The 72,089-nt window shown below is 36.2% G+C and overlaps 1 long non-coding RNA gene across 2 annotated transcripts; it reads right to left on the bottom strand.

Moving 5' to 3' along the window:
- Positions 1 to 33,387: 33,387 nt before the first annotated feature.
- LOC106987290 (uncharacterized) lies at positions 33,388 to 66,281 on the bottom strand. Of its 2 annotated transcripts, XR_001432184.3 has the most exons (4): positions 54,709 to 66,281; positions 49,444 to 49,602; positions 38,273 to 38,485; positions 33,388 to 36,836 (listed from the first exon to the last, which is right to left on the bottom strand). It is a non-coding gene; the product is annotated as an uncharacterized LOC106987290 (long non-coding RNA). The 2 variants fall into 2 exon arrangements; XR_008295756.1 differs by lacking the exon at positions 54,709 to 66,281 and having other exon boundaries at positions 49,444 to 52,905.
- Positions 66,282 to 72,089: the final 5,808 nt, after the last annotated feature.

Raw genomic sequence — 72,089 nt, 5'->3', positions numbered from 1 at the left:
AATTTCTTTTTACTGTTATTTTGTATTTTGAGCTTCTGGTGTTTGGTTGGTACACATTTAGCATTGTGCATCATTATGCAAGGATTTTATCTTTTTATCAGTATACAATGCCCATTATTGTGTTTAGTAATTTGCTTTGTAGTCTTCATTTAATATAGCCATTCACTCCTGCTTGTTTGCTTAATGTTTTCATGGTATAGCTTTTTCCATCCTTTTACTTAAATCTACTTTTGTCCTCTAATTTGGAGCAGGTTTCTTGTATGACATACAGTCAAATCATGTTTTTTTTTTTTTTTTTGTCCACTCTGCTGATGCTTGTCTTTTGATTGATATATTTAGACCACTTATACTTAAGATAATTATTGTTATGCTAGGACTTAAGTCTGACATTTTATTATTTGTTTGCTGTTTGTTCTATTCTTGTACCTAAATTTATTTTATATTGTCTTCCTATGGGTTACTAGAACATACTTTAGGATTCCATTATGACTTATTCGTGTTTTTTTAGTATATCTCTTTTTGAAGTCATTTATAGTGGTCGTTCTTGGTATTATACTAAACAAAAAGGCACAAATTTGGGGTACAGTTTAAATAATATGTGTTAATATCAATAGTAAAACAAAAATATTAGGTAGATGCTAGTGATTATTATAGTTCTTGATTTTTCATCGAGAAATCATTGTAGTTTGACTTAAACCAATTTGCACACTCCTCTGTTCTTATAAAAATAAAACAAAAGAGAGTTTAGTTGCAATTACAAAGCTTCTATTCTACATTAACTTTGGGATAGAGAGGGATTCCTAGTCAAAAATGTGTATTCCACTTTTCTTTTTTAAGCCAAAGAGCTAATGGATCACCAGGGATTCTGCTGCCCTCAGAGTAATGATGTAGTTGACTATTCAGTGTTCAGCCAGGGATTGCATTTCCCAGCTCCCACCTTTGTATATAGGTGAAGTCGCGTGACTTATTCTCGTTGATAAAATGTGAGCTGAAGTTGTATGTTACTGCCAGGGCAAGATGGTTAAATAACTTGAATGCTTTTGGCAAACATTTTTCTTCTTATCCTCTCCTCTTCCTGGCTGCAAGACAGATAACAGAAGGATAAACTTGAAAATGGGAACAGCCTGAATATCTAAGTCACTGCTTGGATGACAGCCACCCAAAAAGCCAGCAGACCAGGAACATTCACACTTGATTCTGAGTGAGTGAGAAATAAGCTTTTTTTTTTTTTTAAGCCCCTGAGATTTTCAGATCATGTGTTGCAGAAATTAGCCTATTTTTCATATAAATATTTCTTTACAGAGCATCCCTCATTCCTGGTATTTGTCCCTCTCTCCCTTCTTATGCTGTTTATTTATTCCATATTACATTATTACTATGACAGGCTTTTAGTGAATTGGATTATTCTCAACTCTCCATTCATTGCTGCCATGTGATACTGCAGTTTAACAAGGTTTATATTTACTTCCTCCATTGATATTGGGCTTGTAATATACTTTTTTCCCTTTGATTAATTATATTTGAGCAAAAGTGAAGATGTGCTAGTCTGGAGCCAACGCCTTAAGAAACAACATGTATTTCTATTTATAATCTTGAATCCCTATGATCTCTTATCAAGGAGAACTGGCCCTGGATGCATAGACTGGTCTATGTTAGTTATTCACTAGTCTAAGATAAATGAAAGAGACATGTAAGGTCAAACAGAACCCAGTTTAAAGCTTTGAGCCAAGCCCAGGTCATCCTCCTCTGAGAAAGAAATACTAATTATTTTGGGGAGTTACAGATTTTAGAATTTGGAAATTTTATTTAAAGCATCATTGCTTTGTCAATGCCTGATGAATACAGTGTATACTTAAATTGAAGGGAATTGCCTTTACACTTGCCAATAATTGAGAAAAGGAAAGAAAACAACAACAAAACTAATTTGCTAAGAAGGAAATTAAGAAAGTCTTCTATTCCTGATTTGCTTAGAGTTTTTTTTATCATGAAAGGGTGTTTGATTTGTTTAAATGCTTTTCTGTAGTTATTGAGATCATCATGTAATTTTTTCTCTCTTCATGTTCTAAATGTGATGTGTGACAGTAACTAATTTTCTTATGTTGGACACTCCTAGCATTCCTGGGATAAATCCCGTTGGTCATAGAGTCTAATCTTTTTAATATGCTATTGAATTTGGTTTGCCAGTATTTTATTGAGAAGTTGTTTGTCCCTATACATAAGGGATATTGGTCTAAGTTTTCTTGTGGTATCTTTGTCTGGCTTTAGTTCAGGGTAATGCTGGCATCCTAGAATGTGTTAGGAAATATATCTCCTCTTCTATTTTTTTGGAAGAGTTTAAGTAGGATTGGTGTTAATTTTTTAAATGTTTGGTAGAACTCAGCAGTGAAGCCATCTGGTCGTGAACTATTCTTTATTGGGAGGATTTTGATTACTGATCTGATTTTGTTACTTGGTATAGGTCTCTTGAGATTTTCTATTTCTTCTTGAGCCAGTTTTGAAGATTTGTGCATTTCTAGGAGTTTTTCCATTTCATCTAGATTATCTCATTTGGTGAACACTTGTTCATATTATCATATAATCCATTTTATTTCTCCAAATTCAGTAGTAATTTTATTGCTGATTTTAGTTACTTGTGTCTTCTCTCCTTTTTTCCTACTCTGACTCAAGCCTTGTTAATTTTGTTGTTCTTTACAAAGAAACAAGTTTGTTTTTTGCTGCTTCTATTGTTATTTCCATTCTCCATTTTGTTTATATTCACCCAAATCTTTATTATTTTCATACTTCTGCCTTTGGGTTTAGTTTGCTCTACTTTTTCTAATTTCTTAAGGTACAAAGTTAGGTTTTTGATTTGAGATTTCTTCTTCTTTTGATTTATAGCTATAAAGTTTTAAAATGATAAGAATTATATCAATATTTTATGTGTATCATCTGTTAGGTTGTGGAGAAATATGAACCTTCATACACTGTTGGTGAGAATGTGAAATAGTGAAGCATGGCGGAAAATTGTTTTGTGGTTCTTCGAGAGGTTAAATACAGCATTACCATATGACCCAGCAATCCATGCTCAACTATATACCAATGAAAAATGAAAATACATGTCCACAAGGAAACTTACACACAAATACTTATAGTAGCATTATGCATCATATCCAAAAGATAGGAACAATACAAATGTCCATCAGTGGATGAATGGATAAAGAAATTGTGGTGTACGTACATACAGTGGAATGCAGCTATAAAAAGGAACAAAGCATGGATACATACTATAACTTGAATGAGCCTCGAAAGCATTATGGTTAAGTGTAAGAAGCAAAAAACAAAAGATACATTGCATGATTTCTGTAAATACAAATATAATATATTCAGTACAGGCAAATCTATGGATATAGAAAGTAGATTTGGGGTTACCACAGAATTGGGGGATTGGGGAGTGATTACTTAATGTGGTACTGGGTATTTTAATGAGGAGGTAAAAAGTTTTGAAGCTAGAGAGAGCTGGTTGCTGTACAACATGATGAGTATTACTGAAATGTGTACTTTAAAATGGCTAATTGTATTTCAGGTGAATTTTACCTTAAAAAAATATTTTTAAGGCAATTAAGAAACAATGACTTCATTTACAGCTCCTTGAGGGAAGGACTTTCATATCTTCTGCCAAATGATCTCAGCAAAGTGCTAGAAACAGCAGCTGAACGTTAAGTCCTTATTGACTAAAAGGCCATAGTAAGCAACGTCATTGGGACAAGGGCAACTTAAAATTACAACTTGGTAAAGCAATAGCAAATTCATGATCGCCATTCTTTTAAGTTGCTTACTTCTGTGAACCACAATTGAATATTCAAATGTCAGTAGGGATTCTCTAAAGAATGCAGGCAACTTCTACTACCTGCACCACAGCTGCCCTCCAGATCCCTGTCAGTGGCTGTGGCTGTTCACCTGCAGTGACAGGCATTTGAGAGGAGAGCTAACTAGAAATACTTGCTGCCACCTGGCACTGAATTCCCCCTAGGCTTTTCATGTTTTAGAAGTTTTCTGTAGGTCAGCAGATGTATCTGTGCTCCTATTCCCAAGAAAGCAGTACCCCATTTTCACAATGTCATTACCATGGCAGAAAAATCATAAAATTAGGATACACAAGTATTTATCCTGCTACCTAACGCAAAGCAAAATTATTCCCTACAGCATATTCTCAAATGCTTTGGTGCTGTCTAATTTTAAACGATTCAGCTTCTATATACATTTTTTTTCTTTTTTTAGTTCCTGGTATGGCACCCAGTGATTTAGAGTCTACAGCTCTGCTGTTGCAAGAATGTTTACTGGAGGGCATTATCGGAATCTGAATAAAACAAATGCTATAATTTCCATAGGAATAGGCTTCCAAAGAGGTGTGGGCACTCCAACTTTGGCAACCCTCTTTAAAAAGAGGAACTATGTATTACAGTAGGGGGGGAAAAGGAGAAAATAAATATTGTAAAGTGACTCTAATTGGGACTAGGTTTCTGTCCCCATGACAGTAAAATGTTTCAAACTGTCTGGAAATCATGTGCACATTGAGGCATTGTCTATTCCTTCCTGCTGCTATTTAAGAGGCTATCATAGGACTCAACTATGTCATTCTCTTAGGATGATACTCGGTGTCTTTGCACACAGCTTAATTTCCCAAGGCCATTTTAGTTATCAAAATATTTCTCACATGTTTAGGGAAGTGTTGGGAAAACACCAGTCAATGTTTATTTGTGGCTATTTGATATAAATAAGAATCAGGGAGATTATATAAATGAAAGTCTGTTCAAAATCATTCCAGTGGTATAAAGGCTTTCTACTTATAGCACAAGGTTCTAGGGATACAAAATGTATAGCACAGGGTCTTTATCCTTATACTGCTCCTGGGGCACTCACCAAGAAAATGAAAAGTGCCATCTCTAATACAAGGGGATTCTCAACAATTGAATAAAAGCCACTTGTGAGAAGAAATTTAACTCTACTCCTGTGATGAGCTAAGATCAGGGGGTTCCAAACCAAAGGAGAACTGAGAGACTAACTGTGCTAATGCCAGGGGAAGGCACTGCTGCTGTGGCTATTCCCCAGAAAGGGTGACAATTGGTCGATACGCAAATTAGCATTTACACTGATATGCTTCCCTGGGCCATATTCTTGAAGAGATGTTGATTTTTTTTTTTTTTCCTACTGGCGTTCTATATTTTTCCTATGTGTGGTACATAGAAATTCGAGGTCCACATATCATCAAGATCCTGGATGATTTTGTTTTATTTGTTAATTAAGAATATTTTTAGAGGGAAGAATCACAGATGTTTAGAAAGAACTCTTATCACAAAATTACAGCATAATCTATTTTTATTTAAAAAGAGGCTTACTAAGTTTAAGCATATTTTGTGTGGATGATGATGATCCAGTAAAGACACAGGACACCAGAGTCTGGTGGGGGTGCAATGCCTGTCCCCAGGGTCCTTGATCAATCTTCTCTGCCAATAGCTTGGCTTCTGCCTTAGGGCACAGTTGATTGCTTTTGCCCAGCATACTTCTTCAATGTCTTCGGTAGCACCGTCTCTTTAGTATGACAATACTAAATGACCTTTGATTAATCTTTGCTTATAGACCATGTCAGTTTCTCATGAAATATTTGCTAAAATCCAAGTTGATGATTTCCAAATTCTGGTTGCTATTGAATTCTAAGTACATGTAAACTTATCACAGAGTTTTATACAACGTTTAGAGTAGTTACCATCATCTCGTTAGTGTTAAGATTTTTAATTTTGCTGGCAATCTCTAACAGTGAAGATTGCAGAACAAGTATGTCTAATCTGTTATATATACCTGAAGATCCTAGAAATGTACCTTGTGTTATTTAATTAAAATCTTGAGTTAAAATAACTAGCAGTCATAATAGTGTAATGAACCACCCAAACTGAAAATAAGTTGATCAGACACATAGTACATTTAGAGATGCACATGCGACTACACTGATGAAGGTGAGGGAAAATCGAGAAAACAAAAGTACAGCAGAGTCAGAGAGCAGCATGCTGACTGACTTGGACTTTCACCAAAAATGCCAATAGAATGTAGGAAACTTGAAACGCAGGGGTCAGGGTTAATTATTTCATTTGCAATGAATTATTTATTTTGCAATGGTCACAGATATTATTCAGTTTGGATTTATACACTGGAAGAGTTGAAAGCTGAGGAGCGCTCAGATAGGAGACACAAGTAAGATAGAAATGATGGGCATGTCGAAAGAATCCTGGAAACTGTAGGAGCAAATCAGTTTGTCAATCAACAAATCAACTAAAATCATAATGCAATAAAGAGTTAGTTGCTCTAAGCATAATGGGCAATTTCATGTGTGAAAGAGAGGACCAAATGATTATTTACTAGCTATTTGCAAATAGATGATTATGGATGTGAGGACACTGCAAAGGAAAAGCAGAATAAGAAGGAACATATGAGAAATGGTTGTTGGTCACATCCTCCAGGGAAAATAAGCAAAGTTAAATTACGGAGTAAGGGATTGTGGAGGAATAAGATCATTACAGCCTAAATCCAAGAAGCAATTTCCATTTTCAGCTCTTAAGATGTTACTCCCTATTCTTCTGATATTTCCATGTGGATCTATGGGAGATGGTGCTTGAGCAGATAATTGCTTGAGGTGGATTCCAGCTCTGTTTCCTTTTGTAGCCCTTCAGTGAGTTTATAGAGATTTAAATTGTAGAGTCGCTAGGTCATCAGAAAACCAGGTTTGTGAGTGACTAAGACAAACAGATGCACACCCAGATGCAATTATGAGAATGGTGCACAAATGTGCCACTTCTCACAAGATAATTTCATCCTGGATAGAAGATTTACAATACCATTAGGTTCCCTTTCAACTGCAGACTTGCCACAAATATTTTGCATTTGCTGGTTCCGAAGGTACCCAGAGACAGTAGCAAATAGTAACTTTGACGTAGCTACTTCAGTAAGGGCCTGAAACACAGAAGATAGGATCGTTAGTAGTTTTGCCTTTTACCTCTGAGCCTTATTTATTTGTGCTCTTGATCTCATCAATATTTTTGAATCTACCAAACCAAGTGAAAATAAGGTACAAAGATTCCAAAGAGCTAGAATGAAGAGAAAGGGAGATAAGTCAAACTTGCCCCACATAGTGGGTATGGAAACAGAGGCGTGTCCAGTGGGGCCAAAGTAATGGCAGAGGTGTTAACACCACACTTCATGGCTAACTGCCAAGGAAAAGAGAAGAAAGGGGGAATAAATAGTGGAGTGGTGGAAAGGAAGAGTCCAGAAATGGCCAGAAGTATATGTTCAGTATGGTGTGAGGTGAGCACTCTAAACACTAACCATGTGCTGTGGTGTTGGACACTGAAACTTCTGTTCACATGGTGTTAATATACATTTTAAGGTTCCATGTGGCAACTAACTCTAACTGGATCCTTTCTGGTAGTGGGTTTAATAATGACTTTATTATTATGGTTGTTGTTGTTTCTGTCAAATTAAAGACTGTGTAGAATTACCAATATGAAAGTAAATAAATTGGGCTGTTTGGGTTGAAAAAGAATAGTTTATTTACTTTCATACCCAGTTTATCCTCCTCTGCTTAGACCTTTATTTTATTCTATTACCTGTAGAGGTATTTTACTCTATTACCTCTATAGAGGTAATAGGACCTCTATTACCTCTAGAATACTACCATTTTACATTTTGAGAGGTGAATTCATTGATTCCGTTCAGGGAAAAAATTAATCACATCCTTCACAAACACTGTATTCTTGGCAAATCTCTCTTTGATGGGGAATACCGCTAATTCTTGATATGGACTTGTTTCCAAGACCGTTTCCATTCTTCCCTTCCCTCCCATCCCCAATATACACTGTTTCATAATATCCCCCAAATTCCTGTGGTCACAATCAACAAACTTAGGTATATTTTGAATAGGAAGCATCTTCCCAAGACTATTAGTTCTGGCTGAAGAAGCTGCTTCGTTTGAAGTTGCCTGCCTCCTGCCACTTCAAATAATAATCAACTATCAAAAGACGCCCTCCAGGAATGTCACAGAGATGAACAGCTAGATGTAAAGAAAGCTTTCAGTACCCTTGGAACAACTGATAGGCTCGAATTTTCCTCATAGACTGACGACTCATTAGCATTACAGATGTGAATAAATCATGAATTCGACTTCTCCAGATGAAGGCTCTTCCTACGCCTGCAGAGTCCATAATCAAGGTAGTTTTCCAGATAATATAGGAAAGAGAAAAAAATATACTACTTTTGCTTCAATTAGCAAGATATTTAAAGTGTATGGTTGGAAGATTTTTTTCCCTTAAAATATCAACTTAATAGCTTCCATCTTCCTTTCTGCTTAGTGTATAGAAAGAAGAACAATTTGCAAAAAAGGTATTGTTTTTCCTCAGTGGACTTGCAAAAGAGACATCAGACTAGCTTCTGGGTATGTTATAGAAATGCATAGGAACTATAAAAAATAATTGAAACTTGCAGAGTGAGTTTCAGAGTTTTATTCACTGCTGAATTTTGCAAACTTGGTCTTTGCTCTGTTTGAACTTACACAACTAAACAATTTCCCCAGAATTTCTCAAGGTCACCTTTGTTTCCAAAAAGCATTTGAATCACAATCTAAGGGAAAATAATGACCTCTTAATAGTTTGTTTAGTCCAGTAGTTCTCAGCCTAGATGCACATTAGAATCACCGGGGGAGTCTTTACAAATAGTGCTGCCGAAGCCCTACCTGCAGAGAATCTGATTTAAGGAGGTCCAGGCTTCAGTTTATTTTTTTGTTTTTTGTTTTGTTTTTTTTAAGACCCTGGTGATTCTAACACACAGCTAGGATTAAGAACCATTGAGCTTGTCAATATCTGGAGTCAAATATTCAGTTTCTGATCATAAAATTCGACCTCGTGTACTTGTTTTCATAGTGGGACTAAACTCCTATCCAAATACACCTTCATTTAAAGCCTCAGAAAATCAACTTTGTGACGATTAATGGATTTTTCATTTTGCCTGTCCCTACCACCCCAGCCCTTCTCTCTGAAGTCTACTTGTGGATTTATTACAAAAAATGCTGATCTTGGTAGGAAATGTACTAGCCATCAACTCTCACTATATGGGGAGGCATGGAATTAGTGTCACTGACATAGACCTAATAATTTGTCTCTTAAAACTTAATACTCCCTTACCTGTAATGTAAGCTTACCTGTATGATAGCTCCCCTACTTAAGGCTCTAATGCTCTTCCCTGCATCCAAGTATAATTGCTGAGTTTTGATGAGCCCAAGTATCTCCTCCTCCTTTTCACCAAGGTTTCTTGGTAGTGCCTTGTTAATGAACAGATCACCTAAAACTGATTTCACAGATTCCCATGTCTCTTGGTGTTGCCTGGGCACCAGTTCCTGCTATCATGGTTTCTACCTGGTCTCCACCTGCTTGAAGGACACCTGAGCTAACCACCATGCCTTAGGGTCATTTAACTTGAATTTCTCAGATGTCCCTTAGCAAAGTAACGTTTTCCTCCCAGCCTATCACTTACTTTCCTGGTTTTCTTACTTCCTACACTGCTTTGTTTTTGCAGAGATTCCATCTTACCTTATACTTTCCTTTATCATGAAGCTAAAGTTCTATAATGTTAATTTTCAAGAATAGTAGTTATCCTTTCTTTCACCATATCTTATTTTCACTATTTACAAATCCATGTATTTATTTGCCTACTATTTACATGCTGTAGATTACAAGATGTACCATATGTGTTGACAACCTGTAATTTTAGAATCTTAAGAAAAATGAAAGTTTCCAAACAAAAGAAAAAGCTTACCAAAGGTAATACCCTGGAGATCAGACAGGGTTTATTCATTATGTCTGAGCCTGGGGCATTCCAAATGCCTTCTAGCAATTTGTTTTTGCAAGTTCAATTAATTTTAAACATGAAAAAAGTTTTGCTTCCAAATTATACACTGGATCCAATTATTTAATATTTATATCATTGAGCTCTAAAAGAAAATTCAAGGAAGCAAAGAAAACACATGAATTTTAGCATTTGGCCCTACTTTTATTTTGAGAAATACATTGTTTTGATACATTATAAAAATGAATTGAATTTCACTTATTCTTACAACAACATTAAAAAAGGAAGTTAAAGATTTTCTATGGATTATTATAATTATTTTCTCTTCTTTTTCTGATAACACACAACAGCATTTCTTCTGCTGTAAAGCATGTATAAAATTAGAAAAAAAACAAAATTACCAAGATCAGTGAATAGATTTCAGTAAGGATGATGCAGATACTTAGATTGTAATGATGGCCCACCATAATCTTTGCACATTTAATATGGTAGCAATAGTTCTATCTTATGATCATTCCCCTTTTCCCCCTAGAGTTTAATATTCTCTTCTTTCAAAATAAATACCTTATACATATGCATTCAAATGACAGATTGTTGTTGCATAAGATTATTTTAACTATATCTAAACTGTAAATCCTTCATACCATGCCTAATACTATAGAATACTACAGTGTGAGAATGACTCAGCATAAGGCAAACAAAATTGCAAAAACTAACTTTGAATAGGGAGACATAAGAAGGTGTATGTTTTCATTAATTCCTATGCATAGGGAAATCTAGTTGATGCAAATCTAGGTGATGTATTGAACATACATGCAGGCATTCACTGTCTCCTGAAACTCACTGAAATGATAATGAAGTGTTCAGAAATGGATAAGGCCAGAGAATAGCAGAGGAAATGACAACAGATGAGAAATGCCAACCAAAGTTTGGAAGATGGAAAGCAGATATACAGTGTAACTCAGCAGCCGTGGGAAAGCTGAAAAGTTGACTGCAGACTGGTGGGCATCAAGAAGCTAGCCTATAAGACTTGAGAATGCAGACTTGAAGAATAACACAATGGGTTTACAGTTCACATTCACTTTGTGTGGAGAGCTGATGGCCTGCCCCTAACTCTAAGCACACTTGGAGGTTTACTCTCTGCAGAGGTTGCATGAGAAAGTCCCTAAACTCAAGTGTACCAGGGACAGACAAAGGAACCTTGCATCCTAATCACTTTGACCCCCATCGTTTCCAGCATTTGACTCATAGAAAGCTGGCACCCAGGCTTATACACAAAGCTTAGGGCACTCAGATAGCAAAGAACTGAAACTGGTGAAAACTGTTTACCAACAAAACAATTGGGTCTCTGCTTGATCCTCTTCTGGTAGGTGGAATATTGGACTTTAAAGATATCTAGATCCTAATACCTGGATGATGTCAGTATGTTACCTTGCATGACAAGGGAGTTTGCAGATGTGATTAAGGATCATAAGTTACGGATAAGGAAGTTATCCTGTATTATCCAGATGGCCCCAATTTGATCACATGGGTTCTTAAAAGCAGATAACCTCTCCTGGCAGTAGTCAGTAGGAGGAGTGAGTATGGAAGAAGGGTTCAAATGATGTGAAAAGAAGTGGACCCACCCACCATTGCTAGATTTGAAGATGGAGAAGGAGGTCTAGGAAGCAGGGAATGTGAGTGGCTTCTGTCTAGAAGGTAGAAAAAGGAAGTAAATGGATTTTTCTTTAGAGCTTCCACAAGGCAACATGGCCCTGTGAACACCTTGATTTTAGCCCAGTGGGATTTGTGTTGGATTTCCAACCTATAGAACTGTAGAATAATCAATTTGTATTGTTTAAGCCACCAAGTTTGAGGTAATTTATTAAAGATAGCAATTGGAAATGAGTACGTCCAGCTTCACAACCCGTCACTCAACAAGCCCTACACATGCCCAGGGCTTTCAGTCTGTATTTAGATCTTCTCTTGGAAATATGAATGGAAGTCCTGCAATGCCAGCCATTTTAGAAAAGCCTCTAATAAGACAGGCAGAACAAAGTGAGCAAACCACTGAGGTAACAGAAATAAAACGGTAAGTAGAGCAAAACAAAGCGAACGCACTGCGATTATGTTACTGAGGTAGGAGAAAATTTTGCCTCCATGCATCCAAGTTACAAAAACCAAATGCTTAGATGAAATTCAAAGTTACCTTCAGAAAGTAACAAAGTTTTAAAGGTTCCTTGTATATGTCTATGTTTTTTGAGGAAATCTTTCAGAGGGCAGAAGAAAAAGATCAAGAAATGGAAGATAGGAAAGAAAATTTGAAGCTAAACCAGGAGCTCCATTTTTCTCCTCACTATTATCTTACTCTGTGAGGGAAGCTCCAGAAATAGGATCAGAGAAAACAAGAGGAAGAAATTACCAAGAAATATTAGAGGAAAAAAGAACATGATTTTCTAGACTGAAAAGGCTTATCAGGGGCCCAGCAAAATGAATGAGAAATGACCCACACCAAACATCATCAGGAAATTTCTAAATAATTGAGAATTAAAAGAGATTTTGAAGACATCCATGGGAAAGAAAAAAACAAACATTGCACACTTTAACTCAAACATAGGGAATTAGGCTTCTCAACAGTTAAAAGCTGGATGATAAATGCTATCTTCAGAATATGGAGGTCAGAGGATTGTCAAATAAGCAGTCAGTATCACATAAAACTTTCAGTCCTGAGTGAGGCTAAAATTAAAAGAAACCTTAGGTATACACATGTTCAAGAATTTTTCCATTCACACCAAGTTTCTAATTTCTCTAAAATAATTAGAATAATATATTAATATAGCATAGCATAATAACATAGAATAGGACAAATGTCCCCCCTCCCCCAGGGTGACATCCATGCAGCAGACCTAGAAAGCAGCTGGTCCAGACATGAGAAGGACCTAAAAGTCTCCAGAGAAGATATAGCCAAGAAAATAATATATCTCTCTGATAGATTATGTGATTTTTTTTTAAATATTGAACGGATATTTATACTTCCCTTGTAGGGTTTTCGGCTGAATCCTGATAGTGACAAAGAAAATGAAACAAGTGATAAGTAAGGCAATTTTCCCTCCAGAGTCAACAGAAATGTGCTTAAAAAAGAGAATATAATCATAGTGAACCTCATGACTTAGCACTGAATAATATTTACATTGTGTTAACAACGCAAACAAAATTTTCTTTAAAAATTAATAAAATTACATAAAAAGGATAGGAAGTGGAATGTGTGTAGATGTTTACATATGTATAGGTGTACACATGCTCAGTGAGTGATAGAAGGTAGGTTCTAGAACAAAACCCCGAACTTTCATAGAAAGAAATCATAGGTAATATATTTTTAAAAAATTAAAACACATCAGAAGAATACCAACTTTAGAAATGAAAATAACCAAAAAATTTTAGTTATTCATTTTTCAGAAGGGTGTGGGAAACAGGGATAAGGAAGGGTAATCTGGAGACTGATTCCTTCCCCCCAACTCTGTTAAAATATTTGAATCTTATTATGCCATAAAACAAATTTTAAATGTAAGAAGTGTTCTCCATGAAAAGATGTGGTAAGGAGAATCATGGATCATTATGCTATGATTTTCCATTGAAAAGTGTACTTCAATAGCAGGTAATTACAACTGAAATAAGAATTTAGCAACCAGAAACTGCTTTACAATCTGTACATAGGTTATGAAATAATCAAATAGACAATATTAAACCATTTTTTCTCACCTGCCAATGTAATTTACTAAAAGTCTTCTGATAATAAATTAACATTGACTTTCAGATTTAATGAGTTCATTACAATAGTCATTAATGTAATACTGAAATTCAGAGTGAAATACAAACTCAATTTAAGTAAGAGATCTAAATTGTACTATTAACCAATTATTGCTTCAGAAAGTCCAGTCATACAGACGGTGACTGTTGTCAGTCCCTCTGTTAAGTAGTTCACATCTCTAGTTTAATGTATTTCTCCATGTTTATTGATGTGACAGATATGGGGGCTTAATTGGGCTTTTTCTTATTTTAAAACCTTTATAGGTGGCATTATGGGGATTTTATTCACATATTAAGGTATCCCACTTCTGTATCCCACAACTTTTCTGTATACATAACTTCCTAATTTTGCATAAGTCTGTATCTCAGCTTTGCTGTATTCAGGCCTTGCTTCAAGCCTGTGTTTCACCGGAAACAACATCCACAGGTACTTTTCTAAATAAGAACTTGCTGACTGCAAGTTGTTTGTCAACATAAACTGTGAGAAATCCCGGTGAGGACTCCCAGTGAGGAGGCCTGGACATTTTGCATTCTGTCAATGGATTGCTGTGTATGCGTTTGGGGCATCTTGCGACTCAAGTTTCAGCTTCTTTAGAGAAGTCTATGAGCCACTACTTCTGAGGGAGTCTAAAGATAATTATTTATTTCTTGATCAAGCCAGTAATAGCACTTATACATTATACAAGTACTGCCCCTGAACATTGATACATGATCTAAATCTACCTTCCTGGTTCACAGATTGCTTGGTTTATTTCCATTTGTGGATATCTAACTATATCTAGAAGGATTTGAGTAAAATGAGACTTAAGTAAATTATTCCTATTTTTTACAGTGAGTTTCACTTCAGGAAGTCCAGCTTACCCTTGCCCAGGGACCACAAAGAGCTCCTTGGTGTTTTCTAATTCTGGTATAGATACTGCCAAAGTTGGCAGATATTTCACTTGTTTAAAATAAAAACAGTCACTCAGAAGCCTCCCCTTTCATAGCTGTATTTTATATTTCGAACATGTAGATATTCTCAGACAGTGGGAAAACCATTTGATTCCCTAGAGGATGTTGTGGTCAATGAAATTATGGATTACATTATATTCAGAAACAACATGATTTAATAACTTGATTTGCGTATTCCAGAAACCTTAACTCTTTCCTTAGAGGTGTCAGAGGCAGAATTTGAATCCAAGTCAACATAATACCGAAACCTTCAAAGTAATTTATACCTTGAATACAGTTGGGGATGCTACTGGCTTCAGCGAGGGAGCTTTCTACACTTGAACCAGACCACAATTCTTCTTTTGTTTTCTTGGGGGGGAAATAGGAAAAATGAGCTGTCTCCACCATGAATGTTCTAGCCCAAGAGATATTTTACCCATGCTGTTTAAGGGGGAAAAACGTAGTGGAAGTCTTTTCATCTACCTATCTTTCATCTACTGGAAGTTTTGTTTGCCTGCTACTTTTAAATGTTTATTTTGGAGGTGCATCTGGTGTCCAGGTTAAGCACCTGGCTCTTGATCTCTGCTTGAGTCATGATCTCACAGTTGATGAGACTGATCTCCGAGTAGGGGTCTGCACTGAGAGTGTGGGGACTGCTTGGGATTCTATCTCTCCCTCTCTTTCTCTGCCCTTCCCCTGCTCACATGCTCACTCGCTCTCAAAAAAAAAAAAAAATTAAAAAATGTTTATTTTAGAAGCCATAGAAATCCTTGCTTTGAGTGTTTCAAAAAAGGGGGAAAATTAGTAATTGGATGTCCTCCTTATCGAAGCTCTCCGTCTCTGAGAAGATTACAGAGGAGGATAGGAAGTATCCTCTTTTGAAGCAGTTGCCTCATAGTGGCTATTAAACTTGATTTTGGCAAACCTCTTTGTCAACCCCATTTGTTTTGGAAAGATTCCAAAACGGGCATTTGAAAAAAAAAAAAAAAAGAAAGAAAAAAAAACTTTGACATTATTTCTACTTCATAATGTCCTGAAATTTCATCTCAGAGCTTTGAAAAAAACTAAGCAATTAATTAACAGGGAGATTTGTAAAAAGGAAAGAGCTCTCCCTGATTTTGGCAAGATCCCAAAACAACATAGACTAGTTGTGTTAAGAATTACAGCAGGGGTCTAGAAAAATTAACTTAGGTTAAGCCATTACAAGTTATTATAGCGTAAGTTATGTGGCCCAGTGCGGGCTTCTCGTTAAGGGTGACACATAGGCCTATGTCAATTGTGCCCTGCACAGAGACGGTTGGCTGAGAGCCTGCAGGTGGGGGCAGAAATCCTTCCCTCACTAGGCTCACTCAGCTTTGCACTCTGAAATAGTCTGCATCCTCTGTGGGGCGTCGGGGTGGGGGGATTCGTGCCTTCTGTTTGGTCTGCCCAGATGTGATGCCTTTTGGCAAGGCACATAAAGATTCTGTATGTGCTATTGGTGGGTTCCACTTCATATTCAGAGGACCATGACAATAGAAAAGAATCGGAAGCAGAGGAATAATAGCCAATCAGACTACAAATCTATCTGTGGAACTTGACTCCAACTTACTTTGTGAGGATGCAGCACCCATAAAAATTAGTGGTAATGGCTGGGTAAGAGAAAGACTCTTGACAAAGTGGCTAGGGTGGCAGTGTCTATACAGTGATGCTATGCAAAAAGGGCTCATGACAGAGCTAGGCAACCTGTGGGAGTGGACACATTGCCCCCTGCCCTCTGGACTGGTTGCCCTTCATGCCTGAGTACCTGATCATTTCTCCTTCCTCGACTGCTATATCTGCTTTAAACTAGATAATTCCATGAGTTATGATTACTAAGCTATTTGATATCTAAAATAAAATTTGTAATTTAATCAAGTATGCATTATGCAGATATATTTGTGCATGTATATGTATACTCCTCAGTGTACATCATATAAACACGTCCATATGTGTACACATGGATGTGCATGCATGTGTGTGTGTGAGTGTGTATGCGTGTGTACACTTGGACTTTCTTTGGCCTAAGCAGTAAGACTGACTTCTGAGGAAACCATGCTGTAGTAATGTCTTCTGGGTATGTGAGTAAAAGTTGTCCCTGCATCTTAATTAACCAAATGGTGGTTTATGATTTAAAAAACAAAACAAAACAAAACACTATAGAGCAAGACCCCCAAGATGTGGATGTATGTGTGCCCAAAATGTTTGAATTAAAAGCTATTTCTAGACTGGTAGATAATTCCCTCAATCATACAGAAGAAATTTAGTGTCTAAAATAAAATACAGTGTTTCCTAATAAGATTCTTTAATTCTCTGTGGGAATTAACCACAGGTAATTTGAATCACACTAGACAAAAACAAAACAAAAAAACCCAAAACAAAACAAAAAACCCAGCTAACTCTTGAAGCAACCCTACATTGGTGGCCACATGTGTGCAAAGCTGTAATGTGGCATCTCAACTGATCCTTTAAGGCTCATTCTGCAGCAGGTGAAATATTACAAGAACAAGGAGTCCAACATCTATAAGATGTCAGGCTGTAGTATAGCACAGTTTTATCAAAAGACATTGCTCAGGTCTTCTAATTTGAATTCTCTGAATGTGTTTCATATAAGATTTTGTGAAATGTCTATTCTAATGATTTACTAGTTTGTTTTAATTGGCAGGAAAGTATATACTTATATTTATAAGCTGAAAAAATATTTTAAATATCTTGGTCAAATTTATTCTATAAAAATAAATGTGATTGCTTTAACAACCTTTGAGAAATTTTATGGATAAACCAAACACATGTCTAAATATAGAAAATCATACCCAATCATGCATAAGTGAAATCTGCTACAATCATTCATGAACGTTAAATGTCAGCAGTGATGGATATTTATACAGAAAAGGAAGAAAAGGTGGAACAGTGGCATTATGGATCAAAGTTTTTCAAAATAACATTGATATGTTTTGACAGAAGGGAGAAATAGTAAAATACTTTAAGAAAGATTAAAAAGTAAAAAATAGAAGGAATTTGTACCATGTTCTATAGGCAACAGCCTGGAGGTCAGCACAGTTATTTATTCATGAGTGAGAATTATTTGTCAATTATGTAGAGCATTGCCTTCCAACCAGGGTGCCAAGGGACCCATGGGTGGCCCTGGAGGGACCACTGTTTCTAGGAAGTCACCAGTCAGTTGTTTTAGTTAATCAAGTAAAACAGAAATGACTAATATTTGACAATCCAGTGGACACAGTTTCTATTCACAGTTATCCCTTGGGTTGAATTTTATCAGAAGGTGGATGTAATTTTACCCCTCTTAATGAATCAAAAATATTAATAAATAATAAATTGTGAATCATAAGTCAATACTATAGTTGGAGATTGTTTAAAGTTTTAGGAGTGAAGTGCAATTATGAAACTCATGATCTCAGAGTTCTAGGCATGGGTCTTTGATGACAAAGATAATATTATTCTGAACAATACTTAACTGAGCCCAGGTCACCAAAAATAAATATCAAGAAGTAAAGTTAAATATATAAAATACACTTTTTGTCTCTAGTTCTGGATAGAATTCTGACAGGGAAGAATATTTCATCTATGTAGTTACCCTTACTTAGCAAATGTAGTTTAGGTACCTATGAATAATATTTTTTACCCATAGTTCATAAAAATATTGTTTACTTTAAGCTAGATACTTTCAAAGAACTGTTCTAAAATAAAATCTACCCTCACAAATGCCCTATTGGTTTTGTATATAGCATAATATAATACTATATTTATACATCTGGTAAATAAAGAAATTCATATTTAACAAGTTTGAATTGTCCAAAATTTGTCAGCAAGCAAGTAGCAGATGTGGTATTGAAACTTTAATTTAACTTAAATCCCAATCCATGATCTACTAAAGAAATAGTGCCTGTACCATGACTTTATTTATTTATTTATTTATTTTTAGACAACTTTTTCAGTACATACCATTCTTTTGTTTTTAAGTATAATTAACATACAGTCTTATATTAGTTTCAAATGATTCAACAGTTCTATGCATTACTGATTGCTCATCATGACTAGTGTACTGTTAATCTCTCTTATGTATTTCACCCATCACCCCAGCAACTTCCCCTGTGGCAACCACCATGATTTAAAACAAACAAACAAACAAACAAATAAAAAACTGAAGAGAAGGGAAGCAGGTATGTATTAGAAACTTGTCTATATCTACTCAAAAAGGGAACATATACACTATAGGACATCAGAACTAAACTAGATTAACCAATTGAAAAGAACTAGAAAGGTATGATGCCTACCAAATAAAGATCATTAGGATATATCTTGGTATTACAAGGAGCTACAAATAATTTGGGAAAATTTTACATCAATAAATGCAACAGTAGAAAATCTCCTTTTAACCATACAAAATATGGATGGACAATTTGGTTCATTGTCATTCAACTTATTCGGGTTAGGGGACTTTGCTTCAATGTTGCCTTCTATGTGTCATTAATGTCCTATCTGAATAACTTGAGATCTTTTGATGAACAGTGCAGCTCAAGTGTCCTGTAAGATTCAATAATAAAGTCATCTCATGAGGCAAAATTCCCATATAGATGCCTGTGCATATGTTCACTTGCCATCACATAAGGTGGCCCTTCTGATTTTAAAAGTTGTTATTATTACTCTGCAGCTCACAGCTCTACGTATCTCTCACGTTAAGATAACACCAAAGACTTACAATTAATTTCTAAATGACTCAGATAAGTCTATCAACTTACACCTATTTCCGTTTTTGCTCTGTGAATAACCCCTTTGAGTCACATTTCCAGAGCTATCAAGGAAAATACAAACTCGTTTTCTGTGGTTATACAAGCCACTGAGAATATGTTGGTGTGGGAGGCAGACAGGCTGAGAACATGAATTGCTTAAAATCATTTCCACCAAGGTGGTCTCAGAAGTAAGGCAGCGTCTTGTTACTAAGATAACAATGATAGAATCTCTGATCCGATTATGAGAATGTCACAGTCACCTCCTGAAACAAGTCAGTTTTCCAGTGTTTTTCTTTTTTGTTATACATTATGACAGAGGTAGATACTGATGAGATCTCTAAGCTATAAGCCCACCAAGGATGCTATCAGTTTTCATGGATCTCCTAGAAGCTTTATAGTCTTTTATTACCCTGGCAAAAGAAAGTGTTTCATTACATACATTCTTTGGACCTGTCAGGGTAACTGACTACAGCTGTGACCAGGAACCCAGAAAATGTAGATGCTTAAAACTCACAGAGATTGCTAGGTGATCCATCAAAATCAAAGCAAAGATCATCCGAGTACAATTTAAGGCAAGTACTATTTCTCTGTTTGCCTAACATGCTCTAGTTCCTGAGACATGCCAGGGGGTTTCACCTCATTGGAATCTAGGAATTAAAGCAGAACTCCATATTCCCGACAATAAAATCCCACAGGAAACAAATCAATGAGAAAAGAGCATCAGTTTGTGAATAGAATGCTGCTTATTTGCACCTGTGACATGGAAAAGAAATTTTAGCATGGAGATACTGCCCTTAAAATGTTTAAGTAATTTCTCTCACAGCATATACTCACTCTTAAGACAACTTTAGAACCAGCACCTTAGCTACCACTAAGTGATATACATGTCATTCCCTGAAGATGTAGTCTAGATTCTCTTGTGAAAAATTAATTCCCATGTTTACAATATCCAAAAACATGCAGATATCTAGAAGAGAATGGACTCATTATATGATGCTAACCCTTACACTTACACAGATTCTGAAAGAGATGCATGGCAGAGGAACCTCATATTGATTTACTAGTAATAAATTCTGGCTGTTATGGTTCTAGCTGAGTTGCTGGATCAAAGAGATATAACATTATTGATCATAAATAGTAAGCTTCTTATCTGTAAATAAGTTATGCCGTTCCTGTTTGCCTGTATTTATCAATGAGGGGGAAGCAATAAAACAGGAGCAAGGAAGCAGTCATTGTGGCAGTCTGTGACTAGGAACAAATAAGGAAGTGTGAACAGGAAAGTTGAGATTTTGGATGCCAAAGAAAGTCTGATGTATAAATCACATGGATAAACTCTTAAAATTGATGTGACATTTTGAGTACGCTAACACAAATTATAGTGATAAAATGAGTACTTTCAGGCAATGAGATAGTTCTTTGTGAGGGGGGATGAATTTTCTCAGTTCACTTGGACTTGGAATAAGCTTAGCTTATTTCCAAGAAAAGGATCCTATGCAGCGCCTGGAGTTCTGAATATAATCATCCATAACTGGATCTTTTGTGTCTTCCATAATATGTGCGTATTCACATATTACTTGTCATTTATGGCTAACTTTGCTTCATCTTCTGGAAGAATTCTCTTCTCCCTTATCTCTCGACACTGATACCCTTTCCCTCATTTTCTGACTCCTAACGTCTGCATCACAGAATTTAGCATCTCATTATATAACACAATGTATAATACCTTGTATTTGTCATTTATGTCTCTCCAGATTATCTAGCATCTCAGTGGCAGTGATTAATACAGTACTATGAACATAGACGTTCAGTAAATACTTGCTCATGGAATTAATTGATATTACTATATTCTTCTAGGATTCTGATGTCTTTATGTTCTTCATTTTACACAAGAATAGTTTTTCTAATAAAACTCTTGTGACCTAGCCTCTTTTTAAATTCTGGACAGGTACTTATTAGCCTCAGGGAACAAGTCAATTTAGTCTCTTAAGTTTGAAGAGAGTTTACTGCCTATTCTGTCTGTGCCAGACCACAAGAATATGTGCTATCCTTCTCCTCTGCGTCCCCTCCTGTCCCTAACCCTTGCTTGACAATGTTTCTGGATTATCACAGAGTGACCCCTGATGGACATGCTTATTTTTCTAACTATTTGAGGCTGTAGGACAATAGCAGTGTAGGAGTTTGAAACTGAGCTAATTCGCCACATGTAATCCACAAAACCGGGGACAAAGTTTGGAGGGTTGGGGGGAAAAGGATAGGGAAGGCGGGGCTTTACTCTTTTGGATTTTAGAGGTTGTTTTTGCATAGATCTCCCCTGTAGCCCCAAAGCCATTTTCCTTTTTTTATTTTCAAAATCTTTTTATCTTTTTAATTTTTTAAATTTTCATTTTGGAGAGAGAGACCACATGAGGGAGAGGAACAGAGGGAAAGAGAGAATTTTAAGTTTATTTGAAAGAGAGAGAGAGCAAGCAGGAGCAGGGGAGGAGCAGAGAGAGAGGGAGAGAGAATCCCAAGCAGGCTCTGCACTGTCAGCAAAGAGCCCAAGGTGGGGCTCGAACCAACCAACTGTGAGATCATGACCTGAGCAGAATTTGGAGGCTTAACCAACTAAGCCACCTATATGCCCCCAACTCCATTTTCCTAATTCTTACATTAGATCTCCTATAGTTTCCCCTCTCTCTCTCTCTAGTTTTTGTTTTAGAATTCATGCAGGGTCAGCTTTCACCCTTCCCATTGTAGCTTCTCCATTGCTGTTCACATGATAATAAAGACCCAGTCCTATCTCTGTGTTTTGTAAAAACACATCAGGTTTCAGCCAGATGTCAAAGGTATTTACCTCTTTCTCGCTGTCCTTCTGAAAGCTCCAAAAGAGGAGGTGTGAGTTCTAGTGTCACGGTACATGGAAAGCACTGGGAAGTTTGGCTCAAGTTTACTTTTCACTGGACATGGCTATGGCTAGGTTTCTTCTAAATTTCATGAGAAAGAATACCCATCACCACCATGAGTATTAACTCTCAAAGACCTCAAAGTCTACTTCATGTGAAGCATTTATCTTCCTTTGATGTCAAATACCTTTGTTCTTGAGAAGTGAAAAAGACATGTTCACTGAGTCTCAAGCCTATTTTGATGACAAAAACAAAACAAAACAAAACAAAACAATATTGGTTGAAAATGTCATCAACTGTGTCTGAATTGTCTAAGCTAACTGTCGACACCATCATATTGATTTTTTCTTGACTCCCAATTTTTTTTTTCCTGATAGCAGTGGCATGTTGCCTTCAGTACTAATACACAGCATTTGTTATGCCACTGTCCTGTTCACAACCTCTGGAACTTACTATTTCTACCAGTAGATAAATCTTCTCATCTTGCTTTTCCACAATTGTCCATTACCTGGCCTCAATGGTATTTCTCAGAATACTTCTTTCTAACATTTTGGCCATGCATCTCCTTACTCTTCCATTGACACATCACGCTCATGCCTATCGGTGTGTTATTAATCATCTCTTACTTCTTCGTGGAATATTATTTTTTGTCTCCACTTGTCTGGCTTGCCCATTCTACAAGGTCCATTTTACCCCACATCTTCCATAATGATTGCAGAGTTTAAGGAAAGAAAGCCAATTTTGCAAACAATACCGATTTCTATCTTTACGAAATAAAATATCACACATCTTGGCAATTTAATATGTGCTACATTTTTGCTTAAATGAATTTTTGCTTACATGTTCCCTATCATCCCTTTCTCCTTGAAAGCAGGATTACTTCTTTGCACTAAGGAAATGTTTTTGTCTTACTGATTTTGTATTACTCATGTGTTTAGTGTAACAAATACTGAAAGTTCAATACTGGGTGTGTTCAGAATATTTTTAATACTGTAAAGGATCTATGCCAATTTAACTACTTTTCTACAACCTTTCCTTACTTCAAAAGAAAGGTTTATATACATATTCACTAGTGATATATTAAAATATATTAGAATAGTGCTGCTCAAAGTTTAGACTGTAGACATGTGTGCATCCATGAGCTTAATGGTTCCTTAATGGTTCCCAATAAAGTATGAACAGAAATGGAGAGAAAGCACTTACAAACTTATATAGCAATTTTACAGAATAATTTCACATCTGTTTAAATGAGTAATACTAAAAATAAAATTTGGACCTTGTGTTCTGCATGTCGCTTTAATTGTTTAATTTTTGTAAGAAATAATTTTATTATATGTATGGTCAGAATTCTCCAGAGAAATAGAACCTATAGGATATATGTCTATGTATCTCTACATACCTCTATCTCCAATATATACATTATATATATATAATATATACATACATATAAACATAATACATATACACATATATAATATATACATGCATATATAAAATATACATACATATAACATATACATATAACATATACATTATATATTATAATACTATGCTCATTATACAGAATTAGCTCATGAGATTATGAAGGTATACAAGTCTCACTATCAGGATGAGTCAGTATGTTGGGGACGCAGAAGAGCTGATGGCTTAGTTCTGGTTTGAAGGCCAGTAGGCTTGACTCAGGAAAAGCTGACATTCCAGTTTAAATCTGGAGGCAGGAAAAGCCAATGTCCCACCTCAAAATCAGTCAAGCAGGAGGAATTCTTTCTTACTGGAAAGAGGGTCCAGCTTTTTTGTTGTACTTAGGCCTTCGGGGGGTTGGATGAGACCCACCCAAATAAAGTGGGGGACAATCTGCTTTACTCAGTGTACCAATTTAAGTGTTAATTTCATTAAGAGACCCTGTCATATAAGTACCCAGCATAATGTTTGACTGAGTATCTGGGTATTCCATGACCCAGTCAAATAAGGTGAAATTAACACAGCATTTTAAAAAAATATCTATCTGTGATAAATCAGAAATTTTAAAAAGTCAATCAGACAGATAAACTGGACCTTTAGCACACATACTTTGAACAGTACCCAAGTACTTATTTCCTCAGTCAGGCCTGATTTGCATAGAGTCCAAAGGTTTGCAACTGAAAAGCTTTCCGTGAAAAAAGATCTAAAGCACACCCAAGTCAGGTGACCTATTTCCGGGAAGGTTATGAACATTACTAGAAACAGCGCTTTGGTAAGTCAGTACTAAAAACAAGAGATAGAAAAACATGGCCTTACTCTTAAGGGACTGGGAAAGTTATTTCAAGCCAAAGCTACAAGTATCAAAATCCAAAAGGAAGTCAGAATCCTGAGATATTGGCTCGTACATATGCAGTCAAGGATTTGGCATAAATTCAGAAGACAAATGTTGCAGCCCGTATATCCCAGCATCCTCAGACTTCATTATTCTACCATTTGAAAGGAGAAATTGTTAGAGCAGTTTTTGCAATGGAACATGGCACAATTCAATATTGTAAAATTTAAAACTATATTAACTCAGGCAATTTTAAAGAGTTAATAAGAAAAATATAGAATGAGGCTTTCTATAATAAGACAATAGGAAACATATCTTTCATTATGGCATTAGATGCACATACTAAGTTGCATGTTAGATGAAGTGTCTACTCTTGCTTATATCTTGAGTTCTAAAACATTGGATTCTCCCTGTCTTTTGAATCAAAACAAATTCGTCTCCCTTTTAAAAATACTTGAAATTAAGTGTTAATAATCTTTGATATCTATAAAATGTCTTTCCTACATATAGACAGAGTTTGAACATATTAACATTTATTAAGAGGCACACATTTTCCAGGCACTATGCTAAGTATCTGAAGTATCAATTCATAATTTTAATTCATTCTTACAAGAACACTATGAGGTAAATGTTCTTAACTTCATTTATGGATATAGATATTAAAGTTCAGAAAGTTAAATATCTCCCCAAAAGTGGCTCAGATATTAAGTGCCAAAGTCAGGATTTGAATCCAGATCAAGACAACACCAGTGCTATGCTCATTGTACTGTGAGATAACAGGAGTGAGGGCTAGAATGGAATGGGGACACACAAGAGCTGGGAACAACAGAGCAACAATGAGAAAGACAGACTACCTTCATATGCCCTTTCATAATATGTTCCTCCCAGTTGTTGACCCTATTCTGTGAAAATAAAGATAAGGTAATAAGATTCTGAAAGCCATATCATCTCAAGACATTTCAAATTGGTTTATAGTGCACATATTCTGATAGGCCCAAGTAAAATGGTTGTCACCTGATGAGAATCAACTTGGCATGATTAGTCCCAGGGAGCTGGGAAATGTTTTTCCTCAGTGTATGTGAGAGAACAAAGAGGCATTTCGTATTTTGAATTAGACATGCTGTTGTCCCAGTGATATATAATCTTATCAACAAGAATGAGGATGAGAGAAGGTGGCTGTCCTCTATGCCTGGCTGGTTTAACGTTGGACAGAGTTGGTGTTTTATCACCACTTTAAGAAGGGTGTCATCATCTAGGTATATAAGAATTACTCAGGTAAACTTCAGTCCAGTTAAGGCCAGGAGGCTTGTGCATTACATAAATCAATGAGTGAGTCCTTACCATTTCTTTAGCTTCTGCAATATGCTCCTTGGTAAGTTAAAAAAAAAAAATTAAAAGCCATATTCCTAGGCGAAATGAAAGGAGACAGTTGAGTGATGATAGTGGCTCCAGTTCTCACCAATAAATTTTATCTTGAGTTATTTCATAATGCTTTTGCTCACCATGTGTATTTATTGACAGTTGCATACAGCCCTGGCGCTGGTTATCATCAAAGCATTGAATATATTAAGAAACCTATCTCAGACCAACAGAGTTTCTAAAGGTTGAAAGAGGTCTATTTAAGAAAAAAAAAACAACATTATTTTGAACTTAAGCTTCTGCTGTCAGAGCATTGATAACAAGTGGAAATATGCTTCACTTTTATTTGCATAAGGATAGTAGTCACTGTTATCCCAATAAAGAACTATTTATTAAATGGGAACTAGAGAGCCAAAGAGAACCAAAGGAACTAAGAAATAGAAGTTACTCTTCAACTTATGTTTGGTTAAAGAATAAATGATTTATTTGAGTAGAGCGGATCAGTGCTTTCTTAAAACTGTTATTTAAGGGGAATTAAGCTAACAGCTACTTTTGTTTATGTACAGCTACGTTGTTATTCTCCAGTATATTCACCATTCACATTTCTTCTTAGAACAGCATAACTAAGTAAACAATGAACAATAGTTAATAGAACATGGAAGTTAGTGCTACAAATGAGCTAACAATCCACGGCCCCATCTGTTAAACACCACTTGAAGCACAAGATATTTAGCATTTATCACTTAGTAGCTGTAAATATTTTCAAGGGAGGCTATTTCCATCATTTAGTTGGAGTAATTGTCTTATAATTCCAATAGCATTTAGTAGCAGGAATGTTTTCTGGAAATTCCATCTGAAGTTTCACTTTCATGTTAAGCCACTTGTATTAGTTTGGTAGATCCATGTTAAATGAACTGTCTACTCTTGCTTATAACAAAGTATCACTGGCTGGGTGGCTTCCACAACAGAAGTTTATTTACTAAACTCTGAAGCCTGGAGTTCTGAGATCAAGGTGTCAGCAGTTTCTCCTGAAGCCTAGCTCTCCCAGGCTTGTAGATGCCCCCTTCTCAGTGTATCATCAGATGGTTTCCTCTCTCTGCAGGGGCATCTGTGGTTCTTTCTGTACATCCTAATCTCCACTTCTGAAGAGGACACTAGTCAGATTGACTTAAGGTCACCCTAATAGCCTCATTTTAACTCAGTTGCTTTTTTAAAGGCCCTATCTTCAAATATAGTCACGTTAGAGTTTCAATATATGAATGGGGTTGGTAAGGCCTCGTTCAGTCCATACCACCACTATTTAACAACTTTTATGTGATTTGATCCTTTGAATATACCCTTCCCTGTATTCTTTTCTATCGAGGAACTATGTATTGTTATTTTTTTTAAGATGAATTTTTATCCTTTCTTTTTCCTATCTTCACTTTTCCCTGTTTTAAAGGACATGTAAAATGATAACTTCCATAAGATTGCATGGGTACAGGTGCTTCAAAGTAAAACTTAGAAATGATAAAAATGTGAGTGGTAAAATTTTTAATTAATTTGAGATAAGGTAGTGACTTTTGTTACCTTAGAGTGAGGAAGAATTCTGTGCCCCCCCTAAAAAAAAAACTCAAAGCAAAAATAGAAAAGATTAACATTTTGAGAGTTTCATTAAAACAAAATTAAGCATTTGTTCTCAGTGAAAAATTATTAAGGCCAAGATAACAGATTACAGTTATTCAAAAGATTGAAAAGTTGTTTTTGGGAGGCCTGAAAATGTTGAGGAGACATATATGTAGAATAAATAATGAATTTCTGTATATAAATTTTTTGGCACCAGTTTATTAGAAAAATAGAATATGCAGTTCCCCGGAGAGAAAACACAAAAGGCTAACAAGCATATCGCAGACATGCTCAAATTCATTTATTAATTTAATAAACAAAGAATTGAAAATGAAAACATGATATGATATCACTTTACATTCATTAGAAAGCTGGGTTATTGCAAGTGTTGGTGAGGATGTAGAAATACAGGAATGTCCATGCACTTCTGGTGAGACAGAGGCTGGCATATCTATTCTGGAGATCACATTGTTTATAATTCATATGAGTAAGTACAGCCTATAACCCACAAATGCCACTCCTAGGAGATTATCATAGAGATTTCTAATGGAAACATGCAAGAGTATTCATGACAGCATTCTTGTGAGTGTAGGGAATTAGAGTTAATCATGGTGTCCATCACTGTCGGAATTGATAAATAAAGTGTAATTAATACACTCCACAGAACTCAAGTAGAAGTCAAAGGCAATGCAATATATCTACATATAAAAACAAGGAGAGAATTTAAAAGTTTAATCTTTATGGCAGGTGCCATTTTCCCTCACCCTCAGAATAAACATGGGGCCATGTGTAGGAGGTGGGGCTGCACAGACACTTGCTACCTAGTCTGCTAGCAGTGTGCCATGCCAGTGAGTTCTCCTAAGGATTCACCCACTCCATGCCTGCTAGCCTCAGCCCTGGGCTCAGAGCAAATTTTGTTAAAGCCATGCACACTGTGTCCAGCTGCTGAGTGCACAGCCATCACCAGGCAGTGCACTTAGCCTTGTGTCCGTCCCCAGCCACCCCTGTGTGGTTGCCAGCTACCATAGTACTTTCGGGGATCTGGCATAGAATTAGTGACTCAGTGCAAATTTTGCTAACACCACCACCCTGCTTACAAGTTACCTAGTGGGCATGACCCCTCAGAGCTGGCCTGCCTGGGTCCCACTGACACCACAGAGAGCAAACACAGTCTACAACAGACAGAGAGTCCATATAGTCATCTGAAGGAAAAGTGACTGAGACACAAAACACATTGGATACTCTCCTGAAGCACTAGGTTCTGTTGCAGGGGACATGGCACTGCAGGACATTCTAGGACCTTCTCTTCATAAACTCACCACTTTCAAGACCAGAAAACATAGCTGACATCCTTAAAGCAATGCAGACAGGCAGACAAAATGAAGAGACAGAGAAATTTACTCTAAATGAAAGAATAGGACAAGGAATGTCCAGAGAGCTAAGCAAAACAGATATAAGTAACTTGCCTGGTAAAGAATTTAAAGCAATTATCATAATGATACTCATTGGACTTGAGAAAAGAGTGGAAGACATGAGTGAGACCCTTAACCCAGAGATAAGGAATAACACAGCAGAGGTAAAGGGCTCAATAAATGAAATGAGAAACATGCTTGATGGAATGAACAGCAAGATGGAAGAAGCAGAGGAAAGAATTAGTGACCTAGAAGACAAAGTAATGGAAAGTAACCAAGTTGAACAAAAGAGAGAAAAAATAATTACGTAAAACAAGAATAGACTTATGGAACACAGTGACTCTGTCAATTGCAACAACATTTGCATTGTAGGAGTCCCAGAAGAAGAAAAAAGAGAAAAGAGGGAAGAAAATTTATTTGAAGTAATAATAGCTGAAAACTTCCCTAATCTTGGGAAGGAAAAAGACATCTAGATCCTGGAGGCACTGTGAACTCCCATCAAAATCAACAAAATCAGACCCACACCAAGACATACTATAATTACAGTTGCAAAATACAGTGATAAAGAAATTTAAGAGCAGCAAGACAAAAGAAAGTAATTTAGAAGAGAAAACCCAGAAGGCTAACAAGAGACTTTACAAAAGAAATGTGCAAGCCAGAAGGGAGTGGCATGATATATTTAAATTCCTGAATGGGGAAAATCTGCAGCCAATAATCCTCTATTCAGCAAGATTATTATTCAGAAAAGGAGACATAAAAACTTTCCCAGAAAAACAAAAAGTAAAGGATTTTATGTCCACTAAACCAGCCCTCCAAGAATTATTAAAGGGGGCTCTTTGGGAAGGAGAGACTAAAAGTGATGGTATAAAAGTAAGAAATACAAAATTATTAAAAATGAATATTTCTGAAAGGAACAAGTCAAAGTTTTTGAGAATAACTTTTTTTTTTACTCAAAAAGTTACTCAGCACTACTGGGTATTTGCCCAAAGCATATAAGAACACTAATTCAAAGGGATACATGCACTCCTATGTTTATCACAGCATTTACAATAGCCAAGATATGAAAGCCTCCCAGTGTCCATAGATGGATGAATAGGTAAAGAACAGGTAGTACATATATATATCTACAATGGAATATTACTCAGCCATAGTAAAGAATGAAATATTGCCATTTGTAACAACATGGATGAAGCTAGAGTGTGTAATGCTAGTGAAGTCAGAGAATACAAATATCATATGATTTCACTCATGTAGAATTAAGGAACAGAACAAATGAGGAAAAGGGAAAAAAGAGAAATAGAGAAAAATCAAGAAATAGACGCCTAATTGAGAACAAACTGATGGTTACCAGAGAAGAAGGAGATGGGAGTATGGGTTAAATAGGTGGTGGGGATTGAAGAGTGTACTTGTCGTGACAAGCCTGGGGTGATGTATGGAAGTGTTGAATCACTATATTGTATGCCTGAAACTAATATAACACTGTATGTTAACTACTTGGAGTTAAAATAAAAATTTAAAAAAAAGTGTAATGCTTAATGGGAAAAAAATGTCTGGTGAGATCTATGGCACAATCAACTTATGTATATTAAAATATATGCACACAAAATAACAATACACATTTTATGAAAACAAGGAACACTTGCCAGTGGATATGGGAATGGAAAGGCAATCATTATTAAAGGGAAAAGACAAATACAATGACAATTCAAAACTGAGGATTATAATATAACCGACTCCATTATCTACACTATAATGTTAAAAAAAAAAAGGAAAACAATTTCCAAGAAATATTTCTGGAGAGTTGAATTTATACTTGGAGGAAACTCCTATAAAATAATATATAAACATTTTCTGGAATGAACACATTATCCCTAATGGAACTTTATATAAAATGGTGACCACCATAACCTTTTGGCAAAGAGATACTTTTGACAGATTAGTCTTTAGCTTCTAAATCACATTATTGAAGTTCTGTCCAGTTGTACACGCTAACCTAGTGCTTTTTATCAACACTCATATTTCGCTTCTTTTGTGACACTAGGTTCAGAGTTTTATCTTTTCTTCTATTTCCTTATTTAACAATAGAGATATTTTTCCATTTCCTTTAGTCTTCATTTTACCTTTAAGTTTTGAGTTTAAGTCACTCAAAATCAATTCAGAATTATTGTGATATCTATCTATCTATCTATCTATCTATCTATCTATCTATCTATCTATCTCATATATATATGCACGTTGGAGATGTAAAACAACCCAGCAAAGAGAACTTGTTACTTAAGCAACCGGGTTAGTTCCTCATACACCGTTTTCTTCCAACAACTAAAATCAACATAAATACATAGATTTCAAATGCACCCAACTTCTCAAAATAAATAAATAAATAAATAAATAAATAAATAAATAAATTCCCATTAGGGACATTAGGGAAAATTTTGCAAGTGAAACTATTTAGTCCACATGTTTCTAACTTTTCTTCTTTCAGTTCTATGTTACATTTATCAGTGGAGTATTTATCCTTAAACACAAATGTGAGTCTTCACACATTCGTGCACCTTTGAAGCCTCTTCATTGCTCAGGGAGTAAAGCCCAGAGTATATCCTTTGTTACTCCCTCGTGTAATTTATCCAATCTTTGTCTCTAGTCCCAACCCCAAAACAGGTCTCAAATTAAGAATTAATAAAAAAGAAAAACTAATCACATCTTCCCTAATGATATTTACCCTATTATAATTGCGTTTCTTCTCTGATAATTGAATCCCTACAGATGTTTTAAACTATATGTGCTACCTCTTCTTAGAGGCATTTTTCTCAGTGGAAATGCCTTATTCTTATTCTGTGTGGGTATTAGTATTTACGTAAAATGCTTTTCTGAACTAAGGTACATTTGCCTTATTTCTGGTGTTATGCATATGAATATAATTGTCTCTACTTCTTCATGACAGTCAACTCTAAAGAAGTAGAAATTATGCTTTTATAATTTGAGTAAGCCCTCTTCCCATACCTAGCTCTTAACCTGCTTTCTTGCAGATCATAAATGTTCAGTAAGTACTATTTGAATGGAAATGACAAAAGTTTAAATAATTTTATAATATTTTCATAGTAAATAGATTCTAAATTCCTACTGGTCATAATCACTAATTGAGTCATGTATCATAATTGAATTAACCAAACCTACCAATGTCTTTCGTGGTGAAGATAGCAAAGAACTTCTGGGACAATTATGAAGATATTGACCATAATAGCCATGGTTTGGGGCAAGGAAGGGGCCATGTATGTATGTGTATCATCTTCACCAGAAGCAATAGCAACAACCATAGAGATGTCAGTACATCACCACCAACCACTCCTCAGCTGGCAGCAGTCATAGAATGTAGTATAGATAATATTTAGCGAGAACTTGCCATAGATCAGGCACTCATATGAAATAATTGGATCATATTAAATAATTGAATCCTCTTAAACCTCCATGAGTAAGTACTATTTTTATCTCCCTGTTGTACAGGACAAAATTAAGATGCAGAAAGTTTAATTACCCAGTGTCATATAGCTAATAAGTGGCAAAGCTGAGCTGTGAACCTAGGCAATATTATCCTACTTTCTGTGCTCTTAAACTCTACACATACCGGTCTTTGTGATGTAATACTTCTTATAAGTTTGATGCCCAAGATAAAGAACCAGGACAATCACATTCTAGTGCACACTGGTGAGACTCTTTCTTTCACTAAGAATATGTGTTTTCCTGCAACCAGGCGCCACTTGAAAAAAGGAAAAAAGGGAGAAGAAATGGTGACCTTTTTGAAGTAAGAGAGACAGCCCTGACTTGAAGATTTAACTTTAAAATTCTGACTCTGGGATTCAAAAGAGACTGAAAAGGCAAAGAAGAAAGTCTGAAAAATGGAAAGACTGGTTTGGCAAATTTGAAGTCCTTCAGCTCCTATGCTGTACCCTATAGATGGGAATGGGGATTAACCAAGAGAGTGACATCAGTTATAGAAAAAAAGTAACATTAATATTTTTGTTAGAATGGTAGAATATGAATCATATCCCTCTCTCCTTAATGAACATACCTATTATATGAAGTAACCTATGAGAACAGTAAAATCACACATGCATTTTATCTGGGTATGATTCTTACTCCACAAATTTCACTCAACAGAAAATACCAGATTTCTTTTTTAATTTGAATCAAATCTACTTGACTCCAAGCCTTAAGCTTCCTATGATTCCAGTGGAAGGGAAGCTTGGAGTCAAGTTGATTTCATGATCCATTACCCATGCAGACAGTCCTTAATCCTCCCTTTAAACTGTCTTTTCACTTTTTCACTCCTTTTATCCCCAAGCCCTGAATAAAAAGGGCAGTTTCCCCTCTTTCTTCTCTTCTTAGGATGCTTTTACACACACACACACACACACACACACACTTTTTTTTTTTTTTTTTTTTTTTGGCCAGAGATGATAGCTTGGTCACTTACTGGCCAGGTTAGTCTATTGCTAGTATTTCAAAGTGATGAAAAACTTTAAATTAATTGCCTAGATAAAAATATGGATACTCCTGAAAAATTAACACATCTGGCAAAACTAGGTCTGCAGTTCCTCCTGAGAACACTAGCTGGGGCAGTGTACTACTGCTCCCTTTAGATGAGGCTTGCAGGCTTCAGGTTTCCTCATCAGGACAACTAACATCTCCCAGGACATTAACCTGCTGGTCCTTGCCAGTTATCACATTTACACTGTTGTCTTCCTAGTATAAGAGAAATATCTCCCTACAGCTATGTCACTGTTGACCATGAAGGCCTTAAGTTTCCCCCTGGTTTAACTAAATTTCATATAGGCTTCTTCCTGGTAATAGGTCTCTGACCTCCTTTTTTTTGAGCTTACTTATTTAGAAAACTTGGTCCTCTGAATTTTTTCTCTGCCCCTCTGAGATGTAAGTCTTCTCCCAAGTTCTTGCCCATTTTTGTAACCTTGGAAGGTCTTTCTCAAAGACCTGGGGGCTATTCCTTTCAAATGTAATAATCAAAAGAATTAGTACCCCTGTATCCCAATCTCTCTGGGATGGTAGGAACCCAACACAGATGGCCTAACCACATAGACCAGCCTTCCCCAATGTTCCCCTATATTTTTCATTAGCTTGCTCCAGCATTTAAGAATCCTCCTACTTTCTGTTTCAGCAAAGTTGACTTCGGTGTCTTTTTCCTGTGGCAACAGTCTTCACCTCTATTGTTATAATCTTGAATAAAGTTTTCCTTTCCTGTTTAATTCCGGTGCAATTTTTCATTGACACTATCAAAAGAGAAGAAAAGTGGACCAAAATTCTAAATATTTTTTTTTTAGAAAATGGAAAAATGTATTCCTTAGTGTAAAAACATTCCTTCATAGATAAATATGCAATTAAATTGAGCCTACGTGGGAAAAATTAAACCCAGTCCAACTTTGTTCACTTAGGTGCCAGCCTGGCTCTGTTGGTATTTGAGAGTGTGACCCCTGGTTTGGACTTTTAAAAAAGCCAGGAAGAGAGGTTATTTTCAAGCATCTTCTGCTTTAGGCCCTGAGAAGCCCCTGAGGCAAAGAAATACAAGGACCTAGTCAGAACGGATGGAAAAATGTAGAGCACAAAACACTGTGAACTCATTCTTTCTGATTTTTCCTTAGCAGAGAAACCAAAACACAAATGAATTTTCCAATAAATTATCCTACCCCACAGTGTTAGTGAAGCACAGTGTTTTCTGCTCATCTTCCCTGTGTTTGTGTCTGTTTGTGAATAATTTACCAAGAGGGATTCATTAGTAGTTTTCTTTCTGTTTTGTAGTTTTTAATAAACACAGGGCACTGTGATTTTTATTTTGATCTGTTGGATTTAAATTACAATATGAATGCTTTAGAACGTGAAAATCAATTTGAAATACATTTAAATGTAGTGAGATTCTTGGATGAAAGGGACTAGACAAACACTGACTCTTTCCAAGACCAGTAGGTGCTTGAATATCTTCTGTGATTTTTAAAATGCCTCCTGTCCTCATTGTTAATCTCGCTGGAATTCTGCATGCTATTCTCCCCTAATCTGTTTTGTAGTGTCATCTTAATTTACATTTGCTATTGCTAAAGGTGTTCTCTAGGAAGGGATGATAAATCACACGTATATTCTTTAATTTATCATTCTCATTATTCAACACGAGTTTACTCACTCAATTTCCGACATATGGAATTTGTTCTAAGGCTTCTAATTCAAAACTGGCCAAATAGGCCACCGCATAATAACTTTATCATTTCTATGAAACACATATGAGTTATCACAGGCACATGTGTGGTCCTTGTTTCTCCAAAAGGAAAAGTCTTATTTGGTCTGTGTTAACCTTATTTATAGAAGAGCTTCTTGGGAGGTGATGACACAACAGATAATTTCTTCTTCATCATTGAGGGATTTTTTTGAAACCTAAGCATCCTTGCACACACTGCGATTCTTAAAGATGCATGCTTAAATGGCAGTGCACCTTGGTTCTGGGAGACTTGCAAAGATCAGGCAAGCCGCATCTTATCTAACTTCATCTTCTCATTATTAATAGGTGCTTGAGCATTGTAACTCATTCATTAGGCACATAAACTTGAATTCAGGTAGATATAAAATGTGCTGCATAGAAGAATTCAGCTTTAAATTGAGATCCCTTTACTTTTTATTGTACAGAATTTAAAACCAAGAAGTAAATTCACCTCACTAGAGCCACGTTGTCTGAAAAGACCATATTTGCTCTAATCAACTGAAGATAAATGCATTTGCCAATGTAAATGTTGATATCTGCTGCTTTTTCTTTAATGCTTAATCTTGAGTAGCATACTAGACATAATTCTGTATTGTTGCATAGGGTGTATTATGGGGAGTTTAGTATATCTAAGTTTCCTTTATTGTTTACCTTAAACTCTAATTAAAGACAACTAATAAAATTGTTTTCAGCACTTTTCAGCTTTAAGTACAGTGGATAATAAATAATCTTTTCTAAATTCCTTTAATTTAGTCATTCAACATTTCTACCTATTGTATGACTATTTAAATATATAAAGCATTAATTAATTTTATATTATTTAAAGTATAAAACCATTCCAAGAAGGACTATTCATAGATAGTCCATCTATAAATACTACAAAATATTACATAAAACATTATTTTAATAAGGCATGAATATTAATATCTGCTAAACTATTTTTTTTAAAGTTTATTTACTTTTGAGAGGCAGAGAGACAGGAGGAGAGGGGGCAGACAGAGAGGGACACACAGACTCTGAAGCAAGTTCCAGGCTCTGATTTGTCAGCACAGAGCCCAACATGGGACTTGAACTCATCAACCATGAGATCATGACCTGAGCTGAAGTTGGACGCTTAACTGACTAAGCCATCCAGGCACCCCTGGTAAGCTATCTATTTTGATGTTCTTTGGAACAAAGTTATTTGTATCAAAATTCAAATGAAAACAAGGAAGACTTCTTAGTCCTCAAGAATTCAAGGCTTCTCAAATAAGAAATATAAGAAAGAGATATAAAGATTGAGAAGGTATAGGAGAAGAGGATTTTTTTCTGATAACTTTTAATTCAGTGGTCTCCAACTATGAGAAGGGCATGTTACCAAATCCCATGTTCGGCTGCCCATTGGTCAAAAGGCCAATACTCAAGAGATGGCTGTTGGTTGGCAAGGCATATGAGCTTTATTCAGGAGGCCAGCCAGCTGGGGAGAAGGCAGACTCTTGTCCAAAAGCCAACTCTGTGTTTCTGCCTAGCCAAGAGGGTTTTAAAGGGACAGAGTGTCATTGATCAGTGAGGGGGTGCAGTAGCCTGAAACGTTTCCTGATTCCATGTAGATTTAGTGGTGCTTATTTTCAGAGGTGCTTGATGTTTGTACAAGAGGTCTGATTCCTGTTCAGTGATGTATGAGGGCTTTCTGTTCTCCTCCTAGAAAGGAATGTAAGATTTATAGATACACGATGAGGGTCAGGAAGTCAATCACATGAACTTAAGAACACATATGAAAGATCACCATGTTAGTTACAAAGGTCAAGGTGGCCTTAATTCCCCACTGTTAATTTTATTCCATATCTATGGTATTGAGGGAGAAGACTCACCTTCTGTAGCTTCTTCAGGCTGATAAAGGGTATATTCAGGACCTTGGGATGGAATATGTTAATGTGGATTTGAAGCATTAATTTATGACTGCTGATGTGGCTTGCTTGAAGTTTTTTATATACACAATGTAGTGAGCTTAAGTCTTAGGTATACGCATAGTACCGCTAACATCAGGGTGAGTCCTAATTTTAGAATGCCTTGTAATGTGGACTTAAATCCTAATGGTATCTAGGAGAAGAGGTTTGTGAATCAATCATATCCTCCCTGGAACAGAGCAGGTAGAAATATAGGGTTTGCTGTAACTAAGTGGCTTGCTGTCTGATTTTATCAATATCGGTTTCTACCTCTGAGGAGGTATTGATATATGTGCAGCAAGACAAATTAACAACAACACAAACTCCCTCTTGCTCAGTTAGGAGCCATACGGTTATCCAGGACAACTTTAGCAAGGGATTCTACTGATTTCTGTGAGTTAGCCAAATATTTGGCAGTTGTATTATCCCCAGTGGTGGAGAGTTTGAGACAGACTGCAAAGCACATGTTATTGGGCAGCAGCTCCCCCACCACAGCAATATATAATGAAAGAAATATTCATCCCCATCAGGGATATTGCCTGGAAGATCACAGTCGGTCTGGGAAATAATTTTAGGGAGGTGGCTCAATGTTTGGTTTTGTTAGCAGGATGAAGGGAGAAGGGGATCACCAGGGTGGCCAGACGACACCGTTTGGGTTAAAAAACTTTGTAATATGGTCTGTGGCCATGACTAATTTGCAAATAAAGACAAACCCAAATAGAGCACAAAGACAAAATGTGGAGACCTCCTCAGGTCTTAGAATCAGCTCAGTAATAGAGCAGCTAATTCCATCCAATTCCTGCCCACCTGAACTTGGCTATGGATATTGTCCATAGCCAGAAAGAAAACAGACTATAGTTTACACATAGGGAGTTGCTCCCTTTTGGGAGGTGGTTTCACATGATAGCTAATTGAGGAATATATGCCTGCTGTGTCCTTTGAAGATTAACTCTTTTAGTTCAGTAATTGGAGGGATCATAACACACTGGGTACCTCATGATCATTTTGGAAGAATCTAACTATTCTAAGCCTATACATTAGTATTTGGGCCTTTGTAATTGGAAATCAGTTGCCTTCAGGTGTTATAAATAGGGTGGGCCAAGAGGTCTCCATGGTCCAGCATCCACTGAGCTTTTGGATGACCTATCCAGCAATCAGTAGAACATGTACTATAGCCAAATTCGGAGTTACCTGTATGAGTGCATTGTCTTTCCAACCTAGGGAGAGAGAAGACATCATTAATATGGACCACAGAACGAACATAGTTGTCATAGGTTTCCTTTCCTAAAGAGGTCTTTTAAATCTTGAATAGGATGGCTTTCCCAGCAGGGACTTTCAGTGGCTTCTTTGTCATCAGTAGCTAGAACCCTCCTCATTCTGGTATAGTGTATCCGTGGCTGATACCTGAAAATTTTAGAGAGGTATGATGGTTAGTCAAACATCATAACACCCCATCCATTTCTCAGCCAACTTTTGATCAGGCTCTTGATTTTTACAGGTCTTTTATAATAGTACTCTGTCTCCAGGCCTAGAAGGATGAAGTGGCTCATCTGAAGCATACATAGACCTGGAGAGGACAAACTTGTGCAAACAGTTAATACCTGACTCAAATGTTGTACATACTGTTTAATCTTACTTTCATTTTCTAAGTCTAAGGGTGCTGTCCCTAGAGCCTAGGTTTAAAAGGGTCTCTCAAATACAATCTCAAAGGGCTTAATTTTAGCCCACTTTTGGGGGCAATCCTAATGCAGAGAAAGGAAATAGGTACAATCTTATCCCATTTCAGGTTAGTTTCTTGACAGCTTTTAGTCAAAGTCTTTTTCAATGTATGATTCATCTTTCCCCCATTTTTCCTGTTGATTGAGGTCTCCATGAAGGATGCAATTTCTGGATGATCTGTAAAGCAGCATTTACTTTATATACCACCTCACATAGAAAGGCAGGCCCATTATCACTCTGAATAGTGCTGGATAAACCAAATCTAGGAATAATTTCCTTCAGCAAGAGTCTTACAATATCTGGACTTTTTTCTGTTTAGGTGGGAAACACTTAAAACCATCCCGAAAAGATACCTACAAATACTAGTAAATATTTACAATTCCAAGTAGTCCTAGGAATGTGGGTAAAGCCTATCTGCTAATCCTCAAAAGGACATTCCAATTTATATTGTATCCCTTGACCTGGTAAGTGTCTCTCATTGTTTGGATTATTCTTTGCACATACAGTACATCTCTGGGTGCCTGTGTGGGCCATTTCCTATAGATAAGTCTCCTTCAAATGAGGCCTAATAAAATCCATTAAAGCATCCTTCCCATAGTGTGATCCTTCATGCAGATGCTTTAAGACTAGATTCACTATCAGGGCATAGGTAATACTATCTATTCAGGTAATAGTATTATCCAGTGGGAGTTCATTTTCCACGAAGCAGTGGGGTCTGTTTGAGTAAAGCCCCATTTTTGTGTGTGTTCTCTCTTCATCTTATTGCCTGTACTGGGGTTTAAAGGCAGAGAGATCCACTCAAGGATCTCTCGAGTGTGAGTTTTTGGCCACTATTTTGGCTGTTGCATCTGCTAACCAGTTACCTCTTGATATTTGAGAATTCCCCTTCTGGTACCCTGGGTAATACATAATCACTACATCAGCAGGAAGATAGATAGCTTCTAATAATCACAGGATTTATTGGGAATATTTAATGTCATTGTTGGGGAAGATCAATAAACCCCTCTCTTTCCAAATTGTCTGGTGTGCATGAGTTATCACAAAAGCATATTTTGAGTCGGTATAAACATTTACCTTTTCCACTTGTGATAACTCCAGGGCCCATGTTAGAACAATCAGTTCTGTCTTTTGTGAGGAGGTAGTTGGGGGGAAAGCATGTGCTTTTATTATCTGAACCAGTGTGACCACTACATATCCAGATCATTGCTTGCCATTGTCCATGACACTATTACCATCTGTAAATACCCATAATCTGGTGCCGGCAGTGGTTGATGGAGGAGGTCTGACTGGCTAGAATATACTGCATCAATGATCTTAACACATTCATTCTTACTTGAGGTGGTGTTCAAGTTATCAGGTGGCAAAGTTGCTGGATTCAATGCTGTTGTTGCTATAAAGTCACATTTGGATTGTCTAACAATATAGCTTGCTATCCACTCATTCTTGTAGCTATTAGCCAATATCCTGTTTCTGTTCTAAACAGGTTAATATTTGATAAGGCACATACACCATTATCTCTTGCCCAAGTGTTAACACTTCATCTTGTTAACATAACATCTTGTAGTATGTCACAAATACCTGCAACAGCCCTCCAACAGGGGAGCTATCCTTTGGCTGTGGGTTCTAATTGCTCAGAGAAATAGGCCACTGACTGTGGACTATCCTCAAGAATGTGTATGAGGACCCCCAATCTGTGACCTTGCCTTTCATGTATGTATAGCTTAAAGGGCTCTTTAGGGTTTGGTAATCCTAGAACTGGGGCATTTGCCAATTTTTCCTTTATTGTCTCAAATGCCAATTGATATTCCATAGTCCAATTCAAGGCTCCGAATCCAATTCTCTTAGAGCTTCACATAAAGCTTACTATCAAACCATAATTTGAAATTCAGATCTGACAGAAACCAGCGATTCCCCCAAACTCATAGAGTTGTCACTGGTTTCTGGGGGTTTGTAGAGCTAAAACTGTTTCTTCCCCCCACCCCCCACCCCATCAGTGAGGATACATTGTCCCTGACACAGCTGAAAGCCAAGATAAACAATCTCTTATTTACAAATTTGGGCCTTGTATGCTGGCATTTTATATTTGCAGTCTGCCAAATGATTTAAAACCAGAATAGTATTGTCTAGACAAACTTCATAAGTGGGGGTGTCAATTAACAAATGATATACATGTAATAAAGTCCCATCAGCTAATTTTATCATCCTCAAATCCTTTGCTAAGATTTCACCAAAAATAGTGGGGCAGGGGTGATTTTTAAATCCTTATGGTGACACCATCCAATAGTTTCAGGAGGTGGTTCTGATTTCTAAGGGTCCTGGCATTCAAAAGCAAACAACAATTGGGCCTTCTCTGTCGGAATTCAGAAATAGGCTTCCTTTAGATCTAGTACAATCAACCATTCATAATCACCAACTATTACAGTTAGTGTGTATGGATTGGACAAAGTCAGGCATGTCTTGTATGGCTTAATTAATGGCCCATAAATCTTGTACAAAATGGTACTCATGAGTATTTTTTTTTTGGAAGAATGGTTGTATTTATCGTATGGCCTTCAAGCTCAAATTAAGCCATATTTCAAGAACTTCTGCAAGTTGGCCTGTATATCTTCTAGAACTTCCTTTTTTTTAAAGGGTACTGCCTTTTCCTAGGGATGGTAAATCTCCTCTTTCAAGTCTGTTCATACAGGTGTCACATCTTTTGCCCTCCCTACCACTCTATCTGCCCAAATCACTTTACTTACTTGTTTATTGATTTCAGGAGGGAATGGGTCTGCTTCTGGTGTCTTAACCTGAGTTAGAACAGCTTGTAATGGGAGCACTTTACCCGGAGGTACTTTTATTTGTAGGTGCTTGTTTCTTTGGAGAGAGTTACCTGAGCGTTTAGTTTACAAAGCAAGAATTGCCCAGTAAGATCAGACATTCTGGCATATAAGGAAAATGATGTCTCAAAGAAAAATCACCAAACTTGCATTCTAGCCATTGTAGGAAAGGTCTTTGTTGTTCTTGACCTGAGACCCTCAACTACAGAGACTGCCTTCTGGGTGTTTTGTATCAATTTAGTATTCAAGATGCTGTACATGGCCCCTGTGTCCACTAAAAAGTCCATCAGCTGATTCCTCAGTGGAAATTGTACCCAGGGCTCCTGTGGGGAAATGGTAACTGAATCAGCGAGATGGTAGGGAGCCTCTTCATTTGTCATCTTCCTCTCCTTCCATCATCATTTATTTATACCTTGTCCCTCCTCCCTGCCTTTGTTTTCCTTTCAATTTCAGGCAATCCCCTTTCTGTGCCCTCCCTTTTTGCAGTAGTGGCACTGATTCTCACCAATAGCTCCTTTCTTACTTTCTAGAGTTCACTTACTTTTCTTTTTCCCATCCCTGCCTTCCACACTTTCCATTGACTGCGGCCTGGTGAGCCCCTTTACTTCTCATGCAATAAATACTTCATAGGCTACATCAACTAGCTGTGATGGTTCCATTCCTACTACCTTTTTCTCCTTTTGGAGCTTTCTCCTTATATCAGGCATGCTGTGCCCTATGAATGTCATGTTTACCATGTGGATATTTTCTGGGGCCTCTGATGATATATCTGTACATTTCTGATAAATTAGGTAAATCGTTTCTAACCAAGCCAGACTTTCTGTTGCATCTCTCAATTCTTGAATCTTACTGAAACTGCACTGCTTGGGAGACCTTTACTTAAACCTGCCAAGATGTACTGCTGATAATGCTCAGGTCCAGGCAAACCCCCTTGGTTTGGGTCCCAATTGGGCTCAACCAATGCGAAGGCAGGTGTGGGGTCTGGGCTGGATCCTCATGATGGGGGTGCTGGGCTTCCTCATTTCATTGACTAATACTAGCCATCTTTCATCTTTCATCTTTCATCTGAAGTTAATATGGTATTCACTGAAGCTTGGATATCTGCCCAAGCTGACCTGATGAGCTGCAAAAGTGCTCAAAAAGAGTTCTACCATTTTTTGGGGGGGGGGTCTCACTATAAGGGGAGATTGGCATTTTTATAACTCATGAAGTCTGAAGTTGTAAAAGGAATATATGTCCAATAACGTCTGAGAGGCTGTCCTTGAGCACCAATGCCCTCGACTGGGTGTTGCCTTAAGGATATTGCCCACTACCCATAGTGGGGTGCTTCCTGTCCAAATTGGGTGCCCTGCCAGGTCTTAAAGGAAGAGACTGTTCCAGGATCTTTGTTCCACCCCTTAGAATGGTGAGGAGGAGAAGGTGGAGGTAAGAGCTCCTGCAGAGGGGGCAGTGGGGTTAGATTTGCCACATATTCTTCCTATCCCTTCTATTTTTCATTTCTATATTCCTATATTCTATATAGCATCATCAGGAAAAAATTTTGGTTTTTCCCCTTGTCTCTGCACCATTAATACACTTTTTTTCCTGGGCAGCATCTTTACTATGTAAAGACAAGCAGCCTGAACATAGGGTATCTAATTATCCTTTCTTGCTCTTTGACAAAATATCCCTAGTTGTAAAATGGTGTAATTGTTTAAAGATCCATTTAGGGGCCATCTCTCATCTGCTTCTAGAAAGTACATTGGTCAGGCAGTATTACAATTGAAAATCAGCTTTTGCTTAGTCATAGATTCCTGACTATACTCCTTCCTTTTATTCAAAATTTGGCCCAATGTCGGCGGGATATAGAACCCCCATTACACCAAAGATGATACACACACACACACACACACACACACACACACACACACACACACCAAAGACATAGCTGCCCCAAATCCCAAAGGAATTGACCAATTGAATATTATTCAAATTCTTAGTTTCTCCCAACTGTTGTGCCACTTCCAGAATGGGAAAGCACAGACAATGAAAACAAAAGTTCCTAGCTCTTCACAAAAGAGAAACTATGTTGATGTGCACTTTCAACAAACCTACCCAGTCCAAAAGCTTGTTAGCTTGCCCCAGATGCTCTTTCCCTTTCCATTCAAGTCAAAGAGCAAGTGTTAGGAATCAACACGGAATTTCCCCAAGACAAAAGAAGCCTCTGCAGTTGCAGGGACAGATTCTTCAGAATCTCTCCCTGAAACCAACTAAACCTGAGCAGCTAACCCCCTCCAATAATCCAAGTTACTAGCTCAGGAAATGAACAAGTAAGCCCTGGAGTGCTGCCCTAGACAACTGCGCTGCTTTGGAGTTCCCAGGGGGAACTGGATGCCACAGGAGCATTGGCTCCTAGTTGGCTTCCCAAAAGTTGTTACCAAGTCCCAAGTTCGGCTGCCCATTGCTCAAAAGGCCATTTGTCAGGGGATGACTGTTGATTGGAAAGGAGTATGAGCTTTATTCAGCAGCCTGGGCCACCTGGGGAGAAGGCAGATTCTTGTCCAAAAGCCAACTCTGTGCTTTCTGCCTAGCCAAGAGGTTTTTAAAGGGACAGGGGGTCATTGATCAGTGAGGGGGTGCAGTGGCCTGAAACATTTCCTGATTCAATGTAGATTTAGTGGTGCCTATTTACAGCTTTAAGTACTTGAAAGGTTTGTGCAAGAGGTCTGATTCCTGTTCTGTGATGTGCAAGTGTTCTCTATTCTCCTCCTAGAAAGGAATGTAAGATTTATGGGTACACAATGAGCGTTAGGAAATCAATCACATGAACTTCAGAACACCTATTAAAGATGACCATGCTAGTTTTGAAGATCAAAGCAGCCTCAGGCAATTCAAAACATTTATTAAAAAACTATTGCTAATTTTTACCATATGCTCATAATTAAATACAATTTGGTAATGTAATTTTATATTGATTAAACAAATGAATTTTGATGTATAAAGACATTTGATAACCATGTATTATTCATATTATATTTGTTCCTCATTTTCTTTTCTGTTGCCCCAGTTACCCTTCCAAAAATGGCACTAAGGCATGAGCAGGGACTAAAAACAATTAACAACAACAATCACTTTCATACTTTCATTTTCACATTGATTTCAAATAATCACAGATGGCAAGTTATCAAAAAACAAATCTAATCAAATAAAATCTTCAACCCATCAAGACTAAAATAACAAATGACTAAAAGATAACAGGAAATATATATATTTTACTAAGATGCAGGGATTTTGTGTTTGTTTTATTTTTGTCTTTTGAGAAAGAGAGAGAGACCACACATGCTAGTGGAGGAAAGGGGGAGAGGGAGGGAGGGAAGGAGGGAGGGAGAGAGAGAGAGAGAGAGAGAGAGAGAGGGAGAGAATCTTAAGCAGACTCCATGCCTAGTGTGGAGTGGATCCAAGGCTTGATCTCATGACCCTGAGATCATGACCTGAGCCAAAATCAAGATTCAGACACTCAACTAAGTCACCCAGACAACCCTAAGATGGAATGGTGTTTTTATGTCAGAATGATCAAATAAAATCAAGTGTGCAAGCAGAAATACAACTAAGTAGAAAACATGTCATTGTAGGATAAAGACTGGTTGTTACAGTAAAGCTTTCATAATTTCAGTTTTATAATATCCCCTTATAAAAATACTATGATTTTGTACAGTCACAGGAATAAAGCTGCACCTTTGTTTATAATTAATGTAACTGTCCTTCTGCTGCTTCCTGCTTCATACATTTACCCATATTCAAAGCATTCTGAAAGCTTGGGAGCTTTTAATTCTTTCTTTGCATTGATTTCTAGTTTGAGTTTAATCAAAGAGATAATCCTTTAAGAGTAAGTATGAGACCTTTTGAGGTAAAGAAATGCTCTTCTTGTAACTCTTGAATATTTATGCAAACTAGCTTTTTAAGGCACTAGTCAAAGCACCAGACACATTGAGAAATATTTGGATGTAGGATGTTAAACCATGAACAATATGGTTCAACATTTTGATCTTAGTTCTCTTGTGATGTCATTATTTCTTAGTTTAAGATTTTAATTATATTCACACTGTAATTTTTTCCAAATACTCTTAGATACACAAAAATCTAATGAGATATACTTGAATATATGGTAGTTTTAAATAAGTATGTGTCAAAATATTTGGTTATGTTAACTATATTAATGAAATCTCCTGAATTAAACCTAAGAAGTAGGTTTCAGACTCTCTGTGCACAGAGATGAGAATTTGTTACAATTTTCTGTTGGTAAGTCAATTATAATTAGTTATATGTTAAGTTGGACCAGTACATCATCACCCTCAATAATAACCACGTGTTAGGTTCTATATCAGTAAATATTTTCCAAATTGAATTTCTCATCCTTATGTAATTCTCCCTGCTCAACAGTCAGTTTGAGACTTTTTGGTATTCCTTTCCTTTTTATTCCTGTTTAAAAAGTACAAAGACTTCACTTATATAATTGCTTTTACTATGCATTAAGATATATTCAACTTATGTCTTGGGAAAATAAATTAGTTTTTATACATTTTGAAGTAACTATATCAGTGCAAGTTATAAGAAACAAATTATAGGCACAACAAAGAAATAACTATTTAAAAATATCATCAGAGAACAAATTCTGGCTCCATGATAAGACCCAGATAATTGGGTTCAATTTATTGTCTTCACCCGTGGTATTTGAAGCCATAAGATGTTCATTCTTAAAAAAACACAAAGTTCAAATGATTTTAAAAGGTCCACATTTGAATGAAGTTTAAGATTGTTAGACTGATATCTCTGATGTCTGTGTGCATTGATGGCAAAACCACAGCCAACATTCTTAGTGAAAAGCAGCAACATGTCCTCAGTTTATATTCTCCATCGTGTTCCCAATGGCCAGTAAAATACATTTTACCTCTAGAGATGTCCCCAAATCTTCCTTATTACTTATTATTTAAAACACTAATAAACATTTTTAAGTTTTGGTTTGTTTTCCTTAATTTTCATAAGTTCTAAAATAAACAACTGCTATGCTACCTTGTTAGGAAGTGTTTTTACACCTGACTTGGAGAAAGTCATTTGTCCCAGGTACTCTGACATTCTGATTCCTGGGGCAAACTTTAATAGACATTTCAAGCAAGGTTTGATTATAAAAGAATCTACAAGCCATTAGTTGTAGCTATATTAAACCTGTGGCAATCAATCCCAATGCCTGGGTCAACCAAATGAGGTAGAAGGAGCGAATTGCCTGAAACTATGGGTTATTGGAAATCTCACTGATAGGAAACATCCAGAAAATGAATGCTCATCTTCACAGTATTTACTAGGAGGAGAATCTCTCACCCTAATTTATTTTCCTCTGGCTTTGTAAAAGTGAATAAGCTGATATTCTCTGATATGTACTAAATTGCTTCAGAGGAAGTGACTGAAAAATGTCAGCCAGTGTGTGATTTCTAAAAGTTATGCTACTAAAATTATTTAACTGATGTGGTTTGTAGCATTCTAAATTAAAAACCGGTTTTGGTCCTATTCTATTTTGTATCTTTTGCATATATATATTAATATATATATGTTAATATATATGATATATATTAATATATATCATATATATTAATATGTATATGTATATTATATATTATAATATATATTATATATTATATATAATATATATTATATATAATATAATATATAATATATAATATATAATATATATAATATATATAATAATATATATATATTAATTCTATTTTGTATCTTTTGGATGTATATATTAAATTTTTCTTTAAATGTTTATTTTTGAGAGAGAGAGTATGTGCGCAAGCAGGGGAGGGGCAGAGACACGGACTCTGATGCTCCAGGTTCTGAGCTGTCAGCACAGAGCCCAACAGGTGGCTTGAACTCATGAACTGTGAGATCATGAAGTGAGCTGAGGTCGTATGCTTACCGATTGAGCCACCCAGGTGCCCCATCTTTTGCCAATATTTTAAATTCATTAAGCCCAATCTTTAAGATCTTCTATTTTTTTCATGCAGTAGAATAGACTTTGCTTGCTGCTGTTTATCCCAGTGAAACCAATCCCCACAGTGTGTCCACCATTGGAGTAAGAGCCACCTGTCAGGGCAGGACAAGCTAGTTCACAGCTGTGATCACTGTGTCCTGCCTCCCCAGAACTGAAGGCAGAGGCCTCTCTCTCACCAGTCCCCATCCCAGCCACTCTCTAGAAGACATATATTTCATAATTCTCATAATGCAAAAGATAAAACCTATTTTTGTCTTAGTTTTATATTTACAATTATATAATTTGATAGATACATGTTTGTGCAATTTTCAACAATATACAACCAAATGTACATATATATATAATTAGTAAATTAGTTCACTTTTCAGTAGACATGAACACTTTTGAGTCCCTTTATGATGTCTGACACTTTGGATAATTAATCACAAGATTGACAGTTCTGCATTTCCATGTGTCACTTGTTAGCTGTCACAATTATCAAAGCAGTTACTATGAATCGCCTTCATAAGAGCAGTTGGCATGGCATTCAGAGAGACCACTCTGTAATAATGATAATAATGATAATAACTATTCCACTGGTGTCCTGGCTGGAGAACAGATGGCATATCAAAAAGTGGCGTTTGAGGAGAGTTTAATAAAGGGACTATTTGCAAAGGTGTGAGGGATTTGAAGGAAGTCAACAAGTAATGATGTGACACTCTGGAGATAATCATAGCAGGAAAGCCACTATTACCCTAAGTCTGAATGGGTTAGGTGAAGGAGGGTTTATTTGGCAGAACCCAGCAGGAGTGGAAACCATGGGGTGGGAGAGGGGCATCTACAGGGACATCCTGGTCCTCCTTTGGTACAGAAAGGTGGTCCCCACCAACCTCATAGGAAGAGACCTGAGGAATGAAATTGTATGTCAATTTTTTCTCTCACTTTCCCTTCTCCTGTGGATAACTTTCATTGTCTGAATCCAAAATATACCAGAAAACAAGAGTAATTCAACAGAATGTCAATAGAGTATCATGAAGTGCAAGGTAGAGAAGCAAGGTTGGATCTGCAAGGAACAAGATGAGAATACTCAGTAAACATTTAGTTAGCACCTGCATGCTTTATTTTATTTAAATATTATAACAACTCTTCATCATGTTACTAGTTGAAAATTTGAATCTCAGCATTCTGAGAACGCATAGCTAATCATTGGTAAAGCTGGGGTTAAGGCTCCTATTTATCTAATTCTAACTTATGCTGTTTTTATTATGCTGTGCCCTTCATAAACAACCATGTACCTTACAAAATCCCAAATACTTCCTTTATAAACAAGTACATTTATAGCCTAAAGACCTTAGCAATGATGATTTCACCTTAAGAACACATGAAACTTGCAACCACTGACCATAGCAGGTCCCTATCCCCAGTCCCTTTACACACCCCATACTTGTAATTTACAAAAAATGTCAAGTTTTAATCCCTACTTAAAAAAAATCTCAGGGGTGCCTGGATGGTGCAGCCAGTTAAACGTGTGACTCTTGGGTTTGATTCAGGTCATGAGCTCAAGGTTTGTGAGTTTGAGCCCTGCGACAGGCTCTGTGCTGACAGTGTGGAGCCTGCTTGTGATTCTCTCTCCCTTTCTCTCTGCCCCTCCCCCACTCATGCTCGCTCTCTCTCTCTCTCTCTCTCAAAAATAAATAAACTTAAAAAATATATATATAAAAACTCTCAGCTAAGAGCTACACTGTGTATTTCAAGATTTGAGTTTACTTTGCTTGTCCTGCTTCATTGTTTTAAAAAAAAATCTGTAGTATTACCTGCATTGGTCCCGTTTTCTTAGCCTCTGGGTCTTAATTTTCTGTTACTCCCTTTTCATACATCACCTTGGCATTTAACACCAGGTGTAGTTTAACCCATGAGACACAACTGTGTCTTTGAGACCAAAGCAAGAGCACCCCTTTTCACTGCTGAAATTTCTGTATTAGGAAAGAAGCAAAGAAAAAGAATTTAAAACAATATATAAAGGACAAGCCATGAAGCCAGCTCAATTAAATGAGAGAATTAGCATTCCAATATTATCTACTTATTTGTTCCATAGAAAGAATATGGAACTGAAGTCAAGAAAACTATCCTCAAACTAAATATGCTACTAATTACTACTTCCTTTTATTTCATGTTTCTCACGGCCTTTGATCAGGGCTTTATTCAAAACTAGCTGTTCAAAATGATTGACATTTATGGAATAAACAAATTTAAGTTTATTCAGTGGCTACTTTTCTTCTGTGGTGGGTTTCTTTTCTGTAGGCTTCTTCTCAGTGGCTGGTTTCTTGGTAGCTGTAGCCTTTTCCCCACCAAAGGTTTCTTCTGCTTTTTAACACCAACAGCCTTATTCACCAAACAGGAATTACTACTTGCTATGGACTGTGCAATCATGTGACCTCAATAGACCTTGATTTCCACTGATGCTGAATTGTTGAAGGAATGTTCTAGATCCTCAGAGGGATCTGTTAGTATAAAAGAGGGTTAGAGATGTAAAAGTCAATAAAATTATAAGGAAGAGTTCTTAAGAATTAATGATCATATTCATTATTGCCCATTTTCCTTTTGGACTATTTATTTTTCTGTTGGCATAATACTTGTTTTACTTTTTTCAAAAGACATTTACCTGTGGAGTATTGGGTGTTAGAGAGAGAGAGAGAGAGAGAGAGAGAGAGAGAGATGTAGAGAGATGAGAGAGAAATTATGGGGAGATGGTGAGGAAAAGAGGGGAGGGAGAGGAGAGCTATTTCTAGGTTCCAGCACATAACACAAATTTATGGCCTAATTTATTTATTATTGAAAATGTATTATTAAATTGAATGAGCAGAGCACATACATTGCTATTGCTGGAGGCAACCATAAGTCATATTCTGACAGGTTACATGTATTTAATGCAACTATTTATTTTTTATACATGAGAAATGAATAATTTCTTTAGTAATTGCCAAATTATACACTTCCTGAAATGCATGGAATCTTCTTAGGGAAATACATTTACCAAAATGTCATGTGAATTTATGCATATTTCAAGGCAGATTCAGAGAAAATATGTATAACAGCTTCCTAACTTCCTTTCCAAAGGGTGACATGAAAGGATAGCTTCCATTTTATTATATTACTTTTGTACAGGTTTAAAATTGTTTAATGTTTTGCATATTTCAATAAAACATACCCAAAATAAAATAGAGGCTAAATATATAGTCATACAGCTATTATGCAGTAATAAGGTAAAAATTTTTGAAGATTTTTGTTTTCTCTTTTTTTTTCTCATTATTTTGGGGGTGGAGTAGGATAAATCTATTCATTTCGTTTCACAATTTCCTAAAGATATTTGATAAAGAAAAGTGATCTTTGTAGCATTTTAACTGTGCCCTATGGGACTCATCAATTGACACTCGACCAGAAAAATTAGCATAACCCTTTTACGAAAAGTCAGTAATCTGAAACTAAAAGTGAAAAATTAATTTACTTTCTGGAATGCCTATGCTTCTAGGGGTGTGAAGTAATTTATAGCTAAGTTTGACGACCTGGTATTTTTCAGTGTCATAATATGAATTAGGGGGATAGGGTAGTGTATAATAGAACAGATCCTGAGAAAAAAAATTCTAGTGAATAACTCTATTTTATCTCTGGTAAATTTTAGTCCCATAATACAAAGCCTCAACATCCACTACCTCAGGGAATAAATTACTATTTAGTCTTTGGCTTTTAGGCAAGAGAGGAGACTATTCTTCAGGATAATATATTAGACATAAGATTGAAATATTCTCAGAAATGTATTCTTTCAAAATTTATGTTTTCAAAGAAGTATTCAAAGTTCTGGGCTTTTTTTTTTCTTTCCCAGAGTCATTTGGAATACTTGGTTGAGCTTCACTGAACCTCAGTCTCTTACTCATTTTAATGCCTATCCATACACTGAGTGTATCTCATGCAGGGGCTCTGACAATGGATTCAAATGCATTTAAATACATAGCATGTCCTTCCTATCTCACGTTCCATCCTTGTCATAAAATCTTATAGTCCATTGTTAATTTTTTTTTATTTTTATAGACTTCTAGGCATTATAACTCCTTTTCTTAACTGTCTCTAAAACTTCCAGAAAGAATAATTAAAACAAATTGACAAGAGTTCACTTAGGTGGAATGTCAGTGAGTCACAAAGAAATAATTGAATTTCTGTCCACACTTTGTGTGTTTACCTGGTAACCGTGGTACTATGCACAAATGAAAATCTCAAAAACATCCATTAGTGTTTTGTAAGTGTAAGATAGTTCTATTTCAGGACTGATAGAGTGGTTCTACATCCAAGTCAGAGCAAACTTTTTCTAGCAAGGTCATTTTACAGTGCCAATGATGCAAAAAGGAATCTGTCCTTATAAAGTCCTCCCAGAGCTGGCTTTCTTAACTAGATATTAATTCGTTAATTTTAGTAAGTATAATTGAGCACCTACTGTGTACACCTAGGTGCTCAAAGGGGGAAGCAAAGAGAATCTGCCTTTGGAGACATTTATATAAACAAGAAATTATACCTCCATAAACATGAGAAAAATAAGGTATATTTTACTGCCATGAGAGGGAAATGGTAACACATTGTGGACAGTCGTGGGTTGAAAATATTTCATCTAGACAGGCAAACAGGAGGAAGGGATAGGTTATGGGGCAGGGGATAAGGGCATTTCAGGCAGAAGTCATAGAGTGTAAGCAAAGGCAGAAAAGGTAAAAAGCACATGTAAGGGAAAAGTGAAGGAAAATAATAAGGTGGGGGATGGCTTTAAATTTTGATTTAGCTGGACTATCAGTAGCTCTGAATATGATGTTAAATAAGATATGGCTTGAGTCTAGCTACCTGTGAAAAGCTATTTTCCTTCCTTCACAACTCTGGATGGCATGTTACTTTGTTTTGCATCACCAGAGGGGAAAATCAAGCACAATTTAATTTAGCAAGTCTTTATTAGGAATTTACAATGGGCAGCACTCCATTTGGGTTATAGAACACAAGCAGAAGGAATAAGACTAACACAGTGATGTGACAACCAGCAGGCTAAAAGTGAAAGAGAATCCACTCAGGATGCATACCCTAATCATAGCTGCTGGAGTTTTCACCCTCATAGTCTAAATCATTGGTACTTAACATCAGAAAACAAATATAGTTATATCAACATATTATTTTAGTTTTGTGCAAGCATGTATACTGTGTTTGTTTAGCAAACACAATTACTGTAAACTTTTATCTCCGCTAGTGTGTTTGATGCCTTCCTATAGCTGTGAATTAAAAGAAACTTAAGTATCATTAAGGAAAAGTAACTTCACCAGGTTGGCTCTGTCAGCATTTGCTGTTTGAGTGCTGATAGGAAAGTTACCCAGACGAATGCTCCTTAAACTCATGTGTTTCAAACTTTGGTGTGCAACAGATTCATGCAAGGTACTTGCTGAAAATACAGCTTCTTTGTTCCCTGCCCTGGATTTTCATTCAGCATTCCTTAACAGAAGAATCCAGAGGTTCTAGAATCCAGAGATTTTGCCGGAGGTGATCTGCAGATCATAATTTGAGAAATATAGCTTCATAAACTCTGTGTATGCAGACAGTCTCCCACCAATGAACTATCCATCCAGGAAAAAAAATAGTAAAATTATTTGTCTACATGATTGAAAGTAAAAATGATAACTCTAGTGACTTCTATCTAGAATTCCTCTTTCACTCTTATGTATTCTTTCTAAGAGAGCAGATAGGTTTCATCCAATCTGCTGGTAATGACGGATAAGAAGTTCCTGCAATCCTGGCTTGTAAATGATTGTGGCGCTGATCAGGTTTTTCTGGAAGAAAAACATGTTATGGTCAATTCGCCTTGCCTGCAGTGAATGGCAGAACTGTATCATGTAGGGTGAAATCCCTGTGTGTCTTCACTTTTCTAACATGTGCTTTGTGTTCCTTTGTGTTTAGCCATTTTTCTTTCTTGTCTTCTGAGACTTGGCAATTGTTTCTTCTTTTTATTTTTCTTGTTGATCTTCTCTAAGTCTTTGTTCTTTCCTCTTTGCCTAGAAATATTTGCTCTTAATGCAGTAACCTAACCATTTCTCAGCCTGACTATTCAACTTCTCTCTGATGGGGGCCCTGAGTATGTATGCAGAGTATCTCCCAACTTGTCCAATACCCGCTCCCCTACCCCTGATCACAGCAGGGCTCTCGCCTCACTGCCCTCCAATTTTCATAGCCATAGCCCTGTCCCTTCTCTGTTTTTGCACACTCTTCCCCAGTCTTAAAGGCCCTTTACCTTTCTCTCTCCTCTCCCTGGAATAATTCTAATTCTGTCTCAAGGCCCAGATCAAGTAGTAGTTACTGGTTTGTTTCTGTCCAGCTGAGTGGAAAAACTGTTTAAATTTGAAACAACATAGTGATGCAGATTTTTACCTCTGCTGTGCCAGCATGATGGCAAAAAAGCTATATATAATTGGAAAATAAAGTCAAATAAATGACATCTTTGGTGATAAAAGATTGAAATATATAAAACCATTATTGCTACTTAGTTGAAAATGGTTCAGATCAATGCTGGAATACAATTTAGTTAAGCAACTAGAAGCTCATCTTATAAACAGTTCTTAATCTGAAACAGTATTTTGTGCAGATCATAATATATAATTATGTATTACATATGTGTGTTCATCTGTAGATATATATATTATAAATATACATACACTACAATAGGGAGTATTGGATGAAAACTGAGATTTTAATAGCAGCAATTTCATTACTACTCTTGAAAAATATATCTTTCAAGAGGGGAAGGAACGGAAGGAAGAAAGAACAATGTCTTGAAAATTAATTTAGTTTATGCCTAGGCTTCTATGATAAAATTAGGTACCTGCTTTACTTAGACATTTAGCTTGATATCTATAAAATCTGTTTTCTCTTTATCCCTTTCTAGCACTTGATAATAACAAAAATAAAGGGCTTATAAAAGTATAGAAGATAAGGGCTTACAAATGTATACAGTAAAAACAATTATAGCATATGGACACAAAGGAAGTTCTTTATCCTCTGCCCACCTTCAATGCCAAGGATCCATTTAGTGAAGATTCAGACTTTGAAAAAAAAAATGACTTGCCTGTAAAATATGATCAGTCTCCTTTCACCCAAGATTCACTTTGGAACTTCTGATTCATTATGACATTTTTACAGAGTTCTTTCTTTTAATTGTGTATGTTCACACTTGGGTTTTTAGGTATCTCTGAACTTATCACTTAAAAGGCCTTTATAATAGTCATTCAAAATTAATGAATCAAATGCTGTGAGCACATGGATTTCTGAAGAACATTTAAAAAAAGGCCAGGCTTTAAAAGTCAAGGATGATAAGAAAGAGGATCAACTAAGTGCTATAGCCAATAATCCAACTCACTCCTTAATGCTTCTGAATTTAAAATTAGAAGTGTTTCACTACACCTGAATTACTTGAATTACTTCGGTCCAGATAAGTAATTCCAATAGATCAACCTTGGAGATAATCCTCTAACTTTAAATTTAGACTCACTGAAATGTCTGCTCTCCTCAAAATACCATTTTATAGGTTGAAGATGTTGTCCCTAAGAAGATCTAAGGAGCTTTAAGATGAGAAACAGATGAGATCTGTTACATCGCATGCATAATATGTTTGACTCACTTCTCAAAAAGTTTCACATTTTATGTGGTTATACAGTTAAAATGTAATTCACAGGACTCTTCATTATACTTGTATCATTCTAAAGAGGAGTGGTAGAAATAAGAGTTATCATAGTGTTATGACGGTGAAGGAAACTAATTAGCTTAGGTCAGAGGATAAAAAGCAGAATGGTAAGCATTTACCATACATGAAAAGAAAGGAAGAGATAGATTTCATGAAGCAATAGATCAAAGGAATAAAACCCAGTCTGAGTTAAGTTCATTGCTAACACAATTCCACTTAATGCAGTAAAGCAAATGAAAAATCAATTAACTAGAAAGGATTTTACTTTATCTCCAACATACTCACCATTTCCACTCTCCAATGACTTATCAAATTTGCATAAGTAAAAGTCATAATTAATGTAGACATAGAATACACAACCATAGTTTTCCTCAGGGATCATGCAATGTCAAAAACTGTTAGAGATGTTAGTTAACACTTCAAGACATCCCTGTAGTACCCATGGGTAAAATGCAAAGGGTGCAAAGCAATGTAAATAAATACACGGAAGAGCAAATCAGACAAAGATGGGTAAAATTGATATGTAGGACAATCTCCTACAATATATGTTTAACAAGCTACTTCAAAGGCTAGGTGTATAATCTTTAAAGATTATATCTGAGAAAAGAATTCTATTGTCAACATGGTTAAAAGTAGGAAATTATTACATGATCTTACACAGTTTTAAAAATAAATAACAGAGTCTGGTACAATATGGACAATACATTAAGTTGATTACTTCAGTTTCTACATCAGTAACGTAAAAAAAACCAGCAAATGTTCTTTAATGTTCCTCATAGTTTTGCTCTTTCTCTTGGACACTCAGAATTCTCAGAAAGCTCTGAAGGCACATCACATATTCATACTCACTCCTCACAACTGTGGTGTCAAATGTAGCCTCAGTTTACCTTCATTAAGGTAACATCCATGTTTTACTTCTTACAACAATGCTTTGCCTTCAAAATGGGATGCCTCTCTGTCCCATTTGGCAATCAAAGTCCCTTTTTTCTGGGTTAGTTCAAGTGCATTTATCTGAAAAATTTGTCCACACTAATAATCAATCATGGGCTAATGGGTCATCTTTGAAAATAGATCTCCACTATAACATCAGGTATATCTAGGCATTATTTTAATTTGTGGATTAGTGAATTGATTTCATACACTGTATTAGAACACATATGTTAAAGAAGCTGTTTAATGTATTTTCTTTTTTTAATGTTTATTTATTTTTGAGACAGAGAGAGACAGAGCATGAACGGGGGAGGGTCAGAGAGAGAGGGAGACACAGAATCTGAAACAGACTCCAGGCTCTGAGCGGTCAGCACAGAGCCCGACACGGGGCTCGAACTCACGGACCGCGAGATCATGACCTGAGCCGAAGACAGACGCTCAACCGACTGAGCCACCCAGGCTCCCCCAAACTGTTTAATATATTTTCAAAGGGCATTTCAGATGACAGCAAAAATAGAGCATAACAAAACAGAATGGATACAAACATCCTGCCTCAAGTTATGAAGTGTAACAGTGGTCAGGGGCAAATCACCTTGGAAAATTCATAAAACCCAAGAAACTTTGAGGTGATAATAAATCTGATAAGTTTTCAGAAGACCTCTACATAGATATGAAGTAATTTCCAAGGAATCCACTTTTGCAACTAATCATTCCATCCCTATAACTCACAAATCCTTAACTAAAATAATCTGAACTTTTAAAAATTTATGTTTGCATCTGTGGGATTCATGACAGTCAATATCTACTAATGGAGGTATTCAGAAATGAGAAACCTGAATATGAAGATTTTTTAAAAATCATTATTTTTAAATGCCCACATAAATAACAGTGTTATATTAGTTTCAGGTGATTCAGTAATTCTATAATTACTCAGTGCTCACTAATATGAATGTACTTTTTAAAAAAATAAGTGTATTCTTTAAACCCATCACCTATTTCACCTGTCCCCTCACCCACCTCCCTTCTGATAACCATCAGTTTGTTCTCTCTTGATTTTCTGTGTGTGTCTTTGTTTCCTTTGCTCCTTTGTTTTGTTTCTTAAATTCTACATATGAGTAAAGTCATATGGTGTTGGTCTTTCTCTGACTGAATATTTCACTTAAAGTTATACTCTTTAGATCCATCCATGCTGTTCCAAATGGCAAGATTCCATTCTGTTTTATGGCTGAATAATATTCCATTGTATATATAGACCACTATATTGGGCTACTTCCATAGTTTGACTATTGTAAGTAAATAATGCTTAAACACAGGGGTGAATGTGTCCCTTGGAATTAGTGTTTTTGTATTTTTTAGGTAAATACCCAGTAGTGCAATGACTGGAAAACAGGGTAGTTCTATTTTTAACTTTTGGAGGAAACTCCACAATATTTTCCCCAATGGCCACACCAGTTTGCATTCCCACCAACAATTCAAGAGGGGTCACTTTTTTTTGAATCCTTGCCAACACTTGTTGTTTCTTATGTTTTTGATTTTAGCCATTCTGACAGGTGTGGGGTAATATCACATTGTGCTTTTGATTTGCATTTTCCTGAAGATGATTGATGTTGAGCATATTTTCATGTATGTGTTGGCCTTCTATATGTCTTCTTGGAAGAAATGTCTGTCCATGTCTCCTGTCCATTTTTAAATTGGATTATTTGTTTTTTGGTGTTGAGTTGTAGAAGTACTTCATATATTTTGGATACTAACCCTTTATCAGCTATGTCATTTGCAAATATCTTCTCCCATTCCTTAGGGTATCTTTTAGTTTTGTTGACAGTTTTCTTCACTGTTATGAAGCTTTGTATTTTGATGTAATCCCTATAGTTTGTTTTTGCTTTTATTTCCTTTGCCTCAGGGAACATATCTAGAAAAATGTTGCTATGGCTGATGCCAGAGAAATTACTGCCTGTGTTCTTTTCTAGCATTTTTATGGTTTCAGGTCCTGTATTTAGGTCTTTAATCCATTTTGAGTTTATTTTTGTGTATGGTCTAGGAAAGGAGTCCAATTTCATTTTTTGGCATGTGGCTGTCTACTTTTTCCATTTTTCCCAGCACCAATTTGTTGAAGAGAACTGTCTTTTTCCCATTGTATATTTATACCTCCTTCACTGAATATTAATTGACCATATAATGAAGGCTTTATTTCTAGGTTTTCTGTTCTATTGATGTATGTGTCTATTTTTATGCCTGTATCATAGCGTTTTGATTACTACCACTTTGTAATATAGCTTGAAGTCTGGAATTGTGATATCTCCAGTTTTGTTTTTTTTCAAGATTTCTTTGGCTATTTAGGGTCTTTTATGGCTCCATGAAAATTTTAGGATTGTTTGTTCTAGTTCTGTGAGAAATGTTGTTGGTATTTTGATAGGGATTGCATTAAATTTGTAGATTGCTTTAGGTCGCATAGACGTTTTAACATTTGTTCTTCCAATCCATGAACATGGAATTTCTTTCCATTTGTTTGTGTCATCTTCAGTTTCTTTACTCAATGTTTTATTGTTTTCAGAGTACAAGCCTTTCATTTCTTTGGTTAAGTTTATTCCTAGGTATCTTATTATTTTTGGTACAATTTTAAATAGGATTGTTTTCTTAATTTCACTGTATAGAACTACAACAGATTTCTGTCCATTGAAGTTGTTTCAACTTCACTGAATTAATTTATCAGTTTTAGTAGTTCTTTGGTAGAGTTAACAGGGTTTTCAGTATATAGCTCCATGTCTTCTGCAAGTAGTGAGAGTTTTACTTCTTCCTTGCCAATTTGGATGCCTTTTATTTCTTTATGTTGTCCAACAGCCGTGGCTAGGACGTCTAGTACTATGTTGAATGTAAGCATTGAGAGTGGACAACCTTGTCTTATTCCTGACCTTAGGGGAAAAGTTCTCAGTTTTTCTCCATTGAGTATGATTTTTATGTGGGTTTTTCATATAAGGCCTTTAATATTTTGAGGTATGTTCCCTCTAGACCTACTTTTTAAAGGCTTCTTCTGTATCTATTAGAATGATCATATAGCTTTTATTCTTACTCTTGTTCCTGTGATGTATTGTGTTGTTTGATTTATGAACATTGAACCACCCTTGCATTCTGGAAATAAATCACAATTGGTGGGATCCTATGATGAATGATTTTTTAAATGTATTGCTGAATTTGGTTTGCTATTATTTTTTGAGGATTTTTGCATCTATGTTAATCAGAGATATTTGCCCGTTCTCTCTCTCTCTCTCTCTCTCTCTTTTTTTTTTTTTGGTAATGTCTTTGCCTGATTTTGGAATCAGGGTGATATTGGCCTCATAGAATGAATATGGAAGTTTTCCTTCCTCTTCTATTTTTGGAATAGTTTTTAGAAGAATATATATATATATATATATATATATATATATATATATATATACACACACACATATATATATATGTATATATATTTAATTTTATTTAACATACAGTGCAGTATTGGTTTCAGAAGTAGAATTCAATGATTCATAACTTACATACAACACCCAGTGCTCATCACAACAAGCGCCTTCCTTAATACTCATTGCCCATCTAGCCCATCTCCCATTCATCTCCCTCCATCAACTCTGTTTGTTTTCTATTGTTAAGAGTCCCTTGTGGTTTGTTTTCCTTTATTCTCCCTCACCTCTTTTCATATGTTCATTTGTTTTATTACTTATATTCCCCATATGAGTGAAATCATTTGGTATTTGTCTTTCTGTTTGACTTATGTTATCTACCATAATACTTTCTGGCTCCACCTTGCAAATGCCAAGATTTCATTCCTTTTGATGGCCGAGTAATATTCCATTGTGTATATATGCCACATCTTTTTTATGCATTCATCTGTTGATGGACATTTGGGCTTTCTCCATAGTTTGGCTATTGTTGATAATGCTGCTATATATGCCCAGGTGCATGTACCCCTATAACTCTGCATTTGTGTGTCCTTTGGGTAAATAGCTAATAGTGTAATTACTAGACTATAGGGTTGTTCTATTTTTAGTTTTTTTGAGGAACCTCCATACTGTTCTCCAGAATGGCTGCACCAGTTTGTATTCCCACCAGCAGTGCAAGAAGGTTCCCCTTTCTCCACATCCTTTCCAACACCTGTTTTCTTGTGTTGTTAATTTTAGCCATCCTGACAGGTGTGAGGTTGTATCTCATCGTGGTTTTGATTTGTATGTCCTTAATGATGAGTGATGTTGAGCATATTTTAATGTGTCTGTTGGCCATGTACATGTCTTCTTTGGAAAAGTGTCTATTCATTTCTTCATCGGATTATTTGTTTTTTTGGGTGTTAAGTTTGGTAAGTTCTTTATAGATTTTGGATAGCAACCCTTTATCCAATATGTCATTTGCAAATATCTTCTCCCATAGGAGTTGTTTTGTTGATTGTTTCCTTCACTGTGCAAAAGCTTTTTATCTTGATGTTTGCTTTTGCTTTGCTTGCCTTCGGTTACATATCTAGTAAGAAGCTGCTCCAAATGAAGTCAAAGAGGTTGCTGCCTGTGTTCTCCTCTAGGATTTTGAAGGTTCCCTGTCTCACATTTAGGTCTTTCACCCATTTTGAATTTATTTTTGTGTAAGAAAGTGGTTCAGTTTCATTCTTGTGCATGTTACTGTCCAACTCCATTTGTTGAAGACACAGTCTTTTTCCCATTGGATATACTTCCCTGCTTTGTCGAAGATTAGTTGACCATATAGTTTTGCTTCCTTTAGTATTACTATAGGGTAGTATAGTGGTAGTATCCCTTTGCTTTTGTTTACCTGGAGTGTCTTAATTTCTCATTTATTTATTTTTTTATTTCATACTCAAGTTTTATGGTCTTTTTCTTTATAAAGGAGAGACCGCATGCTTCATATTCACTGTAACAATCTGAATACAACATTGATAGGCTTATAACTTATTTTCTGGTTATTGAGCTATTCAAATTTTCTATTTCTTCTTGATTGGATTTTGGAAGGCTGTATATTTGAAGGAATTTATCCATTTCTTCCAGGTTGTCCAATTTGTCGCTGTAATTTTTAAATGTTTGCTTATTTTGAGAGAGACGGAGAGGAGGGATAGGCAGAGAGAGCATGGGAGAGAATCATAAGCAGGCTCCACACTGTCACTGCAGAGCCCCATGCCGGGCCTGAACCCATGAACCATGAGATCATGACCTGAGGCAAAATCAAGAGTTGGACACTTAACCAACTGAGCCACCCAGGCACCCTGGCATAATTATTTAAATAATATTCTTACACATCTGCTTGTATTTATATGGTGTTGGCTATTATTTCTCCTGTTTCATGAGTGATTGTGTTTATTGGGGTCCTGGCTCCTGCTCTTCCTCATCCTCTACCCTTCCCCTTCTTTTTGTCTTTCTTCTGAGTCTGGCTAGAGGTAATCAATTTTTTTGACCTTTTCAAAGAACTAGCTCCTGTTTGCATTGACCCTTTCTACTGCCTTTTTTTTTTTTTTTTAAGTTTCTATTTCATTTATTTCTACTCTAATCTTTATTCCTTCTTTCTGCTCATTTTGGGTTTTGTTATCGTTTATCTAGCTCCCTGAGGTATCCAGTTAGGTTGTTAGAGATTTTGTTGTTTATTGAGGTAGACCTGCTTTGCTACAAACCTCCTTCTCAGAACTGCTTGTACTGCATCCCATAGATTTTGCACCATTATGTTTTCATTTTCATTTGTTCTCATGTGATTGTTTATTCCTTCTTCAATTTCTTGGTTGACTCCCATTCATTGTTTAGTAGCATGTGATTTAACATTCATGTATTTGTGCTCTTTCCAGATTTTTTTCTTGTGCTTTATATCTAGTTTCATAGAATTGCGGTCAGAAAAGATGCATAGTGTAATTTCAATCCTTTGACTTTGTTGAGACTTGTTTTGTGACCTAATATGTGATCTATTCTGGAGAATGTTCCATGTGCACTTAAAAAGAATGTGTATTCTGCTGTTTTAGGATGGAATATTATGAATAGATATGTGTTAGAGCCATCTGTTCCAGTGTGTTATTCAAATCCACTATTTCCTTGTCGATTCTATGTAGATGATCTGTCCATCGATGTAAGTGGGGGTGTTAACTTCCTTTACTATTATTGTATTACTATTGACTAGTTCATTTACATTTGTTATTAACTACTTTATATATTTGGGTGATCCCATGTTGGGTGCATAAATATTTGTAATTGGTATGCTTTCTTGTTGGATTATCCCCTCTATGATTATATAGTTCCTCTTTGTCGCTTGTTGCAGTCTTTGTGTTCAAGTGTATTTTGTCCTATATAAATATTACTACTTGAGCTTTCTTTTGACAACCATTTGCATGACAAATGCTTCTCTATCCCCTTACTTTCAATCTGCAGGTGGCTTTTGGACTGAAATGAGTCTCTTCTAGGGTCTTGTTTTTATACACTCTCATTTGGGAGATATTCCGTTGGATTCTCATTTTGTCTAACTGTGTCTGTTTCTGTGTGTTAGGAAAGTCAGCTACATCTCTTGATCTTGAAGGTAAAGGCCTTGTGGGGAAGAGGTCCTGTAGTGACCTACAGTGGAGTGTCTCCTCTTCCCCAGGGCCTGGCACTTGAGGGAGCATCTCCTATGTGTGCTGAGTGTACTCTTTTCCCTTCAGTCCAGTTGTCTGGAGAAGCTCACTATGCCTGTTGTGGGCCCTGTTTGGTCCCTGGCTATATGGGGCAGGTTTTAACAAGGGGTGTGCTAGTCTGCTTGTGCTAGTCCACCACTGCTGCTGGAACTGAAGCCCTGCAAAGTGTACAGGTCAGGAGACAAGGTGTTGGTGGGGGTTTGTGCTGGTCTTCTCAGGAAGAGGTCCTCAGTGCCAGGACTGAAGAAATTGTAATTGGCAGAGGCAGATCTTTGGAAGTTTAGGGCTTCATGGAAGAAAATTCGGTAGGGAGTGTTAGCCCTGTGCTGGTTCCTGCAGGTGGCTATGTGTTTACATTGGGGGGTGGGGGAGGGAAATGTCATCTAGCTCCTTTGTTCCTGCAGCAGTCTCATGGTGATCCCTGCCTCTAACTGCCAGCTCTGAGATGAGTAAACAATCTCCCTCCCTTCTGCCCCAGTCATTTTTCAAACTGCTGCTTCCTCACTGTGTCTCCTCTGGCTGTTTGTCCTGCTGTCTCTTTAGGGGCAGGAACTTGGCTTCCTCAAGACTCTCACAGAGCCTAGCCCACTTAATTTTTGAATTGCAAGTTTTAAGTCTTCCTGATTGTAAGAACTCACAAAATTCAGCCCTTCTTGCTTTTAAAGCCAAATATGATGGGGATTTGTCGTCCCCATTTGGGCTCCCCAGTATGATAATCTATTTCTGTGCCCTTCTCTGTGCCACTCGCTCCCTTTTCACCCTGGATGGCCATGGTCCATTTTGCTCCCAAACTGCATCTCCCCCTTCTTATCTTTTTGGTGTAGTTTCTTCTCTATCTTTAGTTGTGGAGTTTGTTTTGCCAGTCTTTGAATCATTTCTTTTGGGTTTTGCCAATGTGAGTGTTATCTAGGTATACCAGAAGGTCCAGGGGGGCTTAGGGTCCTCCTATCCTGCCATCTTCTCATGGTGCCCTGAAGATTTTTTAATAAGAAAAATTTTCACCAGAACTATGATATCCACAATTAATACTCTGAACCAAGGCATGAAGCAAAACAAAGCACCACCTAGTAATCTGTAATCCAGGATTCACAGAGGTGGATATGGGACATATTTGCCAGGGATGAATAAAATGCATTACGGAAATTTCAAAGTAATGAAAAGCATAACAAAAAAGAATGTTAACAAAGTGATCTATTTCCACTATTGCCCAAAATTATAAAAATAGTTGAAAATTTTATAAGTTGGTGAATATTTTACTCAGTACATGTTTTAAAATTAATGTAATATATTTGTAGGCTACCTTTTGCAAGAAGTTTTCTAAAGGCATATTGAAAAGAAGCTATTAGAAAAACATTCTAAGCAAATACATATGAAATAAGAATTCTTTGAGGAATTATAAAGAGGTAATAAGGAAATAGAAAATTACATAAAAATTTCAGAACATTAGTCTGAAGGTAAAGGCCACACTTCTATGTCTAAAGTAAGGCTTTTAAGTTTGCTCTTACTGCAACTTTGTTATGGGTAACCACTTTTTTTTCATTGAGTCTAAAAGGATTTTAGGAACAATATTTTAAAAATAATATAATTATCAAAATAATTTGATAACTATATATTTATATTAAAAATTAAAAAATGTAATGCATTTTAAGATAAGTGGTACTCTACATAAATAAGAAATGTTTTTAATTTTAGCTAATTCTTTCCTCTGTTTTTGTTTGTAAATAACATATTTTCACCATTGAATAAAATGTAATCTTTGATTTAGAAAAATCCTATGAAAACAGATAACTCTGCTGAGCTTTGTTGGCATAGCATTTGCTTATGAGAAAATAGCCAGACCCCTTTAACGCTTCATAATAGCAGTAATCTCCTCTGCAATGGTGGCCATTAAATTTATGAAAGTGTATACCATAAATATCACTAACTGGGAAAGACTACATCTTGAAACTCTTAATGTTTAAATCAATAGTAGTAATATAAATGTTTTTATGATTGAAAAATTTAATTCAAACTATAGTGCCTGTATGATTCATAATAAAAAAATAACTATAGAGACAACTTAGAAGTATCACATGGTGAACATTTCAAAAGTATGCCTAGTGTTCAAATTAAAATTGTAATTATCATTTTCAGAGGCAGGCAGGAAGGATGAGAGAATATTAGCCATTGCTTTCTTCACTTGTCATTAATAAGCATTATGCTTTTCATAATTTGAATAGACCCAAGGAGAGTACAATAAAATATATTTTATTTCATTTTGAAGTAAAAGTAAAACCATCTCATTAAGAAAATAATGTTATAATGACTAGAGAACAACTGTGCCTACATAACTTTATTGGGAGCAAAGGCCATCCTTAATAGACACAAAGTAAGTACATTACTGAAGCGATGGATTTTCTGCCATACGTTTTAAATTAAATCCAGTGTTGTCACTAAAAAGATACTACTTCAAGTCATTCACTAACTATAAGTATCAAAAGTTCTTGGAATAAAGAATCAGAGACAGAAGGAAGGATGTTCATGATTGTACAAGCATTCCCATAGTATGAGGGGTGTTCACTTCTGCCTGTGAAGGGACTCAAGTATTTTTGGGAAAACAACTTTTTGTTTTTGTTTTTAGACAAAACCTCTTGTCTTTATAAGGCATCCTGATGTTTATTATAATGTCATTAAGTATTAGGGTAATTCCTAAGAAATTGCCCCATTATTTATGTGCAAAATTTATAAAAGGGTCTTCAACCTGATCAAAATTTTCCTGTCAATGAGGATAAAGATGAATCCAATTTACTTTTAGGCATTTAATTTTCACCTAACCCAATATAAATATTTCCCCCTCTGCTTCACTGAGGTATAATTGACAAATAAATTGTAAGATATGTCAAGTGTACAAGGTGATGAATTGATATATGTATACATTGTGAAAGGATTTCCCCCAATGAGTCAATTAACAGATCCATCACTTCATATGCTTATATCTATCTATCATCAGTGGGAACACTTAACTTTAACTCACAGCAATTTTCTTTTTGTTAGCAAATCTTCTGATACTTTATTTTTTTTTATTTTAATTCCACTGTGGTTAACATACGGTGCTATATTAGTTTCAAGTGTACAATATAGTGATTCAACACTTCCATATATCACTCGGCGCAATTATCAAGATAATTGTACTCTTTTTTTAAAAACAATTTTTTTAATGTTTTTATTTATTTTTGAGACAGAGACAGAGCATGAGCAGGGGAGGGGCAGAGAGAGAGGGAGACACAGAATCTGAAACAGGCTCCAGGCTCTGAGCTGTCAGCACAGAGCCTGATGCGGGGCTCGAACTCACAGACTGTGAGGATGAGTGATGTTGAGCATCTTTTCACGTGTGTGTCGGTCATCTGAGCTGACATCTAAGCTGAAGTCAGACACTTAACCTACTGAGCCACCCAGGTGCCCCAAGATAATTGTACTCTTAATCCCCATCACCTATTTCAACCCATCCTCAACTCCACCTCTTCTCAGGTAACCATCTTTTTGTTCTCTATACTTAGGAGTCTGTTTTCTGTGGGTTGTTGTTTTTGTTTTTTTCCTTTGTTTTGTTTTGTTTCTTAAATTCCACATGTGAGTGAGATCATATAGTATTTGTTTTCTTTGATTGGTTTATTTTACTTAACATTATACTCTGCATCCATTCATGTTGTTACAAATGACAAGATTTCATTCTTTTAAAAAAATAAATATTTATTCAATTTTGAGAGAGAATGAGCAGGGGAAGGTCACAGAGGGACTGAGGGTGCAAAGTGAGCTCTTTGCTGACAGCAGTGAGCCTGATGCAGGGCATAAACTCATGCACCGTGATATATATTGTGACCTGAGCTGAAGTCAGACACTCGACTGACTGAGCCACCCAGGTGTCCCAGATTTCATTCTTTTTAAAGGCTGAATAATATTTCGTTACACACACACACATGCACACACATCCCCTAAGTCTTCTTTACCCATTCATCCATTGAGGGACACTTGGGCTGCTTCCATAGTTTGGCTATTGTAAATAATGTTTCAATCAACATTTGGGTACATGCATATATCCCTTTAGTGTTTTTTGCATTTTTTGAGCAAATACCCAGTAATGCAGTTACTGGATAATAGGGTAGTTCTATTTTTAATTTTTTGAGGAAACCCCATACTGTCATCCACAGTAGCTTTACTCCTTTGCATTTCCACCAATCGTGCAAAAGGGTTCCTTGTTTCCCCACAACCTCACCAACACTTGTTTAAGTTTTTGATTTTAGTCATCCTGACAGTGTGAGGTGATGGTTCACTATAATTTTAATTTGCATCTTCCTGAGGATGAGTGATGTTGAGCATCTTTTCACGTGTGTGTCGGTCATCTGTATGTCTTCTGTGCATTTTTTAAATTGGACTATTTGGAGGTTTATTTGGTGTTGAGTTGTGTAAGTACTTCATAGGTTTTAGATACTAACCCTTTATCAGATACGTCATTTGCAAATATCTTTCCCCATTCATTAGGGTGCCTCTTGGTTTTATTGATGGGTTCCTTCACTGTTAAGAAGCTTTGTATTTTGATGTAGTCCCAATAGTTTGTTTTTGCTTTAATTTCCCTTGCCTCAGGGAACATATCTAGAAAAATGTTGCTATGGCTGATGCCAGAGAAATTACTGCCTGTGTTCTTTTCTAGCATTTTTTATGGTTTCAGGTCCCATATTTAGGTCTTTAATCCATTTTGAGTTTATTTTTGTGTATGGTCTAGGAAAGGGGTCCAGTTTCATTCTTTTGCATGTGGCTGTCTACTTTTTCCATTTTTCCCAGCACCATTTGTTGAAGAGACTTTTTCCCATTGTATATTTATTCCTCCTTTGTTGAATATTAATTGGCCATATAATGTTGGCTTTATTTCTAGATTTTCTGTTCTATTCTATTGAGGTATGTGTCTATTTTTGTGCCTGTACCATACTGATTGATTGATTGATTCCTGCCATACTATACTGTTTTAATTACTACCACTTTGCAATGTAACTTGAAGTCTGGAATTGTGATACCTCCAGCTTTTTCTTTTTCAAGAGCACTTTGGCTATTTAGGGTCTTTTGTGGTTCCATGCAAATTTTAGGATTGTTTGTTCTAGTTCTGTGAGAAATGCTGTTGGTATTTTGATAGGGATTACATTAAATCTGTAGATTGCTTTGGGTATGATACATTGTAATAACATTTATTCTGGGGTGCCTGGGTGGTTCAGTCAGTTGGGCGTCCAGCTTCGGCTCAGGTCATGATCTTGTGGTTCCTGGGTTTGAGCCCTGAATTGGGCTCTGTGCTGACAGCTCAGAGCGTGGAGCCTGCTTCGGGTTCTGTGTCTCCTCTCTCTGTTCCTCCCCTGCTCGCTGTCTCTCTCACTCTGAAAAATAAAGATTAAAAAATTTAATAACATTTATTCTTCTAATCAATGAGTGTGGAATGTCTTTCCATTTGTGTCATCTTCAGTTTCTTTAATCACTATTTTATACTTTTCAGAGTACAAGTCTTTCACCACTTGGTCTAAATTTATTCCTAGGTACTTTATTATTTTGGGGGCAATTATAAATGGGATTGTGTTCTTAATTTCACTTAAATAAAAGTAATTTTTTAATTTATTCTAGAGACAATAAGATACAGAGTACAAGCAGGGGAGGAGCAGAGAGAGAGAGGGAGACACAGAATCTGAAGCAGGTTCCAGGGTCTAAGCTGTTAGCACAGAGCCTGATGAGGGGTTCAAACTCACAAACTGCGAGATCATGACCTGAGCCCAAGTAGGACACTTAACTCACTGAGCCACCCAGGTGCCCCTTAATTTGACTTCTTGACGTTTCATTTTCATGTATAGGTATGCAATGGATATCTGTGTATCGACTTTGTATCTTGTGACTTTACAAAGTTTGTTTATTAGTTCTAATAGTATTTTGGAGCCTTTAGGGTTTTCTATATATAGTATCATGTCATCTGCAAATAGTGAAAAATTTACTTCTTCCTTACAGATTTGGATGTATTTCTTTTTGTGGTCTGATTGTTGTGGTGAAGATTTCTAGTACTATGCTGAATACAAGTGTTGTGAGTGGACGTTTACTTGACCTTATAGGAAAAGCTCTCATTTTTTTCCCTGTTGAATATTATTTTTTTCTGTGGGTTTTTCATATAAGACCTTTATTATTTTGAGGTATGTTGCCTCTAAACCTACTTTGTTGAAGGATATTATCATGAATGGATGTTGTACTTTTTGCATTTTTTTAATGCATCTATTGAAATGTTCATATGGTTTTTATCCTTTCTCTTGTTGATGTGATGTATCATGTGGATTGATAGGTGAATACTAAACCACCCTCCCATCTCAGGAATGAATCCCTCTTGACCATGGTGAATGATTTTTTAATATATTGTTGGATTCAGTTTGCTAATATTTTGTTGGGGATTTTTGCATTTATTTTTATCAGAGATCTTGGCATGTTCTCTTTTTTTTGTAGTGTCTTTATCTGGTTTTGGAAATCAGGGTGATATTGGCCTCATAAAATGAAGTTGGAAGTTTTCCTTCCTGTTCTATTTTTTGGAATAGTTTTGGGAAGAATAGCTATTAACTCTTCTTTCAATATTCGGTAAAATTTGACTGTGAAGCTGCCTGGTCCTGAACTTTTGTTAGAATTTTTTAAATTACTGATTTACTTTCATTGCTGGTACTCATTCTGTTTAAATTTTAATTTCTTCCTTATTGAGTTATGAGAGGTTATATGTTTCTTAGAATTTCCATTTCCTTGTGGTTGTCCAATTTGTTGGTATATAATTTTTCATAATATTCTATTATAATTGTTTTTATTTCTGTGGCATTGGTTTTTATTTCCACTCTTTCATTTGTGGTGTTGCATATTTCTCTCAATCTCTCTCTCTCTCTCTCTCTCTCTCTCTGATGAGTCTGGCTAGAGCCTTATCAATTTCGTTGGTCTTTTCAAATAACCAGCTCCTGGTTTCATTGATCTTTTATTTTTTCCTTAGTTTCTATTTCATTTAACTACTCTATTATTTCCTTCTTTCTGTTGTTTTTGCATTTTGTTTGTTCTCCTTTCTTAACTCCTTTAGGTATAAGGTTAGGTTGTTTGAGATTTTTGTTGCTTCTTGAGGTAGACCTGCTTTGCTAGAAATTTTTATTTCTTCTTTGATTTCTTGGTTGACCCAGTCATTGTTTAGTAGCAAGACATTTAATCTCCATGTATTTGTGCTCTTTCCAGATTTTTTTCTTAAGGTTGATATTTAGTTTTATAGCCTGGTGTTCAGAAAAGATGCAAGGTATTATTTCAATCCTTTGAATTTGAGACTTGTTTTGTGGCCTAATATGTTATCTGTTCTGGAGAATGTTCCATGTACACTTGAAAAGAATGTGTTTTGCTGTTTTAGGATGAGATGTACAGGTGTTAGATCCATCTGGTCCGGTATATCATTCAAAGCCACTATTACTGGTGTGCCTGGGTGGCTCAATTGGTTAAGCATCAGACTCTTGATTTTAGCTTGAGTCATGAGAGTAAGCCCTGTGTTGGGCTCTATGCTGTGTTAGAGTTTGCTTGAGATTCATTTTCTCTCTCTCTCTTTCTCTCTCTCTCCCTCTCATGCTGCTCCTGCCTCTTTCCTCTGCTCAAGCTCTCTGTCTCTAAAATTAAAAAAAACGCCTCTATTACGTGTTAATTTTCAGTTTGAAAGATCTGTCCTTTGATGTAAGTGGGGTGTTAACACCCCCTACTATTGTTTTGTTACTATTGGTTACTTCACTTATGTTTTTATTAACTGTTTTATGCATTTAGGTGCTCATGTGTTGGATTCATAAATATGTGTTATTGGTATACTTTGTGGTTGGATTGTCCCTTTTCTTATTGTATATTGTCCTTCTTTGTCTTCCTTACAGTCTTTGTTTTATAGTATATTTTGTATCTTTAGATCTGATATTAGTCTCTTATAGGGTGTATATAGATGGCTCTTGTTTTCTTATACATTCCATCACCTGTGTCTTTTGATTGGAGGATTTAGTCCATTTAAATTTAGATTAATTCTTGATAGGTATCTATTAGCATTTAGTTTCTTGTTGTTTTTGTAATACCCTCCTTAACCTTTTCTCCTCTTGCCCTCTTCTCTCATTGTTTTATGGCTCTCTTTAGAAATATACTTGGATTCCTTTCTCTTAATTTTTGGCATATCTATACTGGTTTTGATTTGTGGATACCACAAATGATGGGTATATCATCTTCTGCATATAATAATGTATACTAATTTGATGGCTACTTAAGTTTGAATTCATTATAAAAGCATTAAATTTTTATTATCCTCCACCCAACATTTTAGGTATATGTTGTCATACCTTAATTCCTTTTATTTTGGAGTCCCTTGAATGATTTTTATGGATACACTTAATTTTAGTGCTTTTGTCTATCCTACTTTTCTTACTCCTACTTAGGATCTTTCTTTTCCACTCATAGAGTCTCCACGAACATTTACTGTAGAGCTAGCTTAATGATCATGAATTCCTTTAACTTTTGTGGGGAAAACTCTTATCTATCCTTCTACTGTGAATGATAGTCTTGCTGGATAGAATATTCTTTGCTGCAGGTTTTTTCCTTTCAGCAGTTTAAATATATCATGCCACTCTATTCTGGCCTGTAAGCTTTCTGCTGGGGGGAAAAAAAAAGCTTATAGCCTTATGGGGTTTCCTTTGTATGTAGCTGTTTTCTTTCGCCGCTTTTAAAATTCTTTCTTTACCACTACCTTTTGCCATTTTCGCTAGTATGTGTCTTGGTATGTGTTGATTTTGTGGGGGATTCTTAGTGCCTCCTGGATCTGGTTTTGTTTCCATCCCCAGATTAGGAAGTGTTCAACTCTACTTTTTTCAAACAAGTTTTCTTCTCCTCTTCTGGGATCCCTATAATGTGAATGTGATTATGCTTGATAATGTGCTTGATGGCACTGATTTCCTTTAATCTAGTCCCATGTATTGTTAATATTTTTTCTTCGTCCTGTTCATTTTGATTGCATTCTGTTATTCTCTATTCCTTGTCACTGCTTGGTTCTGCTACTTCTTCTAGTCTATTTTTTATTCCTCTAGTGTATTTTTAACTTCAGTTACTGAATTCTTCAT

This window comes from Acinonyx jubatus, chromosome A1, assembly GCF_027475565.1.
Source record: "Acinonyx jubatus isolate Ajub_Pintada_27869175 chromosome A1, VMU_Ajub_asm_v1.0, whole genome shotgun sequence".
In the NCBI taxonomy this organism is placed as follows: domain Eukaryota; kingdom Metazoa; phylum Chordata; class Mammalia; order Carnivora; family Felidae; genus Acinonyx; species Acinonyx jubatus.
Note: the sequence above shows the minus strand (reverse complement) of the source record. Positions and strands in the feature narration are given on the sequence as shown.